This window comes from Brugia malayi (assembly GCF_000002995.4).
Source record: "Brugia malayi strain FR3 genome assembly, contig: Bm_v4_Chr3_scaffold_001, whole genome shotgun sequence".
In the NCBI taxonomy this organism is placed as follows: domain Eukaryota; kingdom Metazoa; phylum Nematoda; class Chromadorea; order Rhabditida; family Onchocercidae; genus Brugia; species Brugia malayi.
Window position 1 is genome coordinate 2,467,273 of NW_025062477.1, and position 60,948 is coordinate 2,528,220.

General features: G+C 22.5%; 5 protein-coding genes across 5 annotated transcripts in view; 2 read left to right on the forward strand and 3 right to left on the reverse strand.

Moving 5' to 3' along the window:
- Bm9050 (Uncharacterized protein) overlaps positions 1–875 on the reverse strand; it is a gene marked incomplete at both ends in the record, with an annotated part of 1,102 nt that extends 227 nt beyond the window's left edge. The window contains 2 exons of the mRNA XM_043079775.1: positions 479–588; positions 759–875. Coding sequence (XP_042935709.1) covers positions 479–588; positions 759–875 — 227 coding nt within the window. The remainder of the gene's footprint in view (positions 1–478; positions 589–758) is intronic.
- Bma-sig-7 (Uncharacterized protein) overlaps positions 1–2,208 on the forward strand; it is a gene marked incomplete at both ends in the record, with an annotated part of 6,614 nt that extends 4,406 nt beyond the window's left edge. The window contains 3 exons of the mRNA XM_043079774.1: positions 1,438–1,475; positions 1,842–1,951; positions 2,049–2,208. Coding sequence (XP_042935708.1) covers positions 1,438–1,475; positions 1,842–1,951; positions 2,049–2,208 — 308 coding nt within the window. The remainder of the gene's footprint in view (positions 1–1,437; positions 1,476–1,841; positions 1,952–2,048) is intronic.
- A 13,083-nt stretch (positions 2,209–15,291) lies between these two features.
- Bma-epg-8 (Uncharacterized protein) lies at positions 15,292–19,070 on the reverse strand (the record flags this gene model as incomplete). Its single annotated transcript, XM_043079776.1, has 12 exons — positions 15,292–15,549; positions 15,785–15,871; positions 16,088–16,285; positions 16,514–16,693; positions 16,926–17,004; positions 17,128–17,255; positions 17,505–17,585; positions 17,751–17,909; positions 18,034–18,125; positions 18,312–18,403; positions 18,558–18,708; positions 18,977–19,070. The coding sequence occupies 12 exons, from the start codon at positions 19,068–19,070 to the stop codon at positions 15,292–15,294; spliced, it is 1,599 nt and encodes a 532-aa protein (XP_042935710.1).
- Positions 19,071–19,703: 633 nt separating this feature from the next.
- On the forward strand, positions 19,704–23,128 carry Bm8425 (Uncharacterized protein; the record flags this gene model as incomplete). Its single annotated transcript, XM_043079777.1, has 9 exons — positions 19,704–20,111; positions 20,262–20,352; positions 20,640–20,866; positions 21,038–21,142; positions 21,473–21,532; positions 21,745–21,928; positions 22,044–22,186; positions 22,407–22,715; positions 22,991–23,128. The coding sequence occupies 9 exons, from the start codon at positions 19,704–19,706 to the stop codon at positions 23,126–23,128; spliced, it is 1,665 nt and encodes a 554-aa protein (XP_042935711.1).
- Positions 23,129–25,074: 1,946 nt separating this feature from the next.
- Positions 25,075–54,969, reverse strand: Bm8424 (uncharacterized protein; the record flags this gene model as incomplete). Its single annotated transcript, XM_043079778.1, has 20 exons — positions 25,075–25,182; positions 25,381–25,536; positions 26,024–26,182; positions 26,517–26,606; positions 27,163–27,457; positions 27,805–27,956; positions 28,290–28,462; positions 29,100–29,253; positions 29,600–29,711; positions 30,513–30,629; positions 30,948–31,321; positions 31,659–31,957; positions 34,231–34,424; positions 34,595–34,732; positions 45,581–45,711; positions 46,488–46,624; positions 47,506–47,677; positions 51,636–51,763; positions 54,210–54,309; positions 54,913–54,969. The coding sequence occupies 20 exons, from the start codon at positions 54,967–54,969 to the stop codon at positions 25,075–25,077; spliced, it is 3,246 nt and encodes a 1,081-aa protein (XP_042935712.1).
- Between the last annotated feature and the right edge of the window lie 5,979 nt (positions 54,970–60,948).

Sequence of the window (60,948 nt, forward strand, 5' to 3'; positions counted from 1 at the left end):
AACTGATAAGTGGATTTTATTGTTTTTTTTTTTTTTTTTTTTTTTTTTGTTTGTTTGTGGTTAGGTAATTACTTATTCGTTACTGAATGTCTTATTTGGATATTTTTCCATATTTGTATTTGTATCGCTGCAAATTTAAAATCTAAAAGGATACTAGGGAATAGGTCCATTTATAAGCAGAATTGGAAATTTAACTTAATTATGCTAATGGGTTATGTTTTCTGCTTTTGCTATATTCTTAAACTAATGAGAGTAAGCTTGGTTGCGCCAATTTGCTTGCAATTGACTGAATGGTTGATAATGAGATGAAATGACATTTAGGTTAGATTAAGAGAACTGGGATTGACGTACTGTCATTACTTTTAGGATAAAAAGGAAAGTGGAAACCCGAAAATTCATTTATTTATGGAATGATTTCGATGAATATTGTTCTTCAGTGAATAAACACACTTTATTATCATAAAAATGACAAACTGACCAAGATTTGACCCATTTTAATGGCGGATAACCGTTAATGGTAAAACTATAGAAACCGCAAGGTTCACGATATGGTATGCATTCTGGAGATGACGAATCAAATTCAGGTTCCTGTAGTAACGAATAGTTAACTTACTTAAAATTTGTTACTCAAAAAGTTTTAAATTGAGTTAAATTTTTTAAAGTTTTTCAAGTCATTTACGTTTTAGAAATTTTTCTAGTTTTATTTTTCATCTAGTAATTTTGTTGAAATTCTTGACATTCTTTCGCTTTCAACTTACTGGAAATAAATCTGGATTCATCCTAGGTGGTACCCACTTCCTGCCTTTGTATACTTGACCAATATTCTCCGTCAATCCAGTAATAATTAATACTGCACAGGCGATTCTGGATTTCATTATATAATTTTTCAGTATCTGCTATATCTGTAAAAAACGATATGAATAGACCCATTACTCTAGAATAGTTCAAAAAACGTAATTTAAAAAAAAAAAAAAAAATTAAAAAACATAAAAAGAAAAAGTAATTTTTCTTTCTTTTTTTATTCATATTCGAAACATTAAAAGCATAGTAGAAAGCTATATACAGTGAAAAACATATTATTATGATTACGAATTGATTTGACCAACAACAATTTCCAAACTGGGATTAATTGTTTAATTATCTCTATAATTGTGCACAACTATTCATTAATATTTAGTAGAGATAAATTTATTATTACCCAACATTTATGTGGTGTAAATATCTAAATCTTCGTTATAACTTTTTGAGTATAAGTTATGCTATTTAAGATAAACAGTAGTATGCATGATTGTGTATATAATGTACCGTTCGTTGACATTCAACATTGATAGCTACCAACATCTGATAGTCATTGAGTTTTTGTGATTTTATGACTTAGGTTGATGGATATTTACTAGTTTACAAATGATACTATTCTAATCAATGTTTTCATTATAGGATCGGAAAAACGAGTAAACAATTCCGATGTTGCAGAGGTTAGTATTGCAAGTTGAAATATTTTTCCAGTTTTGCACTTCAAAAAATAAACCGAAAAAATTTAAGTAGCATATTGATTACATAATAAAAGATATTAAAAATTTAGTAAACTTTAAGATTTTACTTGAGCGTTCTTATTTTTCATATCATACAGATGTTAAAGCATTAAACTTATAGAATGAAATTAATATAACTCTATGCAAAATTGTAATTATTATTAATGATATCGACTATCGCTTAATGACAGTGATATAGTACACTAATCATAACATATAATTTGAATAGTTAAGAAATAGAATAACTGGAAGCTTTGATGTTATCAATAATGTTTGGTTATTTTTTTTTTTTTTTTTTTTTTTTTTTAGAAATCAGACATCGAGCATAAAAAGCTAAAGATGGAGAAGTATAGTGAGAAAGAGAAGAAAACTCGATCAAGTGATAAAATGATAAATCAACGTTCAAGAAGACGCTCAAGGTTTGAATTTTGCTAAAAGTACTTCAATTTATTTCGCTATCTATTCATGTTCTTCTATTACATGTTTATTTGAATTGTATATGCAAGAACAATTTAGCTCGCCGGATTACAAGAAATATGCACGATCTTATCGGAATGAACGACCAATAAGCCGTAAAAGACATTCACAGCAACGTTCGAGAAGTCGTGAAACTCGTGCGCATCAACGATCAAGAAGCCGTGAAACACGTGCACATCATCGATCATACCGACATTGATATAGCACTTTTTTTTTTCTGATCTACCTTATTTCTATAATAAAAAGAAAATGATAAAAATGTGAAAGAGAATTGTTGTATAGAGATCACAAAGCAGGTAAACTATTTGATCTTCACTAGAGAAGATGAAGAAATCAGATGAATAAGATTTCAATGGTTCTCATTTTAATTTCTAAATTTTTCTCTAAAAGAATATTTATCACTGATTGATATTCCTTGTAGAAAAAATTGCTGATAATATTTTATTTGAAGTACCAGAAATTATAATTCTTGAATCCCTGTATTATTTGCGGGATCTCACAATCATTTCAGTAAATATAATTTATATATAAATATAATTTCTGACTTATGAACCAGGCATTCAGTAATCCTGAAAACAGGTTTTGTAACATGGTCCGTTAAAGTAAACCATTCATCCTATCATCCGTTTAAGTTATCAATAAACTGTTTTCAAAATTAATGGCAATTCTTTTGGGAATTGCAGAATCTCATCCTAAACGTTAATTTTAAATAGTATTTTTTTTTTTTTTTTTTTTTAACGCAATGTCGATAGCACACTACTAACCTAATCCAATATGATAAACCATAACGTTGAGGCAGAGAATCTCTCTCTCTCTCTCTTTCTTCCTTTACCTTCGAATATGCTAATTAGCTACTTTGTCATTCTTTTTTTTTTTTTCTTAAACATTTTTCCAAATTCAATTTCATAACAAAGTTAAGCTAAAGAAAGTTAAACTTGTTCAGTTCTTTTAATTCGCAAATATTTATATATAACGATGAAACAAATGGACGTAAATATTTGTTAGCTAAATTGAAGAAATACTTTTTCATGGATTATTTGACAGTATGTATTCTAATTGTTATTTTATAAATTCTAGTCATTTAACTTTATTGATGAATTTCAATAGAAGTAAAAAAAAAAAAAAGAAATGTGTCATTTCTGAGAAGTTTGAGTGATTTCTGCTTTAAGCTTCGTTTTTCATCGTAAAACGTAACATAGTATAGGTAAGTTATCACGGAATGAGTATTTCCTCAGGTTAATGAAAATTTCTCTGCTATTACTTTTTATTCATTAATGTATGTTTCATAAATAATAATAATAATAATGTATGATTTTATTAATTAAAATTAATTTAATTAATCCTCTGCAATACTTATCATCCAATTGATATATTATCACAACATGTATTATTCAATTAAAAAAAGCAAAAATTGGAAATTCCTTAGGAATATTACAATTATATTACATTTTTCATCCGTATTATTATTCCTGTTTAATTAGAAAATACTATCATACATTTGAAATATGTTGAGTATATGTAAAATTTGAATAATTTAAATTCATATACATAATTAATGAATCACAGTGAAATTATCACGACGTATTGTCTGTCTCATTGTCATTTATGAAAGATATCTAAACACTAATCAATCATATAGAAAGGAATTACTTATAGCTAAGTTATACTTTATAATATGCTATCTTCTCGAATAATCTCATCCATCCATCATTCATTAATTTTAATTTAGTTTAGATAAGAATGAAACAATAATCTTTACTGAATTATAATTGATAGTGATAATTGTTGAAAGTAAAAATATCAAAACTAAAGATTTATTATACTGAAGAAATTTCAATATATTTAGCAATTTTAGCTTAATTAAGGATTAGTAGATTTTTTTTTTTTTTTTTTCATCTAACTATACCTTACTTTATTAATTAGCAGTTAATTTTAACTAAGAAATAATTAATTCAATTCTAATATAAAATTATGAATATTTGCTTTTGTAAGATAAAAGCAACTTATAAAATGGGAATGAAATATGTATTTTCATCATATTGTAAAATGTAATTAGACAAAAAGGAATGTTTTCTAATTATTTTGAAATTTAAGAAGCTATTTTGAAAGTCAAATTTATCATAATGGAAAATTTCATTTAAATTCCATTTCTTGCTTTTAAGAAAAGAAGAAAATACAAAAACACTTATAAATAACATTGAGGAATGTCATCGTTCATATATCAGTAATAGAAATATTATCGAAATTTATTTAATACATAATTAATTAATTATATGAAATGATAATATCTATTTGATTGCAAGAAAAGAATTGTCAGATAAATCCTATAATATCACTTCATCATAGCATTTAATCAATTCACATATCAAATTTGAACAGATGAAGCAAACTAATGATAAATGAATTTAGTTTTATTTTATTTCACCTTTAATTTTATATTAATTAAGGAATGTAATTTTGATTAGCTTCATTTTTAGCATTTATATTCTAAAATTTGATTTGCTTAATTGAAATAATTTAGCAATAAAATATAGGAAAAGAAAAATGATTGAAAAGAAAGAGGAAAAATTCAAAGCTTATAAACAATTTATAAAGCATAATTAGCCTAAAAGATGAAACGTTAAGCATTTGACCTTGTCAACCCTATTGGGTTAATTGATACTAAAAGATATCAATAATTTGTCAAATTTGTATATGTATCTAACATTTCTCTTCTTCCCACTTAATATTTTCATTATATTTAATGAATCCTAACCAAATCATTTTTCTAATTGATTATATTTGTATAGCTATTAAATTTATTTGATTATCTTTTTTTCGATTTCTTTCACATCTCTATTTCTTTCCTCATTCTATCTTCATTTTCTCTTTGCTTTTTCTATTTTCTTTTCTTAAAAAAAAATAAATAAATAAATGGAAAAATTAATATGTAAAAATTTACTATTATTTTAAACATTCTCAAAGAGACACTAATCTATTTATATTGTCACATTATTAGGAAGAGAGAATGAATTTGTAGAAATTAAATGAAAATCATTAGAATGCCAACAAGCTTATGCTTTCATCGCTTTTCTCATTTATATTCAAAATATAAAATTTACTTATTGAATTGAATTTTATGTCGTAAACAAAACATTGATTAGCTAAGAAGCTTGTTGGGTTAATTTAGAAAAATAATCAACAAACAAAATGAAATGAACAATGAATGAATGAAATGTGAAATCATTTAACATTTTTATTTACCCATATACTTTGTTGTAATTTTAAAATGAATAAGAAAAAGAAAAAAAAAAAAAATAGACGTAAGATTTGTTATGATTAATTTAAAACTAAAAAAAAAATAGACATGATTCTTTTCTTTTTCTTTTTTGTAACATTTTAATTAATTGTGATAATTATTTTCAAATTTTTCTATTAACTTTTTTTTTTTTTTTTTTTTATTTTTTTTTTATTTTTTTTTATATCTAACATCTCACTTTATGATATATTTCAATAACACATATTTAAATTTATATTATTTGATACATTATATAGTACCATATAAAGTAGTACTTACTTCTTTTTTATATTTAATTGTACCCATAATTGAATTAAATATGAGAATTAGAAAACTTAAAGTAAAAATCTGTAAATTAAAGCTTAAATTTTCAAGGAAAAGAAATTTAGCAATTAATTAAAATGAGAAAAAAAAAGAGGATTAGATGATTAAATATTCAAAAATTGATAAATTAAATGAAAGAATGAGATGAATTTGAAATTTCAAAATTTTATTTTCAAATTAAAAGCATTAAATACATTAAATATACAAAAGGTAATTTTCCCATTGCTATAACCTTTTTCTGAAATGAAAAAGAATTTTGGGCGGCGGTTATTGTGCAAATAAGCAAAAATGGCAATGATTTCACTCTCATAGCATATTTACTATTCATTTTAATTATAATAAATACATAAATAAAAACAATAAATGTAAACAATTAACCATTTTGTCATAGTTTTACCTAACTACTTACCTGTATTGGATTATTGATTATCTATTAGATGAATAGGTAGAAGTGATAAGATAGTGATAACAGAGAGACAGATGTGAATAATAGTTATTCATTAAGTATAATATTTTTTTATAGAAATTGTTTTTTTGTTTTTTTTTAATTGTATGGAATAAAGAACCAAATTTGTTGTTTCATTTCAATATAATCTACCTGTCAATCTATCTACCTTAATAGATTTAAAAGAGAGCCAATTGAATAATTGGTTGGTCATTTTGTTGTACTAATCGCACAAACGTTATCATTACTATCATTATTATTATCACCGTTATCGTGATTATTACCATTATTATCATCACTATTATCATCATCATTATCGCTATTATTATATTAACCCTATCATTATTATTATGCCATCATCATTATCATTATTATCACTATCGCCATTATTATCACTATTATAATTATTATTACTATTATTATTACTACTTTTCTATCAATACTATTATTATTATTATCATTATCACCATCATCACTATCATTTTTATTATCACCATCATCATTATAATTATTATTATCGCCGCTATCATTATCATTATTATTATTATTATTATCACTATTATCATGATCATTGTCATTGTTATCATTATCGCTATTATCATGATCATTATCATTGTTATTATACTATTGTCATGATCTTTATCACTATTATCATCATCACTATCGCCATTATTATTACCACTATTATCATCATCACTATTATTATCATCATTATGGTTATGCATATTGATATAACGATAAATCAGAATCTAATATGTCGAAATGATGACTAAGATGCTCAAAATGACCTTCGTCTGTTTTTAAAACTTCCAAATTGCATCATATTTCTCCATAATTGCATCATACTTCTTAACGAAACAAAAAAAAAAAATAAACAAAAAAAAAAGGAATGAAACAAATTTTTATAAATTTTTTTATTCTTTAAAATTCTATGTAAAAAATCAAAAATTTCAATTTAATTTGAAACCATCAATGTTTAATTCTCTAATTATGTACTTGATTTAAATTTAAAAAGTATTTTTGAAGAACTATTTGTTTCATTTATTAAATTAAAGTTAAATTAGGTTGAACTATTTTAAAAAATTTTTCAAATTTATAGTTTCCCGCTTTTTCCAATCTTTTATTAAATTATTACTAATTATTGTTTCATTCGTTTATTATTTCAATAATTTTTGTTATCGAATGATAATTTTCTATTTTTTGTTTTTAATTTTTATTTGATGAAATTAATGTGTAATTAGAAATTAGTTTATTATTCTAGCATAATTCATTTAAAATTTGTTGTTAAACTTTCAGACAAATTTTATTTTTACTAAACATTAAAATCAGAGTTTGTCTGATGAGCTAGCATTGATTGTATATCACTGGAATAATTTTAAGTGTTGGCAAATTTTCGAATATCATAATTTTAAAGCGGTTTCTTTTGATCTTTATCAAGAAGAAAATTTTAATTATTGAAAATTATCATAGTAGTTGTTTGATCTATGAGATTATCATTATCATTTGTCTAAGGATAATAATTTTATATATTTAACTAAAAATTGTATAAACTTTATCCATTTGCATTGCTTCAAATAATTTGCAATCGAAAAATAAAACGAAAAGGAAAAAATAATTTCTCATTGTCTCTTAAATTGTGAGAAATGTTATTTGCATTTTTCATTAGCATATGTTTATTAAAATGCTTTAATGATAAACATTTATTATTTTCCCAAAATTCTAACATTTCCGATAAATGGCTATAACTTAATGCGAATTTGAAAATTAATTTTTTTTTTAAAAATGAAAAAAATTAAAATTAAAATTGAATGTATGTAAATTGGCTATTTCAAGTTGTTGATATCTAATTATTATAACTAATATCGTTAACACAATGATACTAATTTTATAACATATTTGATTTATGATTTTTGTTGAATAAAATAATTTCAAATCAAAATGAAATTCAATGTTTAAAAAAATTTCACTGAAATATACTGCCATTATAATTAGATAAGATGTAGAATATTGAAGAGTTTTGCAGAGTTGTGTAACCTTAATATGAAAATAAACCGAGAATTGCCCGATATTATGATAAATATGATAATTTTCGAGAATATCAGAATAATAGTGTGATATGACGATAATAATAATGATGATAGTGCTGATGATTGGTGATAATGATAACAATGATGGCTGTTGATAATGATAGTGCTGATGATTGGTGATAATGATAACAATGATGGCTGTTGATAATGATAGTGCTGATGATTGGTGATAATGATGACAGTGATGGCTGATGATTGGTGATGATAACGATAATGATGACTGGTGATAGTAGTGATAGTGATGATCGGTGATGATGATAATGTTGATAAACGAGTTTTTCTCGACAAGTAAAAGTAATGATAATGTATGTATGCAAAGAGCGATGTGCTATTGCTGTAATGCTCATTTATATATTTTGCGCCTTGTGTCATTTGGTGCTTTTGCTTTGAATGAGAATTCTCATTATCGTACGTATATATGTGTATGTGTGTATGTATGTGTATGTGTGTATGTGTATGTGTGTGTATGTGTATGTGTGTGTATTAGTTTATGTTAGTGTCTGTCCATTTGCAAAATGATAAATTAAAAGCAAAGAAAGATTGCTGATAATTGTTGTCCGAATTCAATAAATTGCTTTTCACATCAGCTGTTATCAGTGATAAGTACATTTGAAAAAATATGATACTACTAAGTGATAATAAATACGTTAATGTTACAATGGTAGTTAGAAAAAAAAAAAAAACAGTACTGATTTTATTTCGAGAATGTGACTTTGAAAAAAATATACATATTTTCACAAGGGTCAAAGGTGAAAATGGATGAAATTATTCCTTCTTTGCATTTATACACAAACTTGATTAAAAATAAAGATTATCTTGCATGGCTTTGCTGATAAAACTTATGGAATTTTATTTATTTATTAATCATTTTCCAAATTTGAAGATGTGACAGACTTCAATTTATATTAAAGTAAAAATTTATTGACAATTAATAATATTGCTAATTAGGCTTTTCTCATTTAATTTTCATTTAATTTTTTTTTAAAGTTGGAAATTTTTTTTCTTAAAAAAAAAAAAAAAACATAAAATTTATGGGTGAAAAAAAAAAAACAAGTAGTGTAAATTAATCACAATTCAAATTTTCCATACAATTTGAAATTGATAAATTTAAACAATGAAATTTTTTAAAAATTATGAAAACAAATATTTTTTGTTTAGTGCAAATAACAAGTATAGTTTATTCTTCTTCTTCTTCACATACATTATATTTGTTCTAAAAAAAAAAAAAAAAGAAAGAAAAAAAGTCAATTTTATATAGTAATAAGTTTTTGGTTAAATAATTTATATAAAAACATAATTGAATAATTGAATAAAGTATAAAAATAAAATTTTAAAAATTAATATTTTTTTCATTCCAATAATTATTTTATACATATATTTATATTAAATAAATTTAGAGTAAAAATATAAATATTTATTTAATTTTTTTTTTTTAAAGTAATTGTATGTTTGTATTATTTATGTATAAATTCGTATGAAATGCATTGATGAAATAAATGTTTTATGATTGTTAACCGATCGTAAGTTTGCACTGAGCCACATGACATTGACATGTGAAAATAATTTCAAAAATGCATTGCACAGAAGAATTCTTCGATGCTTTCTCATACGGAAAACAATACAAAACTCAGTGAAATATTTGGCATTTTTCATCATCAAAAAAAAAAAAAAAAAATATATAAAAAAAAAATATTAAAAAAAAAAGAAATATATTATTTTACATATGAAAAATTAAATTTAAACATATATTTTAAATTTAAAACATTACTTTTATATATTCAATAAGTATTAAAGAATAAATTTAAACACATATTTATTAAAGAATAAATTTAAACATATATTTTAAATTTAAAACACTACTTTTAAATATTTAATAAGTATTAAAGAATAAATTTAAACACATATTTATTAAAGAATAAATTTAAACATATATTTTAAATTTAAAACATTACTTTTATATATTTAATAAGTATTAAAGAATAAATTTAAACACATATTTATTAAAGAATAAATTTAAACATATATTTTAAATTTAAAACATTACTTTTATATATTTAATAAGTATTAAAGAATAAATTTAAACATATATTTTAAATTTAAAACATTACTTTTATATATTTAATAAGTATTAAACAATAAATTTAAACATATTTTAATACGTTTAATAAGTATTCATTGCTAAAATTTCTTACTTTCTTTTTTTTTGTAGTTTTTTTTCTTCAATAATTAAATGAAAAAAAAAAGCAATAAAAGAATGAAAAGTGACGAGAAAGAAGGAGAGAGAGAGAGAGGGAGAGAGAGAAAATATGGAAATGAATTAATTTTATTTCTGTAAAAAATAAACAATTGAGGTAAAAAAAAAAAGAAAAAGAAAAATATTTGTCGATAGCGATCAGTTACAAATGATACAATGAATTATTGTTGCAATTTTGATGTATTATAATGATTGCATTAGGAATAAAAAAATTTCAAAATTTTTTGAGTAATGTGTTCAATTTTAAAAAATTATCTAAAAAGTCTAAAAAATCAGAGAAATTTTTTTTCTTTTTTTTTTTTTAATTTTGATGAATTTTTTTTTCATAGCAATTAAGGATTAATGATCATAGAATATAAATAATATAAATGATATTTAGGACTATAATTTTTAATGCCAACAATGATTTATGTTAACTGTCAAATATAAATGAAATGTCAATATTAAAATTCTAAAAAATTTCAATCATCAGATAAATTTTATTATTTTTTTTTTTTTTTTTTTTAATTAACTTACTTAAATGAATTTGTTTTCTTCATTTTTATCATTTCAATGCTAGTAAATTAATTAGATTTGAAAATTTTCATCATAATATATAAGATTTTAAAGGAAAATTTTTAATAATAAAGAAGAATTGAATGCTTAAATTGCAAGGAGAATAGTTTCTCGTTGATGAATCATTCAGTATTTCCGGTATGATACAGTCTAGCAATGATATTTTAGCAAAAGCTAACCGGAAATAAAAAATAAAATGTAAGAACTGAGATGGAAATTTTCTCAAATCTTGACAATCAACAAATTTTAGCCGATTCTTATTTCAGTACTCAGTATTTATATTCATATTCGTATTTTTTTTTTTTTTTGGGGGGGGGGGGGAGGGGTGGGGGGATGGGGGGAAGAGCGCTTTTATATTTCTGAAACACTGTTGACCTTTCAACATGAATATGCAAAAGGTCATAAAATTTTCTTCAACTTTTGTGCATGGAAAATAAATTTTATTTGGAAATCGAATAATCATTTTAGATAAAATGAAGAGGAAAGAAATTGGAAATTTAATAACTTTGAAATACTGCTAAGCTAAATTGAACTGTAATGGATTTAATTAAATAATAATAATGAATAATAACAATAATAATGAATAATAATTAATAGTGATAACAAAATTAATAATAATATCAATAAAATTATGGTGATAATTATAATAATAATTAGTAATAATATTGATTAATAATAATAATAATAATAATAATATAATTACCAATATTAAAATATTATTTAACTTTTAGTCGCTTGACTTCGCTTACTTTGTTTAGTTTATAAATAACAATAAAATAAAGTGTTTTCATCCTCCATTTAATAATTAATTCATAAAAAAAGTTATTAATTATTCAATATTTCAACAAAAATATGCCTAAATTTGAATTTATAAATTATATTAAAAATCGTTTAACTAAAGTATTAATGAATTTTGCAGGAAAAAAATAAAATTGTATTATAACAGATGTCATTTATATATTGAAATATAACATCCTAGTTGAAAAGTTGCTTTTACGAGAGAAAAAAAAAATATGAGAAAAAAATTTTTTTTTTAATAATTTAATTTTTGATTTTAATTATTGAAATGGAAAAGAATTATAAAGTAGAAAAGAAAAAAGAATGAAGAAAAAAAAAAAAAAAAAGTGAAAAATTGATCATTTCGCAGGAATAGTAATCACATGAAAATAATAAATTCCGGAAAAGCAATTTTCAGTAAATGAAAAAAATGGCTCAAATTACAATTTATATTTCATCATTTCATATTGTTTTTGTTTTAGCAATCAAAACCTGTTTCAATTTTGCACTTTTTCCTCAAAATCAGTCACTAATTTAAAATTCACTGAAACAAAAAAGAAAAGAAAAGGAAAAGAAAAAAAAAAAAAAAAAAGCATTTCTATGTTGAATTCACAATAAATTTATTTTTTGCTAGAAAAATTTCAAATCAAATCAAAAAAAAAAAAATAATTGCTGATAAATTATGATAAAGAAAAAGTTATTCATTTGATAGTAAAATGATTGTAAGAGAAGTAAATAGTATTAATAACTTATTTTGTAAAATATTTATGTTTATTTTTTATGTATGTAAAATATTATCACTTATAATCATTAACAGTTAATCTAATATGTTTACCATTACAGACCTTATTTTAATCAATGCTTCGCGATAGAAATTAAATTAAAAGTGAAGAAATATTCGAGTAAATAAGATTACGTATGTCTAATCAGTTTTGAATAATAAACTAAAAGAGGTATCGAATCTGTGTCTTATCTTATCTAAATCAATTTATGTTGATAAGAGAAAAATTCTTTCATACAAATTCCAAAATGATAATACTCAAATAATTATCTGAATTGATTTAACTGTAATAGAAAATTTAATTATTCGATTTAATTGTAATAATGGAAAATCAAAATATACTTATCACTTGAATTATCCATTATCACTATTATCATTTTTAGCAAAAATTGCTTCATTATTCAAGTGATAATTATTACCAATGAAAATGTTGCTCAAATTTAAAAGAAACTATACGAATTTGATTATGATAAAGTAGTACGTTTAAAAATATAAAATGAAATTGGATTAGTTTAACAGTAAAAAGAGATAAGGGAAAAATATGAATTTTAAAAATTTACGTTAAAAGTCGTTTTTTTTTTCAAAAAAAAAAAAGAAGTTGTAAAAAAAAAATGTCTAGACAAAAAGATGAGTATTTGAAGACAAAAGAAAGAAATGATATTCCCGAGGTTTTTTTTTTTCCTTTTTTTTGGGCAAATATAGATTAAAATGAATGGGTAAGATTGAATATCAATCAGAAGAATTTTTTCCTTTATTTATTCTTTATACAGGTTTTTGTATGAAGAATTCAAATGCGCAATCGTCACAATAGAATAGGCTGTAAGAATAATTCAAATGCGCAATCGTCGCAATAGATAGGTAGTGATAAAAGAGACAAAAATGATTTCACTGCTTATATTATGTAACATAAATGAAAAGTTATATTTTTATCAATTCCAATTGACATAGGATAGGTGACACAAAAATCATATCATATCAATTGAATATTGATATGATATAAAAATTATGATTTTTAGTATTGATAATATCCAATAGCAGAGAGTAAAGGATGCTGTCTATATAAGTTAGCTAAGTTTAACTCTTATCACCTGATGCAATTTCATCAAAAAGCTAAAAAATTAAAATTAAAAAAGAAGAGATTTTTGAGAATGAAATTTTTACGTTGTTTAATTTTATGATAATATTATTTCTTATATTTCATATATGCTATTTTAGGATGATAATAATATATCGTTTAATGATAATTAAATCTATTACAAATGAACAATCATAGGAAAACAAATGCTTTTAAACTTTATTGTAACATATTTTCAAACTAGTTTAGAATATATGAAAATATCCAATGTGAATGTTAGTTGTCTTTCACATTTCATCTTGCATATTTAAATAACTCTTTTGATGCAAACATATCGTAAAAGATATAAATAATGAAATATAAACTCTTTCTAATTGTGTTTTAATAGTTCAAAGCAAATAATTAATAAACGACTAAAACACTTGTGTTACACTATCATTAAACAATAGTTTCAATTTTATTACATAAATTAAATTGATCACAAATAACAGACATGTATCATAGAATTAATTTGATCTTATAATCTATGTGAGAGTAATGTCATCTATACAAAGATGCCTAATTAAGTATCAGCTGATATTATCAGTGCCTTTTATCAGTAAGAATAATTAGCTAGATGATAAAAGGTATAATCATCAGTACTATTTGATGAGATTCACATTTAACAATAAAGTCCAACAATATTGATAATAATTTGCTGAAACATGACAACATCTCAAGTCATCATTGGAATAAATGATAGAGCATTTCCTGGCTTATAGTATTTCTGAAATATAAGAAAGTAAAATTTAATTTGTTAAAAAAGATAATATTTAATCAATTAATCATCATTTAGTAGAATCGATCAAAATGAGTTATACTGTTTGTGTTATAAATTAAATTGCAAAGTTTTCATCCAAAATTATTGTGAATTGAAATTTTGCTATGCTATCAATTACTGGAAATAGTGAAGAGAATATGTAAATTGCGGGGGAAATACGGTTGCAAACCGGCAAAATGTTTGCTAATAACGATTAGGAATGCAAGTCGTACCTTGTGAAAGATCTTAATCACTATATGTATATTTTTTTTTTTTACAGTGCATAAAAATATATGAAATGTAAAGTTTATAAATAACATTCAAAAAAAAAAAAGAGAACGACAAAAAAAGACAAAAAATATTGTATTAACAGATATACAGATTGTAGCATTATTTGATTTAGATTTATGCTAAAAAGTGCTAATGAAAAAATATACCCGAAAAATGGAAAGACTATGTTTCCGAAGTATTACAGAAGAAAATAATATTCGAAAAACTTATTTTGCTGATCAATTGATGAATTAGACTTTTTACTTGCTAATAACATTCACTGAGAGTTTAGTTAATCACATAATAAAACAGTTTTGGTAAAAGTGAGAGACAAGAACAAATTGAAAAATACCATAGTATATATATATAAGGAAACAATAGTTTATGTTACCAGTATCAAAAATTTTTAACTTGCAATACTGTATCTCTACCAATTTTAAAATCTATAACTAGAAATAAATCTAAAAATAATATAAGCAAATGGGAAAAAATCTATCCGAACCAGATTTTACAATAAATATTTGTTTCAATGGAACAATAAATTATAAATTGAAACGGAACAATAAATTATAATACATTTTAACAATAAAATAATGTACATTATTTTCAAATAAAGAACTAAAAGCTCATATTATAACTCATTTCAAATTAAAATTCTTAAAAATGTTAAGAAAACGAGGAAGGAACTCCGGTGAATGCTGACGGCTTGCATCTTCAAGAATACATTGGAAATCATGCTCAGACATACGACTTGACGGTGAGGCAAAAGCCGAAAAATCACGAAGCATTTCTTCCAAATCACTAAATGATGAGATTGGTCTCAAAGGCGTTGAAACATCATATGCTTCATCATAATAATTATCCCTATACCTTACCATATACCATTCATCTTCTTCCTGAAATTTTAAAAGATTTGCAATTTATACATTACACTACACTGAATCAGTAAATAAAGGTTTGCAAAACAATTGCTATCAACATAAAACATTATTAAAATATTTAAAATCACTCTTTTAGACATATGCTATAGTGTAATATAAAAGAAAAATTATAAAATTTTTTCATACAAATAAATTTTGCAAAGACAATGATTAAGAAATGAAAAAAGGAAAGTAATTCTAAAGTTATAACCGTTCTCTCACGTTCCGCCCAACAAATCTGTCTAAGATCTTCTTCCAAAACAACTGCCACTTCGTTAGTTAGTGTATGATATCCTGGCTAAAAATCAATTAAATTATCAAAGAACTCTGAAGAATTCAATTATAACAAAATATCATTTGAACAACTAAACTGAGGTTTAGCAACGATCAGTTTTACTGGAACAGTTTCATATATAGGAAAGCTAGCATAATTATATTCAACATTAGCAAATGGATGTAGAAACTGAATTGTGATCGCAAATATGGAAATATTAAAAAACCACTGAAGGTAAACCTTCGGAACTGAATTGGGATCATTCACAATATTGCTGAGAAGTAGAAGATTAGCAAATGGATTAAGCGGTTCAATTAATTTTGAATCAATTCCTAGACTCAAGCATAGCATTACAACTGCACGATTCAATTTGAAAATGTCCGTATCGAATAAGCCTTCCGTCCATTTTCTGCACGACGAAAATTCTTGATATGATATCTAGAACAGAATTCTGAAACCCATTAAAAAGTATTTAATATTTTCAAAATTTTGTTTAGGTCGGCTTGAAGGGCAACAATCACAAAGTTATCTCGTCATATACCTACTTTGTCACTGGCCAAAGAATAAAAATGGAAAAAAAAGTATATATATAAGTCTGTAAAAATCTATCAAGTGACCTAAATTTCAGAAGAAAAAATCCAGAAATGATAGAAAATAAGAAACCACCTGGTCTGGTATGCATACATCAAAATTAACGGTTAGTAAATTAACAAGCTGGATAGTATAAACAAATGCAGCGAACATGCTATGCACTGGTCGGGCAACAGGTACAGTTGGAATGCCTATGCTCAGCCATCCTTTCAAAATTTTGTATTGCGTTCGATCCGGTGCGTCACAATCACAAATCTATAACGCTCTAATATCATTACATTACAGCATAAATATTTAAAACGGAAAAAAATTATGCTATAAGGATTTAAATCTTGATAATAACAGTATAAATGTACTGTGCAAGGTTATTTCATTAGAAACTTTTTCTTTAAATTTTTCAATCTAAAAACTTTTCAATAGTATTTAAAGGTATAATGTAAAATGGTTAAATCTAAAATGAGACAAAACACAATGAAACCAAATTTACCGTGTAACAGTGTTCCGAAGAAGTTGCACATTCTGTTGGAGCCAGGATTTCGTCCGTCGGTGGGGAAAATTCTTCTTGACTGAAGAGAACGTTGTTAAATTGTTTTGTACATTTTTTTTTTTTTTTTTTTTGCAAATATATAAGGGAATAATCCTAAATTAGAGTTTTTATAATTAATAAACATGAAATCAAGTTCATTTACCATGCTTCAGCAATCATTTCCCGACAACGTCGTTCCACTTCATCTATGGTTGGTTCCGGTTTTAAGACTCGTTGTATAGGAAAAATTTTTACAAACCACTGTGCATTGAATTTTATAATTTTTTGCAACTAAATTGATTTCTATTAGTCCTTTTCTTGTATTTTCTTTCTGGATTTATAAGCACTTAGTTTAATATAAATCTAAGCAGGAACTGTTAAAAGTAAGCTTACATTTGATAACGATAAGTAAGGAATTCAGTATATTTTAAATGGCTAATGTTAAACAGAAATGATCACACGAAGAGAAATTGTTTCGAAACATCGTAGAATTTTCACAAAAGCATAATTTTCGAAATAAATTCCTGTAAAAGCCATCACCTTATCCTCATATGCATCGACAAATGCTTGTAGTGAATTTGGTGGTCCACAAAGAACTTTTTGATGTCCACGACATCGTTCCTATAAACTTGCTTTAATTCGTGTAAGAAATATTTTAACTAAATATTTTTATACACAGAATGAGGAATGCCAAAATAATATTAAATAAAAGTGAACAGCAAATTTTACATTTTTATAAGTTATGAGTAAATTGAGAAGCTAGATGTTAGACATGAGAAAAAGGACCTTAAGCTCTTCAATTGTTTTGCGATATCTTTCGGTTTTGCTGCACATAATTTTCAGAGCAGCTTTCTTCTTTTTTATAGCTTTCCTCCTGTCAAGAATATTTTGTTTCAAATATTCAATGGACTCATGCGTTGAATGCAACTCATCGCCTAGAGAAATCTAGAAAATCACGAAAATTATAATCCAGGTATTTTAACTAATATTTAGATATTATTCACAAAAGAATTCTTCGAGAAAAAAAAGACGTAATAGTAGATGCTACCAAGTCTTTTTTGAAACTAACATCAGCTGCAAAAATACTTTCGATTTCACGAGTGAAACATTGCTTCCTGTATTCTTTTTTTCTTTGCAAATTATGCTTATCAACAAATCGGACTGAAAATGGCATTCCTCATATATACAGTCAAAAATTTTTTGTTAAGTAAATATTCGTTATGCAATTATTGAATGAAGTTTTTATCAATTCTGAATAAGATAAAAGGAATTTCCGGTTAAAATAGCTTTCGCCTAAAAGACATAAACTTGTTCTTTGACATTGTTAGAAAATGAAAAGGAACAAACTTTTATGGTTGACACAACTCCTACATAGGCATAACATTTTGTTGCTACACATCGAACATGGATATCTATCACCTGTCCAATCTGTTGAGTTACTGTAAGTTAAAATTTTTGGATAACAAACGCTAAAAATTATTTTTAGAATAATAACCCAAGAAATAGCGAACGAAACAGGATCAAGCAGAAGTCATCTCCTACAAATGGCGTTAACTGTTAATCCTGAAAACTGTAAACAAATAAAGTGATAACCTATCAGTATCCATTCCTGAACTGCACATCGGTGAGTTAATACGCGTGTATATACCCAATGGTGTTATCTTATCTATGGATGTATCAATTAAACCTCTGCAATTCACCAGCTCACTGATATCTGTGAAACACCTCATCGCTTTCCGTATTTCTAGAAAATTTCATTGTAAATAACGCGATCCATCCTCACATACTTCTCTCCCATATTTTATTTATTTCGCCGATATAAGTGAAATTATATGTGTAGTTCGAAATGAGAAATATTTTGAATATATAGGGAAAAGATGACATTTTATTAATGCAAATAACAATATCATATTCTGGAAAAGTAAATCTATAAATTTTAACTTTTTCAGAAAAATTTTTCATGTAGCCTTTTCAATCTAATCAAATTTTATTTCTTTATAATGAATATATACCTGGAGTAGGTGTTGAGATAGGATTTGTAGCAAAGTTACGTGGAAGATTAGTTTCTGTATCCATCATCCACCATGTTTTCTTATCCGATAACATTTTATGATTATACTGGGAAATTCTGAGATCTTTAATAGAAATTATTCATTCTCATTATCACTCAGTCACGCTAAAAATCCATTAAAAAAAAATAAATAATTTAATCGCAAATCAAAAAATACTTAAAACTGAAAAGAAATGAAAAAGTAATCAATGGATATCATAAAATGAACATATCACTTCATATCAATCAAATCAATATGTGATTATAAGTGATATGATGGAATGCTTTTAAAGAGATAACAGGGATTAAAAACACTGATAATAGAAGATATGGGAGGGAAGAAGAGGGAAAGAAGGAGAGAGAGAGAGGGAGAGGGAGAAGAGAGAGAGAGAGGGAGAGGGAAAGAAGTTGACAGACGAAGGTTAACAATTCGTGCCCGTTAGAATAAAAATGTACAATATCAAAGCAATTCAAAACATTCCTTCTGGCAAAATGCCCAACAAAGTGTTTTGAATTAGTATTGATCAATGAGTAGTGTTCGGCTTGCTTGCAAGGAGATAGAGGTGACAGCTCTCTTTTAACATTGTGATACTTTTTGTTGCTATCTGTTCGCTAGTGATGTCACCAGAATTGGTAAAACCCTCGATCGTATCACCAGGACGAGTGAAACTCTCGATCGTGTCACCAGAATGAATGAAGCCATCGATCGTGTCACCAGAATGAGTGAAGCCATCGATCGTGTCACCAGAACGAGTGAAACTCTCGATCGTGTCACCAGAATAGCTGAAGCTATCGATCGTGTCACCAGAATTGGTAAAACCCTCGATCGTGTCACCAGAATGAGTGAAGCCATCGATCGTGTCACCAGAACGAGTGAAGTCATCGATCGTGTCACCAGAATGAATGAAGCCATCGATCGTGTCACCAGAATGAGTGAAACTCTCGATCGTGCCATCAGAATGAGTGAAACCCTCGATCGTATCACCAAAATGAGTCAAGCCCTAGGTTGTGTCGCCAGAATGTATCAAATCCTCTATTATTCCGCGAGGATAAGTCAAATTCCCGATAGATACTGTTACAAGAGTAATTCTCTAATGGTACTTAAACGAATGAATTTCTGATGACTATGAGAGTGACAGAGATAACGATTATTAAAACTTTTTGCGTGTTATATTTGACATACAGCTTATTTTTCTTACAGATCTATTATCTCTTGTAAAAATTGATGTGTTCGATGTGAATGACAGCGTAATAAAATGGATAAGTTGAAATCGTCAAATCTATCAAAAGTGTTATTAATTGGCGATGTAAACGACAATTTACTTGAGTCACTATTGGGTAAGTATCATATTTCATCGAAATAAGTGTGCAAATTCATCAATAGTTTTAAAAAAAGCAGAAAATTTTTGCATTTTTTCTCATATTTTCTTTACGACTAAATCTATCATTTGCATGTTTTTATGTGTCAACAAAATTTAAACACAAAACAGCAGTTCCACACATTGATGCATTTCTTCTCTTTTTTTACGTCTCATCGACTTAGTAAGTTGAATCTATGCATGCAAAATGACATAAAACGTATTAAAATGTATTAAAAATGCAAATTATGTTTTGTGATATTACAGGAAATAAAAATTCCACGTTGAAACGAAAGAGTGAACTTCTATTGGATACGAAATATTACGTGGCTCGCTTGAAGTTAGTATCGTTGAAGACAGTTGAAAAGATTAATGAATGGAAGACTTCCACACTGAATGTAAACGTTGGTGCTATTGTGTATAATTATGATGGAGAATTCCGTTCAATGGAGCAGTTGAAACAACAAATGTCTACATGGCGAGCAGAAATTCAAGTATATTGATTCAAGTGTAAAAATTATTTAGAAATTAATAGCTTGAAGTTTTTGAGAATATTGAATTATTGTAAAATTTCATCTAAATTCCACCATAAGTGGACTTTGTATGTTGTGAAATTAATAGATTTACCTTTTGTCTGCTAGTCTAGATCTAATCATTATCTGTAGGTCACTGTTTGTAAACGTTTGGAGCGTTCGGCGGATTGGTCAGAAAATTTATATCGCTTTTGTGCTGATGAACAGATAGAGTTGGTAGAACTTGACCCGGATGCTGTAAGTCGAGTTTAATTATTAATTGAAACGTATGTAGTATGTATGAGTTCGAAACTCTTCAAAATTTTATGACAGTAATTCGAAAGGGCTCTATCACAGATATAACTTTTATTTGAAATTTAAACACATGGGTAAATGTTGGCTAAAGAGACAATACATTTTATGCTTTTCAGAGTGCTTAGTTGACATCATTAACGTAATATCAATGTAAGTTAGTTCGATTTGTAAGCTAAAGTTGCATTGGAGGGATGACATTTACTTTTATTTAGTATGAAATGTAAGGTAAGGAAAGGAAAACTTTCTATTCTCTTTATACATATAGGTTTTCAGGAAACAATAGAAGAGTTAAGTGAATATCGTGAACTTTATGGAGTGCCTCGTATAAGACAGGTTAGCTTTTATGGTGATTTGTTATGATAAATGAATTATGAGAATGAATTTATAGTCGAATGAGAACTATGGAACTGCTTTGTGATTGATATATTCTAGATTCCTGTGATCTTTATGTAGTATTATTGCCTAATCTTTATGTATTGTTAATAATTTTGAGAAATTCATTACTAAATTCATTGCATTACTTTTCCGTTGGATATTGCGTTTAGATCTTAGAAGCTGGAAGCTGGAGCGATAAGACAATGAAGCTGAATCCGCTTGAATCAAATGAACAACGAGATTTTAAGAAAATTGATCACCCTATTAATAATTCTGCTAAAAAGTCTTCCAAAAATTCTTTTGGTGATGAAGAGTTCGGATCAGATGGTTGTGATATGACAAATGAGGAAAAAGGTGCTTTTAATAGACATTAATAAGATGTTAATAGCTCTATATATTTGTCATTCTATTAATAGATAACTTCCTTCGATGCCACTTTTACTAGAAATTCTGAGGAATTATTTTTCAGAAATGATATTGAAGTTGTTTGGAAGACCAAAGGTATTATTTGATAGTGTGATTAAAGATGCAGATATTCCGGATCGTGCAGTTATTGATTACTTCAAATTAGAAGCGGAAAAATCCAAAAGACAGAACAAAGTAGCTGCCAGCGTAAGTTTCCTGAAATATTGTTCTCTTTCTTCATATCCTCAATGGTTTTGACTTCATATGAACTTTTGTTGCTTTCTTAATGATATGTTCAAACTCTTTCTAATAAAAGGAAAGAAAGCATGAGTGGAACAAACCGAAAATTTTGTGTTTAAATTTCGAATTTTTTCTTCAAAATATTTTTTTTTTTTTTGATTTTTAAAGCAGAATATCGTATTTCTAGAAGAAGAGGAAGAAAAAGAAATCAAAAGTTACAACTACAAATGAATTTGGTGAATTTGTTGATGCGAAAAATTCAATGTCAAGCAATGTATTGATGCAAAACTCATCGAATACGAAGAACGAACAAATAGATGTTGATATACATATGCGCAGAGAGCAAGAACCGAGTGCTGGTAATTGCAAAAAGTCTCTAGAAAATCCCAAGAAAGATTCATGTAAATTAAATAGTGTTTCGCAATCAATGATCGATGAATTATTTGAGAAAAGTGTCGATGAACAGGGTGCAAATTTGGTCAATAAAATTCATGCAGTGATTTTTCATTTTCTTTGAATAGAAATTTAGAAATATTTGCAGCATATGTTTTCAACTTATTTGTTTCACTTTTTTCTTTTTTTATAGGAATACACAAAAGCTAATGAGTGACTGCTGCTCGTGAAAAGAAAATTTTTTGTAAATTAAGTATCAAATGAAATTTTTTTTTTTTTTTTTTTTTTTTGTAAGGCGTTACGTGTTTCAGTATCTTGTTGAGGTTTTAGAAAAGAGAATACGTTCCGAGTTATCATTGCATTCTTTAAAAAATTTAGGCACGATCAGCATTACTCAAAATGCCGTTTGGTCCAGAACGACAGAATTTAGCAGCTGATACGATGGCTGCAGTAATCAAATCAATTGGAGATAGTGATTTTTTCAACAGTTCTTCAGATGATGAACCACACACCTAGGATACTTCGACTTTTGTATAATTAATTCACTCATTTCACTTACTTTTTTTTTGTTGTTGCCTTGGTTATGTTTTCTTTTACAACTATAACTAATTGTTAAACATCAGTAAACAAAAAACCGGACGAACAGAATAAATGGAACGGTTTAACTACTGTCTATCGATAATCTTCTGTTGGAGAATGATAATTCTATATGCATTTAACCTGAAGCCAAGATAGAAGATACACTTTATAAGAACAGTGCTGGATGTTTTTTTCGTTTTCAACAGTTTTTTTTTCAATTAAGTTACAGTTGCTGTTTTGAATTTCCATGGACTTTGACTCGATTTACTTTGATTTCTAATGAATATTATTCCCTGTAACATTTCCAAGTTAAAAATTTTTATTCTTTCATTACCATTGCAGAAACTGACTGTCATTCGAGATGAATCCTTTCTGTGATGGAAATGTTGGTATTCATTTATTTTTGCAAAACTTCACGTTGAATTGTAAATCAGTTTTTCTTAATTTCTAGTGAAGACTTCATTCTAGTCTTTGAAAGCTCTTCATAGCATTTGATTTAATATTCTTACGCTAGTAAGAGTCGAAGTAATAAATGAGACAAAAATATCACTAAATTTTTTGCCTAAGTAATATTGTCATGTGAGAATTTCATTTGAAACATGGATGGATAAGTAATTCTCGATTTTGTACTTTTGTAATTTTAACATGGATAACATAGACTGATGTTACTAAAATGATTTATTAAATTTTTTTCTAAATTACTTGTTAAATTATTTATTAAAAACAAAATGTTCTTAAAAATATAACATGAACTTATTAAATCCATTTCATAGGATAACCTGGTCTTTTTTTTTTTTTTTTTTTTTTTTTTTTGTGCATTTGATGGATCACTTTTAGTTTTAGTTCCACGTTTTCTTCTAAAACATTTCGATGTTGGTTGTACCGAAGATATTTGGGAATGAAAAAGAATTTCATAACGGTAAAGAAAAATTAGAACTTAAAAATGCATTGGAATGGAAATCTAATCGAGAAAAATCATCGATGAATCACTGAGATATCATCAAGAAATTAAGCAATCGGAGATCTTTCCATATCAGATGGAATGTTGTAGTATGTCAAATTGAGGTTTCTTTGCAATTAATCTTATCATTACATTGATTAACAACGTATTATCAATTTTTTACTTCACATTTGAAGAATTATTGATGACAAAAAAAAAAAAATAGCTCAAATGAAATGAACATTGAGAGAAAAAATTTTCGAAATTTCACAATGATATATAAGTGAAGTATATTTTGCATTTTATAAGTAATAGGGAAGAAAAGTTGCAAAAAAAAAAAAAAAATGCTCAAATATACAACAAATATTGCCAATATGAAATTTCATTTTTAATAAATGAATTAATTCATTTCGAAAAGAGAATAATTATTACGATTTGTCAGCTACTGCTGTGAGTAATACTATACGAACATTTAAATTTATTCGGTAACATTAAATTTGTGCTATTTCATTACAAATTATTTTCTTAATTTTAAAAAATGCTAGATAGGCTTAGCTAAAAATTAATACCATCATTCACAATTTAAGTTTAACTAATCTAATATCACATAAAATCGTTTTTTAATTTGCTAAAATCTTCCGCAAATATTAATCGTCAAGCATTTTGAAATTTCTACAATTAAACAATTCTACGAACTGTTTAATTTCATATTTGTTTTGAAAATAAAAAAAAAAAAAAAAAAAAGCACTGAATTTTTCTTTCAGAAATATAATAAAATTCATTTATCTTTTTAAAACAACTAATTAGTAATATTTAAAATCACTTCAAAAAGAAAAAAAAAAAACAAACAAAATGGATAATTTACGTGTTAATGAATATTATAAGTTATAATAGAAAATTTAAGAGTATATTATAAGAAAAAAAAAAGTCATATAAAGTTAAACTAATCATTACTACAACACTGTTTCACTAATAATTTCAAATCATATGCAGCACGTGATACTGTCACAATACAATTAGCCATTGATTGTACAGCTGATACTGATAAATACTGAAATATAATTATTATACTTGTAATAATAATTTACTAATCAATCAATCAATCAATCAATATTTGGATTGATCTATTGAAAAAAAAAAAAAAAAAAAGGAAAAAGGAAAAATTGTTGTTTATTTGTTTAAATAAACAAAATAAAATATTATAATTCAATGAAATTTTTGAAGTAATAGAAAAGATAAAACAACAAACTTCATCAGCGGCATGCTTTGTAGCTTGAACGCATGTTTTCAAAACATGAAGCAATCGATCAGCTGCATGTTTCACTTCTTGGCTAACATTGACAGATGAAATACATTCCGCAATTGTATCAGCCATATAAATTAATTTATGTGCAGTAAGTATTATCTGTAAAATTTTAATTATTATTACTCAAATTAATTACTGAAAATAATAGCAAATAGTAAATATTTGAGTATTTCATTTAGATTATTAATTAAAAAAAAAAAAAAAAAAGATTATTTCATTTAAAAAAGTATTAAAATACATTTCAATATTTAATTCAAATAATTATGCATAATAATTTTCCATATATTGCGTCGATTTTCAATTCAAAAATAGAATTTAGAAAATTTATTAGATGATCCCAATTATTAATTTCAATCTTAAATAGCTGAACTACTCGACTATTATTAAATTATTATTAAAATATAAATTGATGAGAAAGGTTTTTTTTTCATAAAAAATGAAAAAATTGAAGTGATTATTGAAAGAATTAGGAATAAAAGCATATCAAAGCAATATAATCGATAGAATTGATAAGTAACAAAAAAAAAAAAAAAATGTGATAAAGTGATAAAAATGATAAGTGATAAGTAAAGAATTGAGATATTACCAGTTTTCCTTTCTGAACAAATTCATGTGGTGGCATTTGTTCTTCAATTACAGTTAAGAACTCTTCAATTGCCTTAGAAAGGAATTCAGTGTGTGCATCTAATTGTGGTGAATAAAATTCAATCAATTGTCTGTCATCTTTTGATAATGATTTTATCACCTGAAAAAATCATTTTGAAAAAGTCGAATTAAAAATAATTATGAATAATAAATGTTATACTAAATTTTCATACTTTAAATGAAATTTGCTAAAATAATTATCATATCAATTAACTGAAATGATTGTTTAGTGAATTAATAATTTAAAAATGATACTTATATTATAAATGTAATGAAAAAATTAGAGTAAAAAAATAGAACTAAATAGTTAAGTGAAAGTGAAAATTAATAAAATTAACAATAATCATTTGAAAATTATTATTATTGAGGAAAAATTTTAATTTGAAAATTTTAAAAAAAAAAAGAAATTAGTAGGAAAAAATATTCATGCATACCTCTGTATTTAGTAATGCTAATGGTGGTATACTTGTTATCGGTCTCATCCGATGACTTACGATACTATCATCACCTTCAGTTGTTGAATCCTAAAATTTGATGTGGAAAATTTAAAATTGAAAATAAATATGATTAATCAAAAAAAAAAAAAAATAAATAATAATGTCAAAATGATATCTGAATTAAAGAGATTTTTTAATTTAATTAATCCAATTTATGAATTTTAGTAATACATTTAAATGTAATAAATTAATACTAAATATCTTATTATTGTGTTGCGCATTTATTTTTTTTTTTAAAAAAAAAGAATGATTTTTAGTTTTGCTAGCATAAAAAATAAAAATAATATTTAATGTAACAATTATTTTTAGAAGAAATAAAAATCAAATCGAATTAAACATAAAACAAATTAGAAAGAAGATATTTTAAAAAAAAAAAAAATTTTTTTTCTTTCTTTTAAATTTAAAAAAACAAAAATATATGCTAAAAACAATCGTAGAAGATGCCAAATATCATAAATAAGTAAATAAAAATGACAATTAAACTATATAAGATGAAAAATATCAAATATTTTTAAATATTAAAGTATCAAAAGTATTACTTAATTTTTTTTTCTTTTTTGAAATTTTGTTAATTAGCATCTACCTGATAAAAGCTATCACGATCACTGATCACTGATTCTAAATCATCTTCTTCGAGAACATGAGTTTCCAGAATGGAATTCGATAATTGATGTGAAGTAGTCAAATCATCCGCAAATGTTACACGATTTTGTTTAGCAATTGTTGTAGTTGATGGACCAAAAGTTGTACGAGAAGTTAAAATTGATTGTGGTGTTTGTGAATCATTTAAATTTGAAATATTTATTAAATTATTTGATGTTCCTGTTTGCCTTTTTGAATCCAATCCAACTGATATTCTACCATTCGTTTCACAAATTCTATAAAATTTTAATCATACAATTTAAATTTTCAAAAATTATAAACAAAAGAAAAAAAATTTATAACATTTATTACTTATTAATTGGCAAATTTATAATTGACTGAAATGAAATTATTGAAAAGAAAATAGAAACGAAAAAGATATGAAAAGAGAGAAAAAATGAGAAAAGCAAAACAAAATAAAACAAAATAGCAATTAAAAGCGAAAAAAAGAAAAAAAAGAAAGAAATGATTAATTAAAAGTAAAAAAAGAAAAATTTACTAAAACTAAAAAAAAATGAGGTTATCTTTTCAAAAGGTTATAATAATTTAGCAATGTAATTAAATTTGAAATTAATTATCTTACCTTAATGAAGGATCATCATACGATTGATCAGTACTTGTTGTAATTTCATTGGAATTTAAAGAATCATTTATAGTATTCGTTAAGAAATGAACAGTTGACGATGGTACCATCAGTAATGCCCATTGTATCAATTTGCAACAATCGATTGGTAACTGAAATTTAAAATTAATTAATTGAAAAATATAAAATTTAAAGAATCGCTTATAGTATTCGTCAAGAAATGAACATTTTCACAAATGGTATACTATCAGTTTTTCAAAAATACAATAATAAAATTTTCGATAAAATAAATTTCAAAAATACAATATAAAAATTCTTGATAGAATAAAGAAGAAATTTTAAGAATTATATTTGAAAAATCCAGAAAAAATTAGAAATTATTCGAATTGAACAATCATTTATTTACAAATTAAAGCATTAAGAATATTTATTTAGGTATTATTTAAAAAATATATAAAACAAATTAATGATAATTAAAGAGATACCTGTTTGATAACAGCAAGAAATTGATCCAAAGCGTCACTACCTGGTGTTGTACCGTAAACGTTACGTGGTCGTGACAGAGCACTAAGCGTCCAACCGGTATTGTCCAAATTTTGTTTTAATTGTGTTATAATAGCAGTAGAGCTTTTCAGTGGTAAAAGTAATTGCTTCAATTCTGAAAATTAAATAATTTCAAAATTTGCTCTCTTTGAAATTATAATTTCTTGGGAGAAAAAAAAAAAACTTTGAGATATTTGATGCTTTAATAACAATTTTGAGCCTTTAAGTTTTATATTTTTTTTAAATTCAATTATTTGATTTATTATTACAGAAACAAGAATGAAAAAAAAAAAAAAATAAATATATATAAGCAAAATGAAAATTATATGATATAATAAAATTAAATAAAATACAAAAGAAAAAAAAAAAAACGAATCATTGTAATAAAATTTAAAAAAAAAAAAAAGAAAATGTTAAAATTTGAAAATATATTATTTCAATTTTTTGAATTATCGTTGATTACATTCTATCGTAGAAATATTAATTGCTCATTTATTAATTTATAAAGCTAATTGTATTAGTACTATTTTAAACATTAATAATTTTAATTTAAATTATACAATAGCTATGAATATCTAATCTTATCTTAGGGAAAAGTTATAAAAAAAAAAAAAAAAAAAAAAAACTAATTTAAAATTTAAATAATTTAAAATGAGAAAGGAAAACAAAAGAAAAAGAATAAAGTACAGTAATAAAATTAAAAAAAAAAAGAAAACTTATACAAATAATTAATTTATCAAAAAAATTATTACCTTCTCCTTTTGGATTAGTAATGTCAACTATAATATGACATGCGACATTAAGAAAATAATTCATTGAAATTGTAATCATTTCTATGTATTCTTTAATATCAAAAATATTTTGTTGCAAAATATGCGGTTGTCGCCATGAATTTGTCGCCGTAAACTGTATAATTTAATTGAAATTATTATTTAAATTTAAATATTTCACAATAATTTAAATTATATTTTAGTTAATTTTTTTTTTTTTTTATTTAAACAAAATTGAAAAAAAGAAATTTTTCTTTAATTTTTTTGCTTTTTTCAAAAGATTTAACATATAAATCATTTGAATTAATAGCAAATTTTTTTTTTTTTTCGCTCAATTTTATTATTTCTATTTCAAAAAAAAAGTTTTTTTTTTTTTTTCATTTCATTTGATTATTTTTTAATTTCTTTTTTAATTAATAAAAAAAGAAATTAAAAAAAAAAAATTTTTTTGTAGAAAATAAATAAAAGAAAAAAGAATAAACCTTATCTAATTGTTCAACGCTATTTTCAATATTTCGATAATATTCAACAAGTTTTGAGCAAATAATTTGTTTCTTAATATTTTCCTCATTTGTTGAATTATTTCCATTGCTACTAAAAAATATTTCCATTATTTATTTAAATACATTTCATAAATTTCTATTAAACTTTTTTCTTCAAATTATTTTAATAAAATTTTTCGACAACAACAACAAAAAAAATTAATTTAATTAATATTTCCTGAAAAAATTTTCATTTTGTTTATTTTTTTTTTTTTTTTTAATTTGGTTTTTTAATAAATCACTTATTTGTAGTTTGTTTGTTTGTTTGTTTGTTTTTAAAGGAAGAAAAATTGATTTTTCACTAATTATTAATTTAATTTTTTTCTCTTTTTTTTTAAAAAATCAAAGTTTGCATTATTCAACTTTTTATGTTTGTGTAAATTTAACATCAATTAAACCTATTTTTTTTGTTTTTTGTTTTTTTATGATTTAAATGAATCAATGATTTCATGTGAAACAATCTTTAGCTAAAAATAAAAATTTTATTGAATTCATTGAATTCATTTTTTTTTTCTCTGATATCAATGAATCAACTTAATCCTTCTAAAATTCAAAAAAACCTTTTAGATTTAACATATTGTAGTGGTGCTAAATTTAAATTAATTTTTAAATGTTTTAAAGGTTTAAAGTTTTTTTTTTAACCAAACTAACCGTTTCAAAAATTTCATCTAAATTAAATATTTAATTAAAATATACCTTTTTACCTTTTTCAATTCTCACTGAGAAAAATTAGCTTAGTGACAGATGCATGAATAAAGTTGAAATCAACCGAACATAATAATTTCCTTATTCCGAATAGAATTAAAACTTTCCGGAAATACAAAACTTTAAAAGACTCTTTCATCTCTTTTACCTTTCCAAAGAACGACGTTGATTTATTAATTCAGGTGCGATACTTTCACTGCGTTTGAAATGATCATTCGAGGTAAATTTATTTCCATGCATACTTTCAGGTGGTATTGATGAGCTCCTGAAATGTTTTTCATTTTTATCAGAAATTCCGGAAATTTAGTCACTTTTGTTTGCTATGTCTTAAAGCTATCTTTCTTAAATTTCTTCCGGTATTGCAACTTATTCAGATTGAAATTTCAAATTAACACTTACCTATTTCCTATCCTGCTATTAAGTAATTTAAAAAAAAAAAAAAAAAATATCTTGACACATGAATAAATGTAACAATTCAAAGTTTTAAACTAGTTATTTTGAGGAATTATTCGTTAATTATTTATTTCAAATTTAAAATAAACAAAGAAAATTTTATGAGAAAAAAAAAAGAGAAATTTGTTACCTATGCATAAAATCTCGTTGATTATTCAAATTGAGTGAAAGATTAAATCGTTGCTCTGTACTACCGGTCATTTTCAGATCACCTGGACATGTGACAGTGTTACAATTGATGAAATTATCTTGTAAAATAGATTTACTGTTTGATTCAGCTTTTTCGTCTAATACTGTCATCAGTGGATTAGATTGTTCAAATTGTTGACGTTGAGTTAGAGCTATTCCTTCCATATCATTGAAATGATCTGCTAATTGTTGCTGATCTTTTGGATCATCGATCCGTGATCGATATATTCTTCCCATACGTGAAGTATCATAATTAGATTCAATTAAATCTGATGATTGTTCACATGATGATAGTGATGATGTTGCTGATGTTCGCTGAAAAGTTTATCAGCAAAATGATCACTGATCGCTTATCAAATCAATGATTGAAATCGATTAGATGATTTCATATCGATCAAATGTTTTCATAGTGATTTCATAACATAAATCATAATATTATTTTATGGAACAAAGAAAAAAACTATAAATTTTTTTTTTTTAAACAAAATTATTCATTTTATTATTAATCATAAAATGAAATCATTATTAAGTTTAAACATGTTTATCGATCAATTATGATTATAATTTGTGTTAAAATTAAAAAGAAATTTAGAGTAAAAAATAAATAAATAAGAAGAAAAAGAAGAAATAATCTGAAAATAGAAGAAATAACCTGATTACTTTCACCATTAGAATCATTCATATCGGCAACAATTCCGGAAGATGATGGTGATGAAGAACTGAGCTCATCATGTGGAATAATTGTTGTATTAACAATAACAGCACTATCCGATTCAGATTCATTACCTGAACAACAATTATTTTGTACATCAATGGTACCAGCTGTACCGGAATTCAAATTTGTTGACCATTTAAGGTTAGATTTTTTTGAGACAAAATTTTTGCCTGTAGCAAATTTTGTTGGTGATGATAACAGTGATGATGATGATGAATCATCCATTGAGGTTGTTCCTGAAAAAGAGTAAAAAAATATTTCAAAAAATAATAGCAATGAAAATTTGAAAACAAATTTAAAAATAAAAATTACATAAGCATAAAGCTTTAATTATCTTTATTCAAATTCAAAAACTTAATTAGATGATTTCAATACCTATCAAATTATCAAAATTATTTTTGAAGCAAATAATTTTTATATAATGCTGACTAATTAATCACTAATTAATAATTGTAAATTAATTTAGCTTTTTAAAATAAAAAAAAATATGATACTTTAATAGAGTAAAAAAATATGTATCACTGCAAACTTAGTTCCTTTTTTTTCTTCGATATTTTCATATTCAGTAAACTTTTAAATAAAATGAAAACAAATGAATTATTAATTAATTCATTTGTTTAAACTTCCGAGCTTAAATTAAATTTTCTACTATTTGAAATTTAAATTTGTTAAATTTGTTATCACAAATTGGATGTATACATAATAATACATTTATTAATTAATTTTTTTTTTACACTTTTTCTCGAAAAAGATGTAAGTGATATTTTCATCTTTATATTTTATAATTTATAGATAAATTTAATTATTTTCTTACAGAAGTAAATTTACAGAAGGAAAATTAATAAAAGACAAAATATCAAATATACTTTAAGAGAGAAGGGGGAGAGAGAGAGAGAAAGAGAAAGAGAAAAGGAAAGACTTTAATTCAAAATCATTTATCGAACATATGTTTAGTTTAAGTATTCGTTAACTCATTCAAACACATTATAAAATCACATTAATATCGATTTCTCATATATTTTTTTTTTTTTTATTTTATTTATTTATTAAATTTAGTTTATTAGAATTGCATTGCTTCCGGAGTTTTTATTTACTTTATTTTCTTCTTTTTTTTTTCTTTTTGTTATTTCTTATTTTATAATTTCGAATTTTTGTTTCATTTTGTTTTGTTATACTTTTCTTTTTTTTTTAAAAATAAATTTTGCAATGATAAATTACGAAAATATGGTAGAATTTTTAATAAAATAACATACAATAATTCAAAAAAAAAAAAAACTTTCTCTCGTATATTCCTGAAACAAAATATTTCTGGATCATGCATATTTCCGGATTGAAAATAAACATGAAAAATTGATATTTATATAAATGCATGAAAGTTTTAGAAATTCAATAGATATATTCATTATTAATTAATAATTTATTAGCCATCAAATTTTTATTCTACCTTTTTTTTTTTTTTTTTTTTGAATTTTTTTAAAAGAAAAAAAAAAAAAAAAAGAGAAAGAAGCAAAAGTTCTCAATAATATAAATAACAAAACAATTTTGTAAAATTTAACTAATAATTTTAAAATTAACTCAATTTAGCAAAACAAAGTTATCATTTCAATGTTTTCAAGATTTTGAAATTAAAAGTCAAAGTTAGCTTATAAAAATAACAATAATATCAAATAGAAAACTAACGCAACTTGCAAAACAAAGCTATTAAAGTTATTATTTAAGCTTAAAGTTTTAGAATCAAAGTTAGTTTATCAAATGACAATGATATTAAGTAGAATATAAATTCCACATTGTTCAATTTAATTATGATTGAAAAAAAAAAAAGTTATTTTTTTCTTTTGCCAATATTAGTTGAAAAAAATTTAACAGCGAGAAATTCATCATTTCGATTTCAGAAGAATAAATTTTATTGATTAAAAATCTTTCATAAGAAATTACTATTTTCAACTACTATTTGTTTTTTTTTTTTTTTTTTTTCAAAGCAAAAGATAGAATTTAATAATTGGCATTCATCTATAAAAATGAAAGAGTTAGAATTGTTTCCGATTTTATTCTTCCGGAATTCGTCCAAATAAAAGTTATTTTTATTGTTGTTAAAGTTATAAAATAAAGAAAGCCAAAAAAAAAAAAAAAAAAAAAATCACCGGAAGTAATGAAATCCTAATAAAAGTAAATTGAAAAAATAAATATATGAAAAAATCAGAAATGAATTTCTTTTTTTAAAAATTAATTCTACAAAATTTAAATTTAAGTATAGATAAATTAACTGTATTGCTAATATTATTTCATAGTTATATTTGTTACAAATATTCCGGAAAACAAACTGAATGAGAAATTTATCTAATCACAGAATAATTTTATTGAATACAACAATTATTGACATCGAATGAACTAATCTCTCATTCTAACATTTAACTATTCTAAGATGAATTTTTCATTTTTAATTTTATAATTAAATTTAGTAAAAAGTTTTTTAAAAATTAAAATAACAAAACAAAAATATTTATCAAACCTATTTTTTGAAGCTTTCGTGTGACACTATCCAAACAATTATCGTTGCTATCCATCCTAATTGATTTTTGTAAATTATCACTTTCAACATCATTTAATGAAGTTGAATTATTTCGATTATCAAATTTTGTCTTTGATACAAATGATGGACGATTTGATGTTTTTGTTGTAAGCGAATCTGATTTTTCTGTTTTTCTATAAAACATATTTATACAATTAGTAATTAGAATTGAGAAAGAATTTATGTAAATAAAACAATTTAAAATTTAATAAAAATAAAATTTAATTTTATATGAATTTTTTTTTAATAAACTTTTTTTTTTTTTTTGTTTAAAAATGATTTCAAAAAAAAAAAGGAAGCAAACTTAAGCCATTTGTGATCATCATCACTTGAGGTAAATTCATTTGAACTTGATGATGAACCAGGTGTTGCACTCAATGATAATATCGATGGATTAATAAACTTTCGTTGTGGTGGCGGAGGTGGTGAACTACGACCTCCACTGAAACACCAACGCATTTTGGTGACACACACAGAGAGAGAGAGAGAGAGAGAGACAGTATCAATAAATTGATGGAAGAAGTTTTAATCTGTTCTTTTTCCTATAACCGATCGTCAAATGTGATAGCACAGAAATTGTCACCCAGATAAAAGCGCTCTTTGACGAGATAATATGATAAGAAAACGTTACCTATGGAATAGAGCAGAAATAATAATTTCAAATAATTCAACTTGTTAGTTATTTTTTTTAACCGCAAAAAAAAAAATATTTAAAAAAAGTTACTAATAATTTTAATATTAAAAAAAAAAATTGACAATAGTAATTAGTACTAATTGAAGTATTAATGCAAAGTAAATTTAAATTTAATACATTGACATTTGTTATTTCGATTATATTTTAAATTTGATAATTTTAATTTTAAATTTTTGAAAAATTCAAAGCAAAAAAAAAAAAAAAAGAAAAAGAAAAAGAAAAGATTTAATTAAATAATTTGATATCATATTTAAAATGTTTATTATGATATGAAATTTTTTTTTTTTTTTTTTTTTTTTTTTGTACGGAAGAAATTTAAATGATTAAAAATGAGATTTGATAAGAATGAAATGATAATTGTTTAATCATTTATATAAGTGAAAACAATGCTAAAAAATTAACAAATTTTGATAAAATTGAATATTATAATAAAGGAGAAAATTTGTATAATTAATTCAAAGATTAATTTAGTAATTTTAATTAATACAAATCTAAAATTTTATTTAAAATTATATTCATGATATTAATGGATAAAAAATATTGCAATAATGATAAAACAATTGATTGATAGATAGATATTACAATGATTACTATTTACTATTACTTTATAATATCATAAATTGTTTATTTCTTTCATTGTTTTTTTTTTTTTTCATTTAATTCAACTTACTTAATTAATATTAATAAATAAATTTAATAAAATAAATAGTAGATTAGAAGAAAATAATGAATGATTGAATGATTAGTAACAGATATAAAAAAGAAAAATAGATTATTAGAATATTTATCTTCTTTTATTTTCTGTTTATTTTTTTTTTTTTGTTCAAATAGAAAGTTATAATGTAATGATAATAATTTTTATGATAATAATGATAAAAGTTTTATTGATAACTATTTAATATGAAAGAATTATCAATTAATAAGAGACAAATTATTTGAAAATAAATTAAAATTTAAATGATAATTTCATTCTATAAAAAGAAAAAAGAAATAAAGAAATGAATAAAAAGAAAAATAAAAAATAAAAATAGCAAATCATTCTATCGATATATCTTCTTTTTCGTTTTTTCTCTCTCTCTCTCTCTCCCTCTCTCTGCCTCTCTCTCTCTCTCATTTTTTTCTTTTTATACAAATAAATAAAAGTATATATTGCACCTGAAAAAGATTCATCAATCAAAATGAATCATATTTTATATAGCATTTCTTTTTTTTTTTTTTTACTTTTACATTTTGGTTAAAAAACATTTTAAGCATTTTGTTTGATAATAAATAAGCATAAAATCAAATGAATAACAAATGACAATCATTGTCATCATTGTCATCGTTGTTATCATTGTCATTGTCATCTGTTATCATCGATTTGATGATATGAAAAAGGAATGAGAAGTACAATTGATGAATCATTGAAGTATGTTAATGTAGTGATAAAAGTGTTCATGTTTGATGTAAATAATATTATTAAAAAGTAAAGTAAAAATTAATTTTTATTTTAAAAATTTGATTTGATGTAATTTTGTAAATTATTACTTACTTAATACTTTTTTTTTTTTTTTTTTTAAATCAAATATACATTAAATAAATTGGTATATTGTTTAAATAAATAATAAATTGAATAAAATAATAGCATATTTAATCAATTTATCAATTATAGATTGATCGTTTATTAATTTGAAAAAAAAAAAAAAAATGGATTGTTGAAATAAGCAAATTGTGCAATAAGTATTTTAAGCTGAAGTTTTCGATTTAAGTAGCATAATTAAAGTACTTTAGGATTAAATCATTTTTTTTTTTTAGATAATTTAAAAAAAGAGGCAAGGAAAAAAATAATGAAATTTGTGGCAAAGAAAAGTAAAAAAAAAAAAAAATCCTTTTAATTTTTAAGAATATTTTTGATGAGTATACTTTTGATACTAAAATATAAGGAGAAGAATAAATTAGTAATTAATTTTAATTTGTAATAAACAGATGTCCTTGAATGTAATTTTAGATATATTTCGATGAAAAAAGGAAGTTATAAATAAGTAAACATTAGACATATATTTAATGGAATACATTACAAATATTAGAATAAGAATGTATTTAACTAATCATATTGATTGATTATCATTTCAAAAAGTTAAATTTAAAAAGGAATAAATCAGTAAAATTATGAGCGCAACTTGTTGAGAAGATTTTAAAGCTATAAATAATAATTTTAAAGCTATAAAAGATAAAGATAAGATAAGTTTTATCTCAAATTAAACTAATAATTCATAAGAAATTATCATATCATTATTTTAACATATCAATAATATGAAAATTATGAACAAATGCAATATGTTTATGTGTTCTTATTAAATTATTTATGTAATCTTTAAAAAAAAAAAAGAAATTTTTTTGAGTTCATTGCAACAAAAACATTAGCAATTTTTCAAATTAGAATTACGACTTACTTTAAATTATTACAATCAAAAAATTTTTATCTATCAAAAGAGAAAAAAAAGCGGAAAAATGTTGAAATTAAATGAGAGAAAATAATTGCTGTTTTTGTTAAAAGCTGAAAATAGCAAAATGCATTTGAGATAACACTGATAACGCGGTGATAAGAGATGGAATTATTTCAAAATGTTAGAAGGAAAAGATTGATTAATGATACTAAACCTTGTTTGACTATTTGAAAAGAGATTAATTGAAACAGACAAATGAGATTTTATAAAATGAAAATGAATTTACAAGAAAGGAAAAAATGAGATCATACATTGAATCGAATTTTTTATCACAAATTTTATTGCTGTGATATAGTAATAGTAATAGTAGTAATAATCAAAGATAATAAATAACAATATTAATAATAATAATAATAAACAATATTAAGATAATAGCAATAATGTATAATATAATAACGATAATATAATAGTAATGATAATGATAACAATAATAATAGTAATAAATAATGTTAGGATAATAGCAATAATGCGTAATATAATAATAATAATAATGATAATAATAATAATAATAATAATGATAAAAGTAATAATAATACGTAATATATAATATAATGCGTAATATAATAGTAATGATAATAATGATAACAGTAGTAATAATAATAATAATACGTAACATATAATATAATGCGTAATATAATAGTAATGATAATAATGATAACAGTAGTAATAATAATAATAATACGTAACATATAATATAATGCGTAATATAATAGTAATGATAATAATGATAATGATAATAATGATAATGATAACAATAATAATGGTAATGATAACAATAAGAGAGGAAAATATTTTGCTATAACAATGATATTAGAGCACAAAAACATTTTTAATATCTTTTATAAAAAGAAGAAAAAAAAGTGTGATTGAATGAGATGAAATGAAGGACGTAAAATGCTTTTGAAATATAAACTTTTCTCGCAATCACAAAACAATGATTACATTACGTGAATTTTTCATTTTCTTTTTTTTTTTTTGAAATAATTTTTTTCTTTTTTTTTTTAAAAAAATCTTTTGAAAGTTTTTCTTTCTCAAAGAAGAAAAAAAATAAAAGATAACAAAAGAGAGAGAGAGAGAGAAGATAAGAAATTGCATTTATTTTGAGAATAAAATCATTGATTTGGAAGAAATTATGCAAAATTTTGATATAAAACATTTCTGAATATATATTTTTGTATTCATACAATGATACTTTTTTCATTTATAAAAGAATCTAAGAAGGAAAATGGAGAGAGAGAGAAAGAGAGAGGGAAGAAGAGAAGGAGAGAAAAAAAAAACGGAGATAGAGGGTAAAAAAAAAAAAGTGACAAAGAAAATGGAATCAGCGACAAATCGGCGCTTTTGGTTCATTCCATTGCTAAGAGAAAAAAAAAGAAAAAAAAAAAAAGGTCGGAATGTTATTGTACAGAAATTATTGTCATCTTCTCTTTTACTGTCACTGTTGTGTACTTTTTAAGCAATCATAATGGAAAGGTTTTTGACCTGAATTTATATTTTGGTAAGACTGTCAATAAAATTTGCTACTACAATAACTTATTGTTTAAGAATGAAAGTTTTACTTAGATAAGTTTTCATTTATTAAATTGATAATTAAGCAATTTTAATATTTTATTGAATTTGTTTAGAAATTGAATATTTTTATAAATTTATGCATGAAATTTCAGCTAATTAAATGGCAAATTTTGATAATCCCCAAAAACTAATCAGTGAGTGAAAAATAGAATTAAAAATTTATATCTTATGCTATGTGATGAACATTTTAATTTATATAAATTAGTGACAAATTTGCTTTCAACTTTTTTTCTGGTGATTTGATTATCAGAGGGAGAGAAAGAGAGAGAGGGTGACTTGTTGTTAGGAGGAAAAGTTTTATCAAAGTTTTCATAAACTAAAAATAAAGTAATGAAAGAAAGAAAGAGAAAAGATATATGATTACTTTCTTATCAGTATTGACATGAAAGAAGAAAGAAATTATCAGTGCGAGATGAATTGCTGGATAAAATGAGTGATAGAAATCATATAGAAACTAATTTAATAATTTATCGTAATTAGTGGCGATGGTACTGTAAGTTGTGGTTGTATTTATTACTTTATTATACTTATATAATTATTTTATTTAAGTCATACTTTTACAAATAAGAGAAGAGAAAAGAAAAGAAAAGGACAAAATTATTTTCAATTATAAAATATTTAAAATATTTTATTTCAAAGTTTCTGTAACAAATGAAATCATATTCCAATTAAATTGTCATAGGGATAAGAGTATCGTAACTAAATTTTTTATTTAGTTAATTTGAAGAATAACTTAACTTGTTAACTTTTTACTAGTAAGTAATCTAATTTATCTAATTTACATTTCTCATTTTCAATGAATTTAAATGAAACAATTATTTTGTTTGTAGAAGACAGAAATTATTGGGATTAATTTTTTAACCCAATGATTTTATTATAACTAATTATTGATAATAAAATTAAATGTTAATAAAACAAGCAAGTAATAATTAATCGTATCGTTGCAAAAAAAAGTTAAATTTTTATGACAAATGTTTAATAGGAATAAACTGTGTGTAATTTCACATTGGTAGTGAAAAATCTGATTTAAATAAATTTTCATTGCAAAGAATGTATAAACGGAAGTATTTAACGGATGTTTTTGTGAGTATAAATCAAAAAATTTATGACATAAAGTTGCACACATTTTTCTTTCCAAAAAATTAATTTTTCTAAACTTTTTTTTTTTTTTTTTGGGGAAAAACATTTTTACAATATAAAGAAGAAGGAATATCATTAAATTTTCAAATATTTCAAACAGGATTGTTCAAAAATAACTAATTTACCATCAAATAATGATTCCATCAAAAAATATATTAAATTAATTAAACTTTTATCGTAATATTACCAGTTTAAATTTTAAATGTTAATATTACAGTATGCAAAATTATATTGCAATAATCTTTTTTTTTTTACATTTTCGATATATTTCAAAAATAATTCAGCCTAATTTGTCAGATTTTCCTCTTCTCTTTTTTTTTTTTTTTTTTCATAACAATATACTCATGAGAATACGGTAGTGTTTAATTTAATAAATAAATTTAGATGTGAAAAATTTAGATGTGAAAAAAATAAGATTAAATTTGATGAAAAAAGTAAGTTTAATTTTGCTAAATTTACTTTTTTTTGTTCATCTTCAAGAATAATTTCGATGGAAAAAAAAAAAAAAAAAAACATAAAGTTAAATGAAAAAATATTGACAGATGAAAAGTTAAGAAGTGAATCCGGTTGAACGGTTAATTCAATCGGTCCACTTCACTACCTCTCTTCCATTGGTCACTAATTCATTCAAATCGATTAATTCTATTCTCTTTCATCAAACACTCACATCTAAATTTCCTCTAAACTAACAACAAACAAAAATTTTAATCGTTTGAGCATTATTTACTTTATTTTTAAACGTTCGCATTTACCTATTTTTGTTTGACAATTTAGCAATTAAAGTAAATTTGATCTGAAAAATTTAACAGAGATCAATTTTTTAATTTAACTGGAAAATTTTGTCAGTTTTTTACTAAATTTTATTTGGAGAATATCGTACGAAATGTCTTTTACCTAGAGAATTTTCTTTTATTGATTATTATCAAAGGTTAAAGGTTAAATAAGGAAAAATAATTGTAAAATTTTTGAATGCTATAATTATTGCTAAGTAAACTTTTACCTGAAAATAAAAAGAAATGATTTAAAAAACAGATTTACTTTAAGTTTTTTTTTTTTTTTTTTAATATCAATTTTTTTCATTTTATGAGGTGAATTTTTTAAGTGTTTTACTTGATATAACAAAAATTATTTAGTAATATTTAAAATTTAATTTTATACAACAATAAAATCTGTTTATTAATAGAGTGCAAAAATAAAAAAGAAGAGACGAATTAGTGGTAATTCATAGAAGCAATTTAATATAAACAAAAGTTTATCTTTAATAATTTTAAATTAATTATGGCTTGAAGGAACTTGTCAAATTTGCAAGGAACATAGATGCATGCATGCATTTATGCATTTAATCGTGCATGCAAATCGAATTGAAAGCAAAAGAAAGGTGCAATTAAAGAAAATTTTAATTAAAAAAAAATTTTTTAAATTCTTATTTAATAAATTACATATGAATGTAGTTATAAGTGAAAGATTTTTTTTTTGTTATTTCGGCGACATTTATGGAAAAATTTTTTTTTAAACTAAATCTATTTTTTTTAAATCTTTTTTTTTTCTTTCAAATAAAAGTTTGCTTAGTAATTAAGCAAAATTTTGTAAGGTAATTTCGAATTAATATCAATAGATAAGAAGAGAAATAATCAAAATGTAAAAATTTTAGCGAAATAAGATTTGATTAATTAATAAAGATTATTTCAATTAGCTAAAGAAGAATTAAATTGAATTGAATTAAATTTATTTATCACAAAAAATTGTTTCAGTGTAATAATACATGAATTTATTCAATAATTTTTATCATCTCATTTAACAGTACCTTTTTTTTTTTTTTTTTTTTTTTGATTTAATTAAATGATAAATGATTTAATTTCAATTGACAATAAATAGGACAATAAAGAATTAATTCAACCATAATTCATCATAGCATTTGTGTTAATTAAAATTAAGTTGAAGTTAGAAAACTAAAAATATTTAATATTTTTAATAAAAAAATTTTTTTTCATAACTTATATAAATTAACAACCACTGATTTTTAATTAATTATACTATTTGAAATTTTCATTTTATTAACATATTAGAATATAAATATATCATTATATTAATTAATCAAGTGAATGAAATATTAATTAAATGAAATTTACAAATAATTAATCAATCTGAAAAAATGATGGAAAAAAAAAAAAGTGAAAACAATATGGCATTGATTATTTGACGTGTAAAATAAGCGTAAATTTTGGTATAAATTAAATTGAACGTTATGAATATGTAAAAATGTCACATTGTCATAGTATGCATTAGTGAACGAATAAAATCAGAAATAATTCATTCTGGAAATGATTAATTAATCGATACGATCAATTTTAAATTTTTCATTTTATCATTTCTAAATTATCTTTGAGAAAAGTTGATGCTTCAATAACAATAAATATTTAAATATCAAATAAATTTGATTGACAATTAATCGAAATTATTCCTATCAAAGTTAAAAAGTTGACATAAATTAATTAATTTCTATTAATCGATAAACATATTTAATTCAATAAATAAATTTATTTAAAAATTACTTTAAAATCAATTTAATTATATCAATGAAAAACGAGCAAAATAATTTTGTCAATAATTTATAATTTTTTTAATTTAAATAAAATATTGTAATAGAAATTTCTGCAAAGTATTGAAGGGAACAAGTTCCAGTATTTCTCACTTCTATTACTTTAATATTCTCGACACTTTCGAGAGTTTAAAGTTAACTTAACCTGTTGAATAATTTCTAGAAACACACTCAAAAAAAAAAGAAAATTCGAAAGTGGAAATTTTATATTTATTTTTGAACAAAACTATTCTTTTTAATGATACAAACAAGTTTTGATCAATGACTTTTACGTGTGACAAATGAAAAAAATAAAGCAAATCGTTCATTTTGTATGAAAGCTAAATTCTCTTTTCTCTCTCTCTCTCCCTCTCTCTCTCTCTCTCTCTCTCTTTCTACCTTTTAATTTTTTTTTTTTTAATATGGAAAACAAATTCCCCCCTCTCTTCCAAAAAAAAAAAAAAAATAAAGCATTTTTTGTCTTTTTTTTTTTTTCATTCCTCTTATTAAATAATGAAAAATTAATTAATAATTTATTTATCATAATTCTTATCAATTAATCATTCGTTATCAGTTACTGATAACGAAAAGATAAAGGAGGAAAAGATGACAAAAGGGAAAATAATATTTATTGAATAAATGAAAAAAAAAAAAAGAAAAATGATTAAATTTCAAATTTTTGATCTGAATTTTTTTCTCATCTAAATAAAATTTTATGAATTTAAGCTAAATTTATTTTCTTTTTTTTTTTCGATTTAATTTATTTTTTTCAAAACAAAACAAAAAAAAAAGTTTTTTATTCTTTATTAGCAACAAAAAGTAAAGAAAAAAAAACAATAAAAACAATAAGTGTAAAAAAAATTTTAATTTTCATTTAATAACGGACAATTTTAAATTAATTTTTTTTTTTTTTTTTTTTAAATTAAAAAGTTTTTCGTTTTTTTTTTTTCGCTTCAACTATTGATTATTTCATTTTTTTTTTTTTTTTTTTTTTTTTTTTAGCAAAAATGATTAGAAAACGATGAAATGATCGAAAGAAAAAATGACAAAGAGTGAAATTTTATTGCCCTTGAAAATTCTCATTAAACTTTGCTTCGTTTTTATACTTAAAATTTTAATATCATTCATTTATTGTATGTTTAATGCTCAAATAGACGTTTTTCTCTCTTTTTTTTTTCCCCCTTTTATTTAATTTTTTATTTCTCTTTTATTTAAAAAAAAATAAAAAAATTTTTAGTTTTTAGATAAAAAGAAAAAAAATTGGTTGTGCATTTTTTTTTGATTATTTTTAATAAAATATGATAATTTAATTAATGGTGTTTCTCGAGATTTGATTATGTTTTAATGGTGTATCTCGAGATTTAATTATTATCTCGAGATTTGATTATGTTTTTTTTTCTTTTTTCATTTATTGTTAATTTCAACAATTCTATAATATATTTTTTCAGTTATTAAGATAAAATAGTATGATAATAACTTATAATAATCAATATAATCTCGAAATCACGAGAATTATGTAGAATTATTACTAATATAAAATCTAATGAATTACGATAAGCTAAGAAAATTAAATTAATATTATGTTTAAATATATAAAATCAATAAAAAAAAAATTACTGAAAATGCAAATTTTTAAAAATAAAAATGATAAAAATAAAAAGTAAATTTAAAAAAAAATTTTTTTTTTTAACTTTATTAATTAGCAAATTGATAATTTTTATTTTGTATAACAAATACAATAATTTCTATAATTGTCAATGAGAAAAGAAATTTGTCATCAAAGTGATCAATCATATGAGAGAATTTAAAGTTGACCAAATGGTTTGAAATGAAATTTAAAAATTTTGAAGTAACTAATTTGCATAACTTTTAATAACTTTAAAGCAAAAAAAAAGAAAAAAAGATTATATATTGAATTTTTTTTAAAAAATTATAAAAGAAAAGTTTTCAATGATCAAAATTTGCTACTAATTCTAAACTGAAATGAATAAATAAATATTAATTTAAAATACTTAAATATGAAACAAAGTAAAAAAAAAAAAAAAAAAGAAAGAAAACCACAAAATGCAATCCAAATTTAAGGTATACAAGAAGGTCATCATAGTTATGACCTTCAAATTTTAGATTAAAAAAAAGTAACATAGCAACATGGAAGAAGAAATTTCCAGCAAACAATCAAATTTTAAATGTGACATAAATGCGTTTAAAAATACTATAAAATAATATCAAATTATTTTTTTTAGTGTAATAATTTTAAGTGTGCCAAATTCATTTGGTAAATTCTTTTGAAATTATATTTTTAGTTAATCTTTTTTTTTTTTTTTTTTTTTTAAAGAGATGAAAATTTGTTTAAAAAATAAATAAGAAAAAATTTATTATTTTAAATATGAATAAAAATTAGTTTGAATTAGAAAGAGATCGATTTCTTTCAATAATACTAAACTTTAGATAAGCATTTCAAATTATATCAAGGATAATTAATTATTCATTTTTGTAATGCAATATTTATATATAGCAAATTTGAAATTGTAAAAAATAAAAATTAAGTTTAAAATATAATCTTGTAGCAACGACTTGTATTAAAGTAATTAATGAAATTATGAAAAAGTAATAAAACTATATGAGTACTCCAATATCTAAAGTATGAATCAATGAATACAGGATGGATAATCAGGAAAACCGTAAAAATAAAATGTTTTTTTTTTTTTTGTGAAAATTAAAATTTTAAGAATTAAATGGATGAATTTCAGAATAAAAATCGAAATAGCATATTATTATAAATTGTAAATGTTTAAGCTTAGAAAAGCAAATGTTACTAACCTTTCGAACTTATCTTGATAATATGGAAATATAGGAGTGGATGGTTCATCCTGATAATGACGATTTCTTGGAAAGATAAGAGTGTTGCTTTTTAGCTTATCAGAACCGCTATCATTATCACTTAAAGGTGTCTGAAATATAGAAGAATCAATTTAATATTTTAGAAATAAATTAAGATGAATTTATGAAGAAAACCGAAGAATTAAATTATAATAAATTGAGTAAATACAAGAAAGTTGAAGTTTTAACTATGAATCGTTTAAGTTAAGATAAGTTAGTAAGTTATTTCAAATGTAAAAAAAAAAAAAAAAAAACTGAAATTTTAATTATAAATCATTCTGTCTGACACAAAATTCAAACTTTTCAATACAAAGTAGGAAATTCTTATTAAAAAAAAAGCAAGAAACTAATTGATAATTTTTATTTGAATCAAAACTGATTCATTTGTTAATTGAATTTTCACTACATATTGAAAATGAAAATTAAATTGATATTAATAAAATCATAATTAAATTTATGAAAAATTAAAGCAAATTAAGAATAAAATATCATTGTACTTTCATCAAATTATAATTAATAAATTCAACTATCTATTCACTAAATTTAACTAAATTTGCTCATTTTTTAAGTGAAAATTTAAGCTACAAAATTCAATTATAATTAAAAATTATTAATTAAATTTTAACTAAATACTCCACTAAATATTGCTAAAAAATTTTTTAAATTATCTTAGTTACAATAAATAATATTTATCTAATTTGTTAGTACCTGTGCCAACTCTCGGTCTGATATACTTTTTATTGGAAGTAACTGATAAAAGATGAATTATTGATTTGAATGAAAAAAAAAAGTAAAAGGAAAATTTTATTTGATACTTATCGATGGTAAATATGAAATGAACTCTTACACTTTCCACCTTAATCGGAATATTTCGTACAATGCCATGTGGCGGTGAACCAAACGTTCCCTTAGACATATGACGTAAGGAAGTGTCCTTGTAACGTTCCAACGGTGAAAAAGGAAATATTCGATCAAATAGTGATTCTGAAGAAGACGAGAAAATAGTAAAAGTATGTTTATCAGTGAGATTTCTTAATATATAATAAATCTTAGTGGATGTAACGTAATCACAACACGTATTGGTAATGTTCAAAAATAGTTTACGTGTAAATTTATTCATGGACTACGTTTGAGGTTTGCGTGTATTCATTTGAGGTTTGCGTGTAAATTCATTTATGATTTACGTGTGAATTCATTTGTGCATTACATATGAATTTTTTTTTTATGGCTTACGTATGAATTCCTTTGCGGCTTACGTGTAAATTCATTTAATGAATTACGTGTAGATTTATTTATGGCTTGTAAATTCATTTGTGGGTTACGTGTAGATTTTGTTCATGGATTATGTATCGACTCGTTTAGGTTACATATGGATTCATTTACGGTCTACGGTTTGCGTGTGAACTCATTTGCAGGTTACGTGTGAATTCATTTGTAGTTTACGTGTGAACTCATTTGCAGGTTACGTGTGAATTCATTTGTAGTTCACGTGTGAATTTATTTTTTGGACTACGTATGAACTCATTTCAAATTTATAATCTGTAAACTGAATTGTATGAAAATCAGTTGCAAAAAAAAAAAAAAGATTTGATAAAATTGTAAATTTATTAAATGCAAACTTTGAAATCAGTTGTCTACAAAGATAATTGTCTAATTTATTATAATAAATAATTAATTTAGTTCGATGCTTTTCATTAAAAGAAATTTTGCTGATAAAAGATTAATTAATATCAGGAAGTGATCAAATGGTGTAAATGCAAAACAATGATCAATAATTATTTCATTTTTTTTCGAATTTTGTTAGTCTAAACATGAATTGAATTTTAATTTAAAATTTAAAAATGAAAAGGTGATTAAAAATAAACCTGAGCCAAATGTAGACGAATTAATGAATTCATTGGTGAACGGTGATCTAATGTCATCAGCCAACGAATTATTGTCATCGATAAAGGATGGTGGTGACAATCTTCCAGTACTACTAAACATGAACCGTCGTCGACTGTTGTTGTTATCAACAAATGGTGATGAGATCGATTTCTAAAATTATTCTTTTCATAAATAACATTTATAAACATATTTATTCCGATCGAAAATTATAGCTAAAATATATGAAATCAAATTCAAAATGAATTCAGAATAAAAGACGAAATGAAATGAAATGAAATGAAATCGTAATTAATCTCAAATAATTTAACAAAATTTTTTTAAATAATACTGAGATTAAATGAAAATGATAATTATTTTTGAAAATAATTTTAATAACAAACACTTCTAATGTAACTTTAAATTATAAAAACTAATAGACAAAAAAAAAAAAGAATTAATAAAACTGACGTGACTGATAATTTTACGCAAACGGAAAGAATGACGTAAATAGTTATAGCAACATTTTGTAAATTTTTTTTCGAGAAATTTTTATTATAATCGAGAATGTGGTTGAGGTACAGGATTTGAAGAGTCCTAATCAAATTTTGATTTTCTAATTCTAACTTTAATCCTAGTTATATATTCTAGATTCTAGATCAAGTTTTACTTCTAACTTTTATCACCTAGATGAATAGTTCAAATTATATAATTAATTTGTAATAAAAATATATTCAATAATCGATAACGATTGATTTTATTGAATTTTCACTAAGATTACAAAAATTTCATATAATTTATGGAATCTTTTGATTTTTTTCAGTAGCAAAAAAGAAAAAAAAAAAAAAGATAAAACTTTGTGTAAACTAATTTGTAACAAACTTTTGCTTCTAACTCTTTCTACTTTTTTAACTCTTCTAACTCTTTCTACTTTTTTAACTCTTCTAACTCTTTCTACTTTTTTAACTCTTCTAACTCTTTCTACTTTTTTAACTCTTCTAACTCTTTCTACTTTTTTAACTCTTTCTAACTCTTTCTACTTTTTTAACTCTTCTAACTCTTTCTACTTTTTTAACTCTTCTAACTCTTTCTACTTTTTTAACTCTTCTAACTCTTTCTACTTTTTTAACTCTTCTAACTCTTTCTACTTTTTTAACTCTTCTAACTCTTTCTACTTTTTTAACTCTTTCTAACTCTTTCTACTTTTTTAACTCTTTCTAACTCTTTCTACTTTTTTAACTCTTTTAACTCTTTTTTTTTCTCTTTTTTCCTGAACTTTTTTTAGTAAAATTCTTTGCTTACTTTCCTTTTTTCTTTTTTTTTTAAGATCAAATCAAATAAAAAATAATCAATCGATAGTTTTTTGAGTGAAAGAATGAAAAAAGAATCAAAACATAGTAAGAAAAAATACTATAAATTTAAAAAAAAAAAAAAAAATAGAAAAAATTGCATGGCGGAAATGTTAAAAATTTTATAAATATTACTTAATCATAACAATAAACTTTATTCTTATTCTAATAATAAAACAACAAATTCCTCTAACAATAAAACAATAAACTAAAGTATGTGCTTCAAGCGGAAAATATCAAAATGTTCTCTCCCATTCATATCTTTTAAATTCTCGAGAAAAATTCATCGAGAAACAGCTGTACAGAGCAGGAAGCTATGCTTTCATACAATCACAAAAACATAAAGTAAATTTGGAAAAAAATAGATGAAAAGAAGAAAATAAAAAGAAGCGAATGTAGCAGTTTGGAAAATTAAATTATTGTTTGAAAAGAATTGCAAGAGAGAGAGAGAGAGAGAGAGAGGGAGAGAGAGAGAGAGAAGTGAAACGATGACAGAAGAATACGAATGTTTTTGGTTGATTCATCATCATTTCTCATTCATTAATTATTCTTGTTTCCTTTTTTTTCTTTTTTTTTTTTTTCTTATAAAACAAACAATTTATTAACTAATGGCGCAAAAGTCACTGAATTTATGCGGAATTTACAACACACGGATATATGACGTACGTGATGTTTATTAATGTTCGTTGACAAGAAATTCGTTGAACATTTATTTACATTGCAAAAAAAAAAATGTAACTTACTCACTTCATTTCACGTTTTACGTCATTTATGTATAAAATTAAAAAAAAAAAAAAACTTTCCTACGTTTCACAAATATCTTTTAAAATATAAAACGAATAAATTCTTTGTAAATTAATTGAAAAATATAATTTATGATATAAATTTCACACTTAATAATTCATTCATACCATAATAAAAAATTAAAAAAAAAAAAAACAAATTGTGAAAATTTTTTAATTTAAAACAAAAAAATTTTTTAAATTGTAAAATTTTTGCAAATTTTTATACGAATTGCTTTTATGAATGAAATTATTGAATTATAGAAATGATAATGAAAGAATGATGAAAAAAATTAATTTATCATTCAAAGTTATAAAGCAAAACTACTTCTGTAAACAAATCTTAAAATTAAAGTGGTACTTATATTTATAAATTGATTACTCATAAACATATACACAGACACAGACACTAACATACAAACACATAGTATAAATAAATAATTCAAATGTAAAATTTAAAAAGGATTAATTTCAGACGGATTAAAATTCATTAATCCATTTAGAAGTGAAGTGGCATTCTCTAAAATAACCATTAAATTTAATAAATATGTGTAAAATTTGAGAGAAGAGATAAAATCATAAAATTTTCAATTTCAATCATAAACTTTTAATCTTATTTGTCGAGAATGAGAAATAAACAAAATAAAAAAAAAAAAAGATATTATTGAAATTAAGAAATATAGGAAAAGTGAAAAAAGAAATTACAAATAAACATATTATTGATAATAAAATGAGTGTTATTATAAAAAAAAACAAAAAACAAAAAAATATTTATTTATATTAATTTTTAATTTCAACAATAATTATTGATTAGTATAAAAACAAAATTAAATTTTAATATAAATTTTGGGTTATTTCTAGAAAAAAGAGAGAGAAAGAGAGAGAGAGAGAGAGAAAGAGAAAGAAAGAATTATTGCGAATATTTGTTGATAAAAAGGAATCATTTCAAAATTGATTATAATTAAATTAATTAAAATTTCTCTCATTAAACTATTATTGATTGATAATGTAAACAATTTATAAATTTGCTATGTAAAATATTTTAAATGCTATAGCAATATTACATATATAATTAAAATGTTAAGTCGATAATTTAACAAAAAATTTTTTTTATTCTTTTTCTGATAAAATATACCAAAAAAAAAAAGAATTTATGGTGCAATTTGATAAGATCATAAGCGCTCCTGAATCATTAAACTAATTGTTAATTGATAATGTGATCATTTGTATCATTTTTTTTTTATATAAATATTTCTATCATTATATCAACTTATCACTCCTTATCACAAATATTCAAATGAACATATTTGAAATTATTTATGTATTATTATTTGTTACAGTTTCATACTACAATTTTTTGTCTTTTATCATATCATATCAAAATTTAAAAGTTTCTTAAGTGATATCATATCAGCTAATTATTTCGCATACAACTGTTCTTCTAAAATGCTTTTTATGAAAAATGTATGTTTAGCTGAGAGAAAGAGGGATGAAAAATTTTTTAAATCAATTTCTTTACACTTCAAAAATATTTAAGAAATGAAATGAAACTTTTTTCTTTTTCCTTTAATTGAAATTTTTCTTTTTTCCATTAATTCAAATTAAACTTTTTTCTTTAAGATTGCAATTTGAAATGTTCGTAAAAAAAAAAAAATTTAATCAAAAATAATTGCACTTGAAATGTCGAAAAAAAAAAAAAGCTTTGTTTTAAGCAATAGAACATAAGATTTTTTTTTTTTTTCAAATTTTAATTTCAAAAAAATAAATAAAATAGAATTTTGTTTTTTGTTAAAATTTAAATTATTACTTTTGTTAGCAAAATTATTTGAATTGTAGAAGAAAGCAACATGAAATAAACTTAAAAAATTGCTTAATGTGTATGGAAGAAAAGAAGAAAAAAGGAAGAAAATGTAATTTTCTACCTGTTGTAAATGACAGGTAGAAAATTAAATTAATTTACTCAAATAAAATTTCTTTTTTTTTTTTTTCTTTATTGCATACCTGAGGTGAAGTAATTTGATCAAATCGATGAAGCATGCGAAGACGATTTGCCGGTACAATACCGCGTCTACCGTTTTTATTAATGCAATACCACCAACCTGTATTAATACCTACTCCACTGTTCGTACCTGTAATGGGTAGGTAAAATATATTTGAAAATAAAAGTTTAACAATTATTTAATTTTATTTTGATTAAATATTATATATCAAAAGGTATATCTGATAATACTAATAAAAGTTAAATAATTATTTTACTTTATTTTGATTAAATATTATATATCAAAAGGTATATCTGATAATACTAATAAAAGTTAAACAATTATTTAATTTTATTTTGATTAAATATTATATATCAAAAGGTATATCTATACTGAAATATATATTTCATCGTGTATAATACTATAAACAATATCAAATAAATAATTACAAAAAAAAAAAAAACAATTATATTATTGAGTATAAAGTATTTTAAATAATAACAAATTTATTACTAAATATAAAATATTTTAAACAATAACAATTATATTACTAAATTTACAGAACAATTTCAGTAATAAATATTAAATATATAATTACAGTTCAAGAAATTTTCTTACTAAAATTAAAAATACAATTAAAATTAATTGCAAATATCAGAAATGAAACAATTGAATAAAACATATTTTCTGAATAAATCATTAGCAAATCATTTAAAGTATTTCTATTATTTTTATTTTATTATAATAAATTTAGCACTAATTAGCAAATTTAATACTAATTAAATTTAATACCTAATATATAATACTGCTGTACAAATTTTCTGTGAATTTATATTATTAAGTTATAAAATAATTACAGTAATAAGTATAAAATATTTTGAACAATAATAATTATTAAAAAATGAATGAAAACTCACTTTGTTATTGTTAGTAAAAATTTAAAAATAAAAAAAACAAAAAAACGATGCATAAATTTTTTGTGAAATTTTTTTTTTTTAATATTATTATTTTCTATTATATAATGTAATTCAACAAGTTAAATTTTCTTTTTTCCTTCTTTGTTTTAATTAATTTAATAATGAAAATTTAATAATTGAAAATTGAGTGTTTTTTTTAATTAATTTAATAATGAAAATTTAATAATTGAAAATTGAGTGTTTTTTTTAATTAATTTAATAACGAAAATTTAATAATTGAAAATTGAGTGTTTTTTTTTTAATTAATTTAATAATGAAAATTTAATAATTGAAAATTAAATGCGAAACACTTTATTATTGTTAGTGAAAAGGAAAAAATACATAAAAAGTATTACATAATATACATGTAAATACATCAATTTTATGAGTGAAACATTTTTTTAAAATAAAAAAAGAAAAGAAAAAATATAAAATAAAATAATGGAACCATTTTTTTTGATTTGTGTTATTCGTTCTTTTCAATTTCCTTTTTTAAAGCTTTAATTGAACATTTTAAAATGTGAAAAAACGAAAAAGAAAAGAAAAAGAAATAATCGTTGAAATAATTTTTTTTTTTTTTTTTGTCAAACCAGTAGCACAATTATTTTTTATTACTTCTTTTCATCGATTTAAATTTATACTTTGATAGAATTTTTTTTTTTTTTTTTTCAATCATAAAATTACAAATTATTTGTAAAAGTATGCATTATTGCTACCTTTCAATATATCATTTTATTAACTTTTTAAATTATTGAATTTCGTTTTTCTTTTTTTTTTCTTTTTCTCGAGGAATGTTTAAAATTTTTCACATAAATGCTACTATTTCAAAGTTATAATAATATATTATTAACAAACGTGCAACTTTTTTATGAAAGATTTTCAAATTTTAAATCAAATATTAAATTAATCTTTTTTTTCAGTATAAATTAAAAAAAAAAAAAACATATTAACATTTTATCTCAAATTTATTTGTTTCTCCAAGACTAAATCAATGAATAAATTAAAAAATGATAATTAATATTTCCAATTATATCACCGTTCAGCACTAATTTAAATAAAATTTGAAATACGATATTAATTAATTTAAATAAAACTGATAAAAATTTAAATCAGAATTTTTTTTTTTTTTTTTTTAGGAATTATCCACTAATTTTATTTATTAAATAAATTCCAAAAGTTGCAAAAGTTATTTGCTATAAAGCAATAATAAAATTAATAATTATTGCATTGACAATAATAAAATGTAAGTTATTAACAGTAACAAAATTTTATGAATTATTTTAATAGTAATATTATTGATAATAACTACTAGCATTAATAATAATAATAATAATAATAATAATAATAATTACTACTATTACTGCTAATAATATTAATATAAATAGCAATAACAATAACAATAATTTTTGAATGTAAGTTTTTAACAGTAACAAAATTTTAGGAATTATTTTAGCAATAATAATATTAATAACTACTAGCATTAATAATATTAATTACTACTACTGCTAATGATAATAATAATTAATAATAAATAACAACAACAATAACTATTAATAACAATAACAACCATTAAAATACACAAAAATTTTGTAAAATAAAATTTAAAAAAAAAAAAAATGAAATGAAATGAAAAAACTTACAAGGTCGTTCGTTAAGAACGCGCAAAATTTCGCCTCGCTCAAATGCTAATTCGTCAGGCCATTCGGATTGATTATCGTAAATCGCTTGGGCTACGCCAACCTATAATTGTTAGAAAAGATTTTTAAAATCAGGTTTTCTCTTCTTTTTCTACTTTTTTTTTTTTGTTTTTTTTTTTTTTAAAAAAAGAGAGATGAAAAAATTTATTTTTATTTATATTCGGAATTTATTTTTAGGATAAATAGAAAGTAAATAATTTATTTTTATCATTTAATATAATTTTTTTTTTCTATACTATTTATAGAAATCATAGATGCTAGTAAATAAAAAATTATGCAAATCTGATAATAACTAAATTTGCATAAAAAAAAATCATTTGGATAAGTTACATAAGCGTACGTAAATATCGTTTTTTGCAAATTTAGAAAATAGTAAAATTACAAATTGTAAAAAAAAAAAAAAAATAGCATAAGATGCATAATTGAAGGATTAAAATTTTAAATGTTAATTAAATTGATTTTAAAATGTTTTTAAAGATTGATTTAAAAAAAAAAAATTTTAAAGAATTTTTAATGAACAGTTATTATGAAGAGAATTTGTGTGTGTTGTAAAAAAAAAAAAAAAAGTCAGAAAAAATTAATTCAATTTTTTTTTCAAGTTTCATTTTTTTTTTCCTTTGATGTCCTTACAATATTGATATCATACCTGTTTCATCCATTCATTAACATTTTCATTAATTACTTCACCTTTCATTTCTTCCATACATTTACCAATCACTTTATATATATAAATGAGCAAAGAAATAGCATAAAAATAACATTTTTTAATTTTTAATTATTACCTTAAAATTTTGACTTCAATTGAGTAAAAAGGAAAATTACTTTAACAAAAGGAAAAATTTTTTAAATTTTAACCCAAACAAGCAATAGATGAAATGATTGATGGTGACAAGTGTGGACAGGTATGATTAAATAAAAGAAATTTGAAGAGAGAGAGGGAGAGAGAAGAGAGAGAAGAGAGAGAAATGAAAAAAAAAACCTGTAAAAGTTGTTTTTCTTTCCTTTTACAACTTTGAAATTAGTAAATATGATTGATTAACTATATTGTTTAATTAAATTTATGTTTTTAAAATTTTGATTAATTGCATTTAAATGTTTCATTCTTCATTTTTTTTTTTTTTTTTTTTTTTTTTTAATCAAATATACAAAAATTAAATGAAATAATTGTACAGAAATTATATTTTAAAACAATTTAACAACAAAAGTAATTCATTCCTGTTTATTATCATTAAATTTCCTACCAAAATTTTCTAAATTTTTTTCTATTTTTATTTTTTGAAATTAAAATTACTCTTAATTTAATGCAATTACTTTACTTTTATAATTTGCATAAATTTGTTACATTTTACAAAAATTTATTATTCAACAATGAAATTTTTAGCATTTCATAAATATTCCAATCAAATATAAATTATATCATTAAAGTTATTCAAATTATATTTTAAATTTATAAATTAATTAACTCACAAAAAAGATATCACAATGTGTGATGTATGATTATTTTGATAAAGCAAAAATTTTTATCAGAGTAAAATATAGCGAAAGTATAATTTTATCAAAAATAATTAGCAGAAATTTTTCAAAAAAAAATAAAAATGAAAATTAAGTAAAAAATGTTTTTTTTTTGATTTCAAATTATAAAATTTATTAATCAATTCTGTTTCACTTAATATTAATTGATTTCGATTGATTAGAATATTTTAATCTATCAATATTTTGCTCAAATTTTTCTTTATAATAATTGATTTTTTTTTTATGAGTAAAGAAAAATAACATTTAAATTTATAAATTTGCAATTTAATTTTTTAAATATTTGTATATCTAAATTATTCATTCATTTCATCAAAACCAATTTCTGATTTTAATTAATTTAATTCTATGTGAAGTAATTGTTTAATACAATCAATAAAATGCATTTCTTTTTTTCTTTTTGCATATTTCTCTTACTAAAAAATTCAATTAATAAATTATTAATCTTTCTATCTTATCTCTATATTCCCATCAATTAATTAATTAATTAATTAATCAATTAATTGATTAATTAATATAAATGAAACAGAATGCAAATCCATTAGATTCTAAATGAGCATACACTCATACTTTTATCTTTTTTTTTTTCTTTTATTTATTCAAACAAAGTTTTTTTTTTTTTTTTCTTTGTCGTTAAATGAAATTTATTTTTAATTAAAAAAAAAAAATATAATAGTAATAAAAAAAAAAAAAAAAGACGAAGAAAATTAAATTTAAAATTTTATTACAAATATAGAAAAAGAAGAAAAAAGAGAGAAAAAAAAAATCGAAGAATTAGAGTGAAATAATTAGATTTCAGATATAAAATTACAATGATTGATTATTTGTAATTATTTGAAAATGAAAACTTATTATCTCCCAAATATCATTTCATCTCTATCAAATGAAATTATCAAATCATCCGAATCGTACTTATATTTCAATGATTGTTTCTCTCTTTATGGCATATTTTAGTCTGTCATCAAATTTTGTTATTAATTTCAATTTTACCATCAACTGTGTAAATAAACAAATCAATGTATGAATGATTAATTAATCGATTGATCGGTCGATTGATTGATTGATTGATTGATTGTAAAAAAGTAAACAGTTTGTTATTTGACACACCAAACAAATTCAGTAAATAGCAAACAAACATTTCAAAAGACTTTTAGCTCTTAAAATTTTTTGAATTTCATTTCAATTTTAAATTTAAAATATAGTACGATTTTATTTTATCGATATTTCATTCCTAAAAAATGGTTATTTTTTTTTCTATTGATCAAAGATTTGCATATTATTGATATTTGAAAATTCACACAAAACAATGAATTATTGCTGTGTGTGAAATTTAAATATAATTTAAAATAATAGAATGAAAATAAAAAAATTTAATTTGATAAAAAATATATATAAGTGAAGAAAATAAGGTTAATGATATAAAAATATTATTTAAGCATTAAAAAAATTGCATCATTTGTCAATTTTTGTTTGTTTATTTTTCTTTAAAATACTTTTCGTTGTTAAAAGTAATTTAAGAAATAATTAGAAAATATAATCTAAAAAACTAAAATAAATTGGCAGTATATTTTCATTTTAAAACATTTAACAAACACAATAATTGCACTCTTTTTTTTTTTTCCTCGTTGACCCAATTATTGAATTTTCATCTTTTTGTACTTTTAGATTTTATTTCAAAAAAAAAAAAAGAAAGAAAAGAAAGAAAAATAGCTATTAAATATAGCAAAGAGAATTTTCATACAAATTTTAATTTTTATTTCACTAAATTTGCTAAATAATCAATTATTATTATTATCTGCATTAAAATGTAAATTTAAAATTACTCTTTTAGGTAAGACAAAAAGGAAAATATGATAAATTGAAATGATAAGAAATGAATGATAATAATAAATAAATTATACAAATTAAATTAAACTGTACTGGAAATGATAGGAAATGAATGATAATAATAAATAAAGTATACAAATTAAATTAAACTCTACTGGAAATGATAAAAGGATTGGGAATATGATAAGAGAATGAATGATAAGAGAATAAATTGTTAGAAGTTTGATTGAGTGAGCGACAATATACTATTACAACAATCATTCAAGGTCAATCGTCGATGAAATTAGTTGACTGATCGGATCAAACAGAAATACTATTTATGCGAACTTTGAGTAATTCAATTTAATGATAATTTAATAAGACTAAAATATATTTCATTTTTTTTAATTTTCTACAAAACAAAATTTTTTGTTTTTTTATTTTTTACTTTTAGAATAAATTAGTTAACAATTTCATAAAACTTTAATGCTTTTTTTTTTGAATTTTAATGTTATAATAATGTTAAAATTTATAAAATACAAATTATAAATTTTGATTGTATAAAATTTAAATGAAAATTTTATTTGAAATTGATAACAAAGTAATGTAAAACTTTTTGAAAAACATTTTTTTTTTTTTTTTCGAATCAATTATTGCTAATTTATTATTATTTTTAGTGAGAAAATCATTGCATGAAATGGAAATTTTTTTTCATAATAACTAAATATTCCGGAATATTCACGGTATTGCATTCATGAAATAATAGAAGGAATTCCGGAATGTTCACTGCATTACATTCATGAAATAATAATTCTTAGGAATAACGAATTCCGGAATATCCACGGTATCGTAATCATTAAATACTCATTCTAGGAATGTGGAATTCCGGAATGTTCACGGTATTACATTCATAAAATAAGGAAATCCGGAATGTTCACAAATGCTGCATTTTCATTTTCAAAAGGCTTTTAAACAATAATTCATTGTAAAGTATTATTGTATAATAAACTAATTAAATGGTAATAAAAAGGTTTCTGGTTGATATTATTTAGACAAAGAAAACAAAACATAATAAATATTTGAAATTCAGAAATAAAATTATTTGTTTAACAAATAATTTTATTGTTGTAGGAAAAAATGCAATGAAAATTATGCAACAAAATAACTGATAAAATGCAAAAGATATGCTTACTGATTAGTAATTATTATCAGTTTACTCTTTCCTAATTAATTAAGTTTATAAAAGATAAATAATCACAATTTAATTAAATTACTGAAAATAGCAGAAAGAATGAATTTCATTTGTTTATTTCTTCATTTTTAATCAACAAAACAATGGCAAATAACCAAATAATAACAAATGGAAAATGCAATGATAAATGATTAAATTTTAAATTAATTTCAAACGGTTAATCATTTTCATTTTCTCTTTTCTTCTCTAATTTTCCACAAAATTTCAATCATTTTCCATATAAATCCAATCAATGAGCTCTGTCATCTGTCACCAACACTTTTCGGCAAGTGTTAATGGATGACAATGATAATTTGTAGTAATGACAAAATAATGATAACAACGACCGTCCTAATTAATTCAATTGTGAATGAAATTAGTGGAAGTGGCGCAAATTGTATTAAATTCATATATGTAATCAAATTGGGAAACATTAAATTTGATCATTTTTCAATGACAATGAATTGATTCTATTAACTAATGGATAATTTATTCTTTAAAATAAAATTTTGAATTGGTAAGTTGGAAAATGAATTAATATTAGTATTATCAGTTAATATTTTTAAAAAATACTTTTAAATATCAATCTAATAAGTTAGTATTAGTAATATTAATTAATATTTTTTTAAAAAAAAAATTTGTTTTTTAAATGCCTATTTAGTAAATTGATTAGTAATTAGTATCAGTAAATTAATTAATATCAGTTCATATTTATTAAAAAAAAGACTTTTAACTATCAGTCTAATAAGTTATAAATTAAGTAATTTTTAATAATATTATTTAATATTTTTTTTTTAAAAATTGTTTTTTTTTAAATATCTATTTAAGTAAATTGATTATTAATTAATATTCAGTTCATATTTACAAACAAATAACATTTTAAAATATCCATTTAATAAGTTGTAAATTGTGGAACACATTGAAATTTCATTTCTTAAATGAATCAATTTTTAATGAGTGATAAAATTTTATTATCATTCTGTACTTTCAATATTTATCTTTTGCAAAATAATAGTAATAATAAAAATTTAATTAGTGAAATATACTAAAGAATAAAATGTGAACGAAATAATCACTGAAATATTTTTTGATAATATGATAATAACTGATAACTGATAATCATATTAAATGAAAGTAATACTTACTCGACTCTGTACTTTAAATATTTATCTTTTGCAAAATAATAGTAATAATAAAAATTTAATTAGTGAAATATACTAAAGAATAAAATGTGAACGAAATAATCACTGAAATATTTTTTGATAATATGATAATAACTGATAACTGATAATCATATTAAATGAAAGTAATACTTACTCGACTAATCTTCCAGATCATAAAACGTATGAAACAGACGATTACAATACAAACCGGAAGAAATTGATTTCGATGTTGGCGAAAAGAATAATTATTGAAATCAGAATTTGAGCTTTTACTGATCGAATTCACTGCTCGACGAATAAATTTTTCAAAAAATTTTCGAAATTTACTTGAAAAATTTCGTAGTAACATTTTTGTTATTAGTAAAAATGATAGAATGAAAGAAAAAAAAATTAGAAAATGAAAATGAATTTATAATATAATTTTTTTTTTTTTTTTTTTAATAATTGAATGATTTCATTTTGTCCTTCTTTAGATTTTTATTTTTCTAAATTTTGTTTCAATCGAATTTCAACAAAAAAAAAAAGTTTGAAAAGTGGAACGGATATTATTGATAAATGTAAATGTATGATAGTTATTTCGACAATGACGAAAATTCAGCGTTAGTAATGATGATATATAATTCAATTTTTTTATGTAAATTATTCACATTTTCATCATTTCATTTCTAATTAATTAAAAAATTAATTAATTAATTATATTTCTATTTTAGAAAAAAGAAATTATTTTATGCTAATAAATGGAAGTAAAAAAAAAAAAAATTAAAAAACTTTTTTTTTTATTTTAATTATATTTTTAAATATTAATATTAATTGTTTTCGCTTTTGCGGTATTTTTATTGATTTTCATGCAATTAAAAGAATTCAAATTTTAAATTTAAAAAGAAAAAAAAATTTAATTTTATATCTTCTAGTTAAATTTTAATTTTGTTCTGGAATAAAATTAAAATTTGCC